Source organism: Augochlora pura, chromosome 7 (genome assembly GCF_028453695.1).
Source record: "Augochlora pura isolate Apur16 chromosome 7, APUR_v2.2.1, whole genome shotgun sequence".
In the NCBI taxonomy this organism is placed as follows: domain Eukaryota; kingdom Metazoa; phylum Arthropoda; class Insecta; order Hymenoptera; family Halictidae; genus Augochlora; species Augochlora pura.
This window is the reverse complement of record NC_135778.1, coordinates 33,356,650-33,428,738: the sequence shown is the minus strand read 5'-3', so window position 1 is coordinate 33,428,738 and position 72,089 is coordinate 33,356,650. Positions and strand designations below refer to the sequence as shown.

At 44.1% G+C, this 72,089-nt stretch overlaps 3 protein-coding genes across 3 annotated transcripts in view; all 3 read left to right on the top strand.

Moving 5' to 3' along the window:
* The window catches only part of Ache-2 (acetylcholinesterase 2), a 171,891-nt gene extending 164,736 nt beyond the window's left edge, over positions 1-7,155 (top strand). Inside the window, exon 6 of the mRNA XM_078187922.1 lies at positions 6,144-7,155. Within this exon, the coding sequence (XP_078044048.1) occupies positions 6,144-6,262 (119 nt within the window). The 3' untranslated portion in view covers positions 6,263-7,155. The remainder of the gene's footprint in view (positions 1-6,143) is intronic.
* A 21,945-nt stretch (positions 7,156-29,100) lies between these two features.
* On the top strand, positions 29,101-37,704 carry LOC144472410 (venom allergen 5.02-like). The gene is made up of 7 exons (XM_078185466.1): positions 29,101-29,366; positions 33,590-33,711; positions 33,999-34,080; positions 35,014-35,174; positions 35,256-35,356; positions 36,731-36,825; positions 36,954-37,704. The coding sequence occupies exons 1-7, from the start codon at positions 29,261-29,263 to the stop codon at positions 36,998-37,000; spliced, it is 714 nt and encodes a 237-aa protein (XP_078041592.1). The 5' UTR covers positions 29,101-29,260; the 3' UTR covers positions 37,001-37,704.
* Positions 37,705-39,367: 1,663 nt separating this feature from the next.
* Positions 39,368-58,666, top strand: LOC144471994 (uncharacterized). The gene is made up of 28 exons (XM_078184623.1): positions 39,368-40,635; positions 41,884-42,023; positions 42,078-42,241; positions 42,676-42,749; positions 42,899-43,008; positions 43,634-43,848; positions 43,955-44,063; positions 44,163-44,257; positions 44,335-44,398; positions 44,486-44,549; positions 44,684-44,911; positions 45,307-45,412; positions 45,480-45,717; positions 45,946-46,077; positions 48,272-48,312; positions 48,535-48,753; positions 48,939-49,286; positions 49,412-49,607; positions 52,562-52,772; positions 55,001-55,206; positions 55,302-55,418; positions 55,571-55,842; positions 56,414-56,528; positions 56,588-56,658; positions 56,753-56,878; positions 57,246-57,575; positions 57,636-58,014; positions 58,079-58,666. The coding sequence occupies exons 3-28, from the start codon at positions 42,096-42,098 to the stop codon at positions 58,328-58,330; spliced, it is 4,464 nt and encodes a 1,487-aa protein (XP_078040749.1). The 5' UTR covers positions 39,368-40,635; positions 41,884-42,023; positions 42,078-42,095; the 3' UTR covers positions 58,331-58,666.
* Positions 58,667-72,089: the final 13,423 nt, after the last annotated feature.

Sequence of the window (72,089 nt, the reverse complement as noted above, 5' to 3'; positions counted from 1 at the left end):
CCAAACAGCGGTAGCAATCGTCTTAAATGAATGCTTATACTGCCGTACAAAATTACACATTTAGACACTCGCCCATTGTGATAGAAATACGAATTATATTATCGCTACAACCTTCTCTTACCCGATTGACTTAAAACAATACTTACAAACGCCAAAGGATATTCAACACGTACGTGTACAGTAAAAATTCTTATTAACCACAAGAACAGACAAATCATTTATTCCTGAACCATTGACCCTTTGCACTCGATTGGTGACTCTGAGGCACCACTAAAATTATTCCGTCACCTTCTAAAATAATGTTTATAGTAACAAAGTTTAATTTTAGAAAAATTGTTAAACATAAAACTGTTACTATGAATCACAAGAGTTAATTTGGTATATATAATATAATATACACTTGGTCGCTTAAAATGGAAATACTGTACAGCAGAAAAATTATTTCAGATTTTCAATTAAAATCGCCTCGAGTGCAAAGGGTTAACATCAAAATGCATAATAATTTAAAAAAAAACGATCACTCCATAATATTAAATTCATAACAATGTGCCTCGTAAATTTGGACTTCGCAGCATTCGAGCCATTTTACATATAAATGAATGCTACAACATTCACATTCAGGAACATATTAGCACGCGTGCCTTTGTTAAAACCGATGATAGCTAAAATAACATCAGTACAGAGCGTCCTTGCGCTATGTCATCCTGAAGAGAACGGATACAGAGACAGGTCACCGAAGTCTCGGTCCCGGTCCCGGTCGGTCTAATAACGCTGACCACTGTCCCCATAAATGTTCGGGACACCCGTTACGTTCGCGGGTAGCTCCAGATTTCAGTTCCAGGCTCGGTCTCTCGAATCTCAGTGTCCCGATCGCAACCGTGACGGACCGTCGATAAATAATTCAAGTCCCAGCGATCGATATCGACCAGATTGGCCGTGTACCCCCGGCGAGGTTTCCGTGTTTCATTATCCTCGGCGGTCGCGTGACGGGTGAACCCCTTTCGCCGCCCCCGGGCCGGTCCTGTAATTCCACGGTTCTGTTTATTCGAGATCCGTCGCGGATTAAACCTATTGTTCGGTCGGATCGAGACGCGTGGGCGGACCGTTGCGACCGCGTTCCATGGAAAAATGATTTCCGATCCCTGTCCCAGCCTCCGGGACGGTCTCCAGCGCCGGGCTGCCAAGCGGAATTCGGGTCAGGGTTAGAGAGGATCGATCGGAATCGGAGGGCCGAGGGGAGCCTTGAAATGAAATTTTTAGGAAGAACGCGGTCGATCCTCGCTCCATGGGAAGTGGCCTAACCCGTTCCTAGGCCAGACCGCAGGAGACCACCCTGACCACCCTCCCGGGCCACCGTGACCCGCATGCTTCGCGACTCGCGATGCCCCCGGAGCCCGTGGATAGTCGCCGTTTTTCGGAATCTCCTTGCGGCTTGAGACCGGCTCTCGCGATTCGCCGGGATACACCGGCTCCGAGCGATTACGGTCGCGAGCGATCGGGGTTCGCACAACTCAGGGGCGGTTTAATATACGGTTGAACGTTCCGGCAGAACGGGCCCGGTCATTAGAATGCTCGCTGGTTCCCAGCCCCGCTTTTAATTAACGGGACACTTAATTCACCTTTTAATCGGATCGTAACTGCCTGCTACCGGTTCCCTGTAATAACTACCCCCCACGTGATTCAGCATATACTTCACTGACGAGCCGGGAAAATTTTTATTACCATTACTGCCACGAACGTTTCCTGAAGTTTTCTTTCATCGTCCTCCGTTCCTCGTTGCACTCCGCATGGGGGAAGCGATACCGCGCGATAAAAGAATTATCACGGTGTTCCTTGGACGGCGATGAATATCTCTGCGGAATAGAGCGTTTCTTCGCCGCTCTGCTTTTATGAGAAAAATTATTGAGCAGCGGTGATGAAGCTTCGTTGTGAATTTGAGAATTTGACGGAAATGGTCATTAGTACATTTTTGCCTAGTAAGGAAATAAAATTCTTTTCAAGGAATCCAATAGGTTGTGTTAAAGTGCGCGCTTTGCTATTTAAAATGCGGTAATATGGATCGTCATGTGATCTTTTTTTACGTAGTTATAGTACTTTGAAGATGGGGGTTTTTGACTAAAATAATTTGTTGGTTATTGTCAGATTATGGAAGAGCTTGTGTTAGACTGCTGATTTAAAGTACCATAGAAACGTACAAAGAAATCGTAAGACAATCGTTTTTAGCTCATTGTAAAGAGGAAGCTTCGCTGTTTAAAACAATGTAAGTCTTGTTAGCCAAAAGAATTCCACGAGTTCTCCACCCGTCTCCGACTTTGAAAAGTGTTAGAAAATGCAAATTGTCCCGTCACAATAAATTGTTCGCTAAAATTGCATTCATTAACAAATCGGAAATAGTATCAGAAAAAAATCTTAGCTAGTTGAAAAGCGCTTTTCTCGCACTTTAATTTGATTTCAGACCCAATCTTCCAACATTTATATTTACGAAGTTACAGACCTAGAATAATGACAATATTTTCGAAAACTGGACGTCCATTCTTCTGGATAAAAAATTTCACGTTGTTCCATAGATATCGTTGAACGCGTGCGTGAAACTTAGCATTCTCCCTCCGCTTGATTTTCACGGTAAAGATTGCGAAGCAGCCGCTGGAAGGTTTTATAGAATCGCGGTAAATCGGGATCGCGTGATTCGGCTATCACCGTCCGCCCTTGCTTAATTGCTTCTCCGGGCCCGACGGATTGTCGCAATTTTACACGAGATCGCCTGTAATGGCCGCCAACCTGTTAATCACCCGGGAAGTGATCAACGACGATATTAATAAGGCTGAGAGGGGAGATTCGTTTTTTTTCGCGCTCACAACCGGCGACGCACGTGAGCAAATTACGCTGTTCAAAAATATGATAGCGGCGGAAGAGATTGGATAAAAATTGACCAACTTCGACTGACTATAACTCCTTGAAACAGCATCGTAGAAGGACGACTATATCCTCAAATTAAAGCATGAGATCTCTACTTTAAAAATCTATCTCTCGATTTTAAATTGAAGTCACCATAATCACTGTAACCCTTTAAAACCATGAGCATATATTCTTACTATATGACTAACATATACGGTAACAATGTACGGGTCACTTTGAAGTGCTTTAACATTGTAAAAAAAATCGCAGCTATGATTTTTTTCCTGTGAAATTAAAGGGGCAGGATCAAATTTTATTTTACTATAAACGGTATCGCAGGAAAGAATATTACAAAGTCCACGAATTTCGTCGAACTTGGCACTTTTTAACGTACAATAACATACATGGCTCCATATTTATGGTTACTGTGGGAAAGATATATCATCAATTTTAAAATTGGGAAACAGTGTGCTATAGTCGAGGTTGTTAATCCTAGTTGTTAACAGTCGAGATTTCAAGCTTTAATTTAAACAAAGACTCGTTATCCTGGAATCATTTTTCGCGGAGTTATCGTCAGTTAAAATTGGACATTTTCCGCCGCAAATTGTTCCATGCTATTTGCCCAGCCGGTTCGAAACACGGCTCTGAAATCGCGTGATTAGGCAACGGGGCGGCTCGTTATCCTTCGGGCTATTTTTTCCCCTCGTTCTTCGGATTCCTTCGAATTCCTCCCGCGTCCTTTGGTCACAAAGGCGTGCCCTGCTCCTTATTCTTGGCTGTTTTCGGGGGTTCATCAACCGTCAAAGGGAATGCGAAATCAGGCGGCGGTGGATCCGAGACGTTCCAGCGTCTCGGTTAGACGAATCCAGTCGTGGCAGTTAATTAATCCTCTACACTGAGATTTAATTGGTGTACCTTCAGACTCGGGAATTAGGTAATCGCGGAAAAACCAACCCCTGGGACCGGAAGGTTAAATCAGTTCTGAAGTCTAATCAGTTAAGGAGCTCTAGGATTGTTTAATTCTTCAACAGAAACCAATGATTCTCAGTCAGTGCTATTTTAACTCGAAATACGAAATAGTTTTTCTGAACTAAATTTTTTATTTCTATTTTACGTAAGTAATATGATTTCATTTAATATATTTGTGTTAAATAATGTTTTATATAGCTATGTAATTTTATATTTTCAATTAATTATTTATTCTACACGCTCAATATACAATATTCTTTATTTTTAACCTTAGGGTCGTCACTCGACTGCAAAGGGTTAATTCTGTAGCTAGAGGGTTAAATGACAACAATTAAAACATTGCTTTCATGTCGCAAGTGCGATAGGTATCTTGGAACATGTTGAGTAATGCAAGTACGGGCTGTGTCAGCGACAATTGCGTTGACAACAGTGCGATCAAGCAAGTATAGCGTGCTTGATTTTAGAACGCGACGTTGACCATTCAGCTGCTATGGGTTCTTCGATAATACTGAACCTTTGTCAGGGTGATTAAGTAATTCAAAATTGTAAATAAATGGTCTAGAGTTTATTAGAGTTCAAAATACTGCAAAAGAGTGGTTCCAAGATCTCAGAATAATCAATTCTGAAGTATAAACATGGATGAAAAGTAGTCTAGCCCTTGCACAGGTAATTAATTTACAATCCTGTACACATAATTAACTTACAGCCCTGTACAGACAATTAATTCACAAGCCTGCACAGACTACCAATCAGTCTCGAGGTAAAATAAACTGCTGTCTGATGATATTCAACAATCTTGAAAAAATAGAATCAATCTTGAAACTCCTTACGGAATACATAAATAAAATCGTGAAAGAAATTTCCTGAATTCTATAATATCAAAATTAAAATAGATAAATAAATAGATAGATTTTTAATCTTCTTAAGATCAGAATTGTCTTAGAAGTCTGTGAATCATGTAACCATTCAGAAACAAAATAGTCTGATGAATAGTTGAAGTTTGAAATCTTTGAGAACCAAAATAATTCGAAAAGTAGTCGAACCCTGAAACTTTTCCGAATTAAAATAGTTCGACAAGTTATTGAATTCTGAAACTTCTCTGGATCAGAATAGTTGAGAATAGTTGGTCAAGTAGACAAGTAATTAAATCATGAAGCTTTTCAGAATAATTTCAGAAAAACTTATCAGAATAATTCGAAAAATTAACAAATCCTGAAACTATTTGGAAATAGATTAATTCGAAAATTATTAGGATGGTGCATATGAAATGTCGAATGTTTAAGTAAATATATAAAACCGTATATCTTTTTCCAAAAGCTGTTGATTTAATCAAAATATGCCCGGTTTGCTTTACCACACCATTTCCAATGAGATTTCAATACGGAAATGCCTGTCTTAAACAAATTCTGATCTTTCGAATTAATAAACTCTGATATGGAATATTTCAGACTGTCTTCATTTATATACTGTTTAACCCGTAAAAACTGTCCTAAATGTTTATAATAGTGAAATTCGGTGTTGGCGAAAGATCTATATTTTGTAAAATTTTATATTTCACTTCATTTGATTTCGCTTTACTTCATTTGATTCGAAAGATTCCATAATATAGTTTATTGATCCGAAAAATCAGAATTTCTTGAAGGCAAACATCTATGAATTAAACTCGCGTTGGAAAAAGTGTATTGAAACAAATTGGGTACATTTTGATTAAATCAATGGCTTTTGAAGAAGGATATGCAGTTCTATGTACTCACTTAAAAATCCGATATTTCATATGCACCAACCTAATAGTTAAATTCTGGAACTTTTTAGAATCAGGATAGTTTTACAAGTTGTTGAATCCTGAAGCTATTTGAAATCAGAATGATTCAAGAAATAGTCGATTTGTAAAACTTCTGAAGAACAGAATAGTTCGAAAATTAGTTGAATCCTGAAGCTATTTAAAATCAGAATAGATCGGAAGGTAGTTGAATCCTGAAGCCATTCACAATCAGAATAATTCAAGAACTAATTGAATCCTGCAACTATTCACAGTCAGAACAATTCGAAAGACAATTAAATCCTGAAACTATTTAATATCAGAACAATTCGAAAATTACTTGAACTTTGAAACCTTTCGTGACTAGAATAGCCTGAAAAATAATACAATCCTGAAACATATCCTAATGAAACTACCCCAAACAATAACCAGAACCCAGAGGCCTCGAGTAACAAGACCTGCTCGAAAACTAGCGATCGAAGTCGTACGGAAATTGAACAAGCGAAACACTGTGTTGCAGACCCAGCCCCGGAGGCGTGCAACAGCGCGGTGGCGATAGTATCTGCCTCGAGGGAGCTGCGGAACTCCCTGGTGATCACGGCCCTGTCGTCGATCCTGGTTCTCTCCAGAGTGATCTAAGCCATCGGAGGGAGACCGGCCCGTATCGATCAACCCTTTCTGACAGCCGACAATCCGTTCGTTCGAACAGCCGCGCACGGGAATCAGGGGTTCGTTGACGGTCCGAGGTCTGGAGAAGCGGTCGCCAGCCGTTCAATTATTGCCGAACACCGTCGGAGTGCTTTCGGAGGAGGACACCCTACGTCGGGGCTCGTCACCGGCTCTTTCCACACCCAGTCCTCTCACACCCTCGCCCCCCCCTGTATCGACGCAGCCCCGCGGACACGCCATCAGCCGAGAGAGCCCCAATCGACCCTGCCGCAGCTGCACAGGGAAACCGGAAGAAGAGTCGCCGCGCGACGAACGAGAGCGTCGCCGTTCTCGAGTCGAGCGGCCGTCGCGTCGACCGGTTGAAAAATTGTCGGCGTTTCGGTGCCGAGCACGGAGCCAATTAAATTCTCCTGTGTCTCGGAAGACGTGAACCGTCTCTCTCCTCTGTCCCGCGGGATTTCCATTTCCGGTCCGTGGCGCGATCGACACGGGGCACAGCGGGACAGGTTAACGAGTTCCTCGAAGAAGTGACACCTCGATTCCGGGGCTACATCGATTCGACGAGACGGCCGCGAGGCCTCGATACTCTCCCTTGTTTACGAGCAAACACGCCGCTGACTCGAAGTAGATCGATCCCGGCGATCGCAGGAGGGAAACCGGCGCGACGCGACCAGCCTCGTCAGGGGTTAGGCGAAGACGATCGATGCTCGACGATAGGAAAAAGCGGGCCTAAACGGACGTCCGTCCTCGCGCAAACAACTCGGCTCTCCTAACCACCTGTTCGCGGAATCGATGGCTCGCGACAGAAGATTCATTAGCGGAACGCAACAAGTGCGCCGTTCTACATAAGACCCGGAGGGGGGGGGGGGGGGGGTGGGGCCGGCGACGGGGGATCCAGGATCGCTTGGATCGCGTCCAGGAACACCGGCGCCTGATTTTTCAGCCGTGGTTGCCAAGCAACTCGGCCTCGAGGTCCGTGGAAACGCGCGGACGAGCCGGGGTAGGGACGGGACAGCTGGCTGGGGGAGGCCCCCAAGGACCCTGGGAGATCATCTTCCGCGCTACCGGCAGCTACGGGCGGCACGGCTCTATTGAAAATTGAAGACGGCAGCCGGGGGAGTCCTCTGTTTGATCACGCTGCCGGGAAAATGGGTCGAGGAAGCGGCGCGCCGGGGAACAGCCCCCGTCCGGCCGATTTCCAAGCCGACCAAGAGGATCTTGCGAGTGTTTGATCGCCGGACAAAGTATTATCGGCCGCCAGTTCCCGGGAAAGATCAACTCGGGAAACGGTGGGAGGAAACCGGTAAAACGATTCGGGGACTCGAAAATTCAACGGGTTAAGTGCAGACCGGTGTCCCGATGCGTCTCGAGCACATCTACGGGCCGGGTACAGCGCCAGTCGCTCGCCCGGAAAGGAAAGGCCGTGGGAGGAGGCGTCGCGCACTGGCGCCGTTCCGACAAATACCGGTAAAAAGCGTCGACCGAACTGTTCGAACAAATTCTTGCTGCCTTAGATTCGGGGTTACAAGCGGCACGAATCGGTCGTAACGATTGGCGAATTTCGGGCGAATTAACCGCTTGGTGTACCATTTTCTGCGTTGTTGCAATGATATAGTATGATATAATACGATATAATATTGTTTAATATTGTAGAATATGATACTATATAATATTTTATAATATAATATAATTCTGTATAGCATTGCATAACATAACATCATACGATACAATAATAATACTGTACAGTATTGTGTAATATAGCAGAGTATATTATAATATCACACTATGTAATATTATATAATACAATATAGTATTATATAATACAATACTTTTTCCATTAGAATAATTTCATAGAAAATGAAGAAAATTTATATTTATTCTGTTTGCCAACACTTACTTAAATTCTTGAATACTGGTGACAAAATGATATTTATTGCGACTCGTCGAAGTACATCAAATGGTTAAGGATTGTTTTACAACTGTTCAACTTCGAACGATGACACAGAGTTTAAACGATTTATTTAGTGGTTTACTTTGAAATGGATCTGTAGAGAAAGCTTGACTCAATTTATTAAATTAAAGAAATTTTGAAATACTAATTTCATATAATAATTGTAACATTAACGTTATGCTATCGGAGGTGACCTGTCGTTACACGATACAATTGAGCCTCTTGGCAAGTGGTATTCAGTTTCTTAGCATCTCGAAAATCGAATTAAAATCTAATAAATAATATTTCACGAGAAATTTCGGAACAGACTGTAGCTTTATTCTAGAAAATCAAGCGAAGTTGTAGTAATTATGACAACGTTGCTTACAACGTCGAATATCTCGTAAAATGAATGTATTTAATCAAATTGAAATTGAAATATTAGGTTGTAAACGTTAACATAAAATATTACCATAAATATATGTATACATACAAATTTGAAATACTAACTAGAACCAGTAGACCTAACAACTATTCCTACAATTTTTCATACGATTCTCGACTTGTCAACTACGACTCTCAAGTTCCATTTACCTATCAGCAAATTCTTAACTATAAATTACGAACTGTCAAAGATAATAAAATAACGTATCAATCACGAAGCAATTTTTTATTTATACAAGCATACAAGAAATCGTTTAAATCTGTTAAATCGGATTCGAAGTTGCGGCACAGAGTTAAATAAATTTTACTGCGTGCCCCGCTGTCGAGGCAAGAGGAGAGAAGTAAATCGTAAAACTCGCAGAATTCGGGAACCGGGTTTTGCTACGTGTCGGCGCCGCTGTGCGACAGGAGGCGACTGGATCGTGTCAGTTTCCCAAGGAATTCACGGTCCGCTTGTTTCTCGCGCCCTCCCCAGCCAGCGAATAAATAGACTGCGGATCTTTGTGCGCCCGGGCCGGGAGGAGGCTCCCAAAAACGTCGCAGTCTCGAGGTCCCGATCGAATTTAATACGGTCGCGTAATCTTTCTTGAAAACCATCGCCCCCTCCCGGCCGGATCCACCCCCCCCCCCCCCACTGTTCCGCTTTCGCGGGGAGAACTGCAGGGAAATAGGACGCCTCACAAACATCCGCAGCCCGGAAGCAGATTTCTCGGCTCGGTTCACCGGAAACGGGTCCATTTTGCCGCGCCGAGAGCCTCGGATCGCTGCGGTTTCCTCGGCTCCCACTGTTCCGCGTCCGATCTCCATCGAAAGATATTGTTCCTCGTGGAGATCTCTCGCTGATCAACGTTCGGAGCCGCGGACGCGACGACGCACAGTGTAACGATCATCGGTCGACAAAAATCGAGAGATCGCAGCTCGATTTTTAGCGGATTCATTTGATTATGTAGAGGGTCGTGGTTACTAACCGATTAGTTTAGTTAATTTCGTAGGAGTATTTATTGGAATATTTATTTTTAGGATATTATGGTACGTGAGTGTTCTGTTGTTTAATTATTGTATTATTTAGGTACGTTATTGTTTGGAACTTGTATGCAACTTTTACGTAATAATTAAGTTTTCGGTGGAGGGAGACGATAAAGATGAATTTCAAGTGAGGGAGGCTTTGTTATTGTATATTTTTCTTTTCGTTTCCGTTTTAATATTTTGTTAACGTCGCGTCGTCTGCTTTGGTTTTTATTATGTTAGAGAATTTAGGTTAAAACGAAGCGATGCTTGATTATGGTCTATAATGAACATTAAATGTATCGGGCAATGAAATTGGCTGTGTATATTGCTTTATAATACTGACAAGATTCAGTTTATTGGGATCATACTGACGAGATTCAATTTATTGGGATAATACTGACAAGATTCAATTTATTGGCATAATACTGTGACAAGATTCAATTCATTTAGATCTGTATGGTTTTTATTATAGCATTTCAGTTTCTAATTTTCTTATAAAGTAATGCAATTATTTTTCAAAATTCTTCGCTTGTCATATTATTTTTCATTTTTTACAAAAATCCATGGACTGCAAAAGAAATTAATAAAAATTACCACTAAGTCGACTTTAACGAATTCGTAAAATGTCAGTTACTAGTTTTACAATAAAATAATCCAATTCTTGTTAAAAGTACTTCAATTAACATGGATAGGATCCATCAATTTCAAAAAAAGATCCATTTTCAAAGAAAATCAATAAAAACCGCCCTAAAAACGAAGGCAGCGTCTTCAACAGATTAATAAAATCTCAATTACTAATTTTTCAATAAAATAGTCCTATTTTCATTCAAAATTCTTAAATTTACATAATATTTGCTATTTCTTACGTAGATCCATGAATTTCCAAAAAGATTCAATCTCAAAACAAATCAATCAAACCCACCTCAAAATCAAAGAAAGCGACATTAACAAATTAATAAAATCTCAATTGGCAATGTTCCAATAAAATACTTCTCTTTTCGACCGACATACTTCAATTCGCACTGTGCGTCGTCTCGGAGCTCGATAAATGAACAAATCAGCGACCACTGTATGCGAAAAATCGATGCGCAAAGATCCGCAGTTCGCGACAACGCGATCACTTGGCGATTGTCATACGTTCTTCGACGGAGACCTAACCGGTGATGAGCACCCTAGAGCGAAGTTTTCTCGGTGGGCGCAAGGTGAACCGGGTCAGCAAAGACGAGGTGGAATGACGGGAGGCACTCAGGGGGTGAATCGACGTCGATCAATCATATTCTTTTTTTTTTCTTCTTCTCAAACGGACCAGGAACGGGCATGACGGCGGGGGCGCACTTTTGATCTGGACTTGGACGATGATGGGCACAGATACCATGACAATACCGTCGGTAAAGTATAGTTATACTTGTCTACTGTCGTGTCGTTCGCTTCTGAAGCGGATCAATTAAATTACTAGGAAAATCACTTAAAAGGGACAAAAAAAACAGAAAAAACTATCGGGGGGGGGGGGGGGGGGGGGGAGGTGGCGTGAACGTTACCACGTGGACGAGAACGTCCATGTTTTCATGGTGGATGAGAGTTCGTTGACGGAGTGAGAGAGAAAGAGAGTGAAAGAGAGTGAAAGAGAGCGAGTCCAGGTCAAATTCGATCGGTGCAATCTTTCATTCCTCGGATTTCTGTTCGTCTTCTCGCTTTCGTTCGGCAACGAGAAAACAAAAGCCGACAACATTCTCTGCGAAATAAAAAAAAAGAAGAGAGAGGAGAGTGACGAGCATTGGACCACGAGAGGGCGGGATGAAATAATTTTGTCGCTCGGCTGCGGTGTTGTTTTTTTTTTTTCTGCTGCCGCTTCTTTTTTCTTTCTATTTTCGTTTTGACCATTCGCTTCTTTCTCGCTCCCCGGGTATCCGGGGCGGAAAACTTGATGCACCGGGTGAAACGGAGCGAAAGTGGGGTCCAGTGTGGCGGAGGGAGAAGGAGGAGGAGGGGGAGGGTTTTTTTCGGTTCGGTCGCGCCGCTGCCAGAGATATCGCGGGACGACGCGAGGAAAAAGGACAGGGAAAAAAGGTACACGGCACCTCGTGAATTAATCGTGAACACGTTACAAAGAGGACAACAACAAGCAAAAAAAAAAATGGAAAAACAAAATAGACACTTAAGGGATGATACCGTTAAGCGCTGTAAATATATACGTATACGTACTCGCACGTGTGTATGTATGTATACATACGAGAATACGCGGCGCCGTTGCGCGCGAGGCCGCCGGGAGATAGTCGCGGTCTCTGTTTCTGCGTTCGCGTTTTGCATTAACCAACCGCGCTGGAGACGCGTCGACGTCGCCGCAACGGCTTGCTCACGTCGGAAGAAGAACGCGGAGAGGCGAGACGGAAACGATCCGAAGCTATTTCGAAATATTTTTGCCAAATGGAGAGACGGCGGAGACGAAAGAAAAATTGTGACGACAGAGATGGAAACGAAAAACTCGGAGAAACGTAATTTCCTTCCTTTCATCGCCGATCACAGAACACGCGAAATGTTATGAAAAAATATCTTTTCACAGAAAGAATATTCTTCTTTCAATTCTTCCCTTGGAAAGCACCATTTTATTTAGCGGATCCAGCATTTCTTAATTATCATGTTTCATTCCGCGAGAAAGCAGGTACGGCAAAACAGCAAAGCATATTCTTTCCACAATTCTTTACGTAAAAATCTCTTTGTATTTAGTGGATCTTGCTGTTCTTAATTATCATGCTTCATTCCGCGAGAAAGTAGATACGGCAGAAAACGAGCAATATCCTTTTTATATAATTTTTTTATGTAAAAGTAAAAATATCGTTTTATTTAACGGATGTTGCGGTTTTTAACTGTCGTGTTTCATTCTGCGTGAAAACGGGTATGATGATAATCGAGTATTTATCCTTTAATTTTCTTGGCACCATGCAGAGGTTAACGACAGTTACAAGCGGCGGAGATCGATAACAATTGAACCGGAATCGACCTTTTAATCTTCGACTCGGTGATCTTTCGAACCGTTGATAATTTAACAGCGACACCGGGAAGTTTTTCTATTTTTTTTCAGTAGTATAAATCAACGATAATGCAGCCGCGGCTCCGAATGAATAATAGACCGGCGGTGAGTCTAAATTAAACGCGGCAGAATCTCCTTACCGAAATAGCACGCCGACACATCCGACTCGTCTTGAAGTTTGAGAACGATTTAAAAAAAGGCTTAAAATCGACTGGGCAGTATTGTGAGACGACGTTGCCTGAACGGGGACACGAAAATCCATTTAAACGGAAGCTAAATGCGTCTTGGACCTTTCAGGAATTTAATTTCGTGGCGGCAGAATTATTACTGGTCGAATTCTAATATTAGTCCCCGGTGGTACAGATCAACGAGCTATAATTCAGTCTGGTCTGTTATCTCAATATTAGACACGGTGACACTTTAAATTAACGCTAATGAAATTGAATCAGTGCTTCGTACTAAATATCATTGCAATTTTCAGCCACTTCATCCGTAAAAAGGATTTCTGTCGTTACATGTCATAAACCGTCTTGAAATATGCTGCACAACTTTATTAACCCCTTGCACTATAACAACGAGTCAGACTTGCGTTAATTTTTCGTGCAAGATCTCCTAAATATGAATATTATTCGTTTCTTTTAAATCGAAGTAAAATTAAATTCTTCTTTTATCAGAGTCTAGAAACGGATGTAAATAAAAATAATAGAAGGAACACAATTATCTGGTCTTATTAAAGAATATATTAAGGACAAATAATTACTAATCAACGCAGCGTGAAAAGAGTCGTAGTGAAAGGGGTTAACCAATCGACTGTCACAGAAACATCCACAAAAATCACAAGAAATCAGAACGAATTGTTTTATACTGCAACAATAAAAACGATGAGAATCATCGTAGAAATTACATCCGACACTCTTGAATTTCCTAGACGCAAAACAATTTTATAATTTATTCATATATTATAATATATATTTCAATAAACGATTTCTCCTTTACTGAAAAGTTCTCATTTTAGTCAAGGTAATTATACATTAAATAAAAATACATCTAACGCACAAAGTTAATTAAAATCCATAAAATAATTATTGAAATGTGCTAAAACACTATAATAAACAATAGACTATAGCTGAATAGAATACACCAAAAACTGAGCACGGAAGTTTGCCAAACAAATTTCGTCGCCCACCGACGTGACAGTCGAAAAGTTGATAAACAAAACGTTCGAGATCATTCTGTTCAGACAGAATCGGTATAGAGTTTCGGCAGGTTTGCGGATCCTTTTCCAGCGCAGTTGGTTAATACCCCGCAACGAATCGCGCGGGGCGGTCGGCTATTCAACGGGTTCTCGCGAGCCGTTTCTCTATTGTTTAAATAAGGCATTATCGGAGCGCGGCAGAACGCGGCGGGATTTTCCGTTTCGACGGTTTATTCTTTTGCCGGGGAAACGGGGGAGAGGATTAAAATGGGTGGGTAGGGGGCTGGATTACGCTAAGCGAAAGAATCCGGGGTTCTCGCGCGCAACAGCCTGACAAGTACACCAGCTGTATATCTAATTACGTGTGCCGTCAGGTGACGTAGAACGTAAGACAATTAAGGCACCCGTGTAATTTTCTTCCGTGAACTTAGGTTCACAGACACACAGACACAGCGACGTTTTAGAGTGCGAGACAGAGAGTACCAATTAAGATAGATTTACCGTACTAAGGGCAGCACGGCGATCGAAAGATCGCCGCCGCGAACAAGTGATCCGTGATCGCTCCCCGCGGGACAGCGGCCTCCACTATTCCGCTCGAAAGGAAACCATCGAATTTCCTGGATCGACCGCAGTATCGGCGAGCCGAAAAAAAGAGACTACGACGCGGCTGCGGAAAATTTTCCGCGGCGCCGAAATGCCCGACTCTGCCCTGGAAAGCCGTTTATCGCGTCCCAAATTGTCGCCGCGTTGGCGCAAGATTTTTGGCATTGTAACGTCGTCGATGGGGGGAGGGTTGCAGTGTGCGTTTACCTTTGAAAAATCGACATCGCCGGATTCCTTTGTTTCTTAACACGTTTTGCACGCAGTGAAGTTCGCGGAAAAGTGAATCCCGAGCAACTTTTGTTCCCAACGATTCTTTGACGCGCGACTCTTCGCGGCTAAAAATACTTTTGCATCGACCTATTTTCAACGGACGTGCCGCTGCTTTGGCGTAAATAAAGGGTAAATTATTCGAGAAGCGACTCGGAGGTTTGGGGGTGTGATTGTTTCAAGGTTTGATCATACGTTGGTTAAATATGGAGAGTAAGCTACGGATTGAAATAAAGAAAATACAGAAAACGCAGAAGTATGAAGACTTTCGAAGAGTATGAAAATAATGTCGCGTTATTTTTGAGGGTCTTGTAGAAAATGGTGGTACTTAGGGAGATTTGCAAAATTCCATTTTCATAGAATTTGTTAAAATTGTTATACTCTTACAATTTGTTTTATAGAAACGCGTTTTTCACTTCTTGACGTACCATTTTCTTTACTGTGATTATAAATTTTTCAACTGCGATAATTCTTTAGAAGAAATAGCATATTTTTATTCCGTGCATTTTAATTGAATACTTAAATATTATTGGGAAGAATTCGAATTTTATTACAATTTAAAAAAATAGAATGACATTCATACTTAATAAGTTATTACCAGTAATTTTCATCACGAGTTTTACTCGTTGTTATTCCTGTAATATGGTAAATACGTTCCAGAAACTTATTAAAAGTAAACACTTGTTTTAATTCCATATAAGCAACTTATTCAGGAATTTTTATTAAAAATATAAATATACCTATAACACAAAACGAAAAAGGAAGATAAAGAATGTTATTTTCATTCAATGTAACCTCAATTTAATAAATTTCTTTTTTATCACTGCTCAGTACAATAAAACGAAAACGTTTTCTCGGTTGAACAATAGCACCATGACTTTGTTAATATTTTTAAACATTTAGATTTTTTGCTTTTTAAAACTCTGTAATTTTGGTTTGTCTGCTGGTTCCTACAAGATCATTATAGATTCCATGATAGAAAGATAGAGACAATCAAGCATCTTCCTTTTGAATTTTCATGTTCTTTCAACGGAAAAGAAGCCATTCTACCCGCCATTATTTTATAGTAATTTAATTTTGAAATATACTAAACAAAAATCATATTACCCAGTACAAATATAATATAATACAAAAGTTCGTGCAATTTTCTTATTGAACTTCAGCGAAACAGTGTTACGGACAGTGGTGTTGTAAAAGATTATACCCAAACACATATTCGTCCGCATGACGAAAATTCGGCATTTCGCAATCACCAATACCCAAATGACAAAAATTCATCATTTGTATATTACGGAAAACATTCGATTTTTATTCTTTCAATTCTAAATAAATGAAACTCTAGCTTTTACCAAGCAGAAACAATTTTATCCAAAGACAGTACAACTATAACCATCACTGAAAAATATACGATTTTAAACAAGTTACGTTATTTTTATATAGACCACATCATTTCTACAAACAGTAAAAAAAAAATGCCGGCATTTTCTGAACGGCGGTGCCAAGAATTACCTGACGAATATTTCAATATTTATAAATAATTTATTCCAACTTGTTACCTCCAACGACGACTGCTTAGCCCAATGAGTATCACTATGAACACTCCTTTCGCTTTGAACGCCATCGCGCGCTTAATTCCCCAAAGCGGCGAATACTTTGAACTCGGAACGGTCGAAGCGCGAACGCGTAAAAATGGCGACGATGGACGGGTCTCCGGCGAGCGGAGCCCGGCGGTAAAAACGCGGTTGAAAATCGAGCGGCAGCGTCGAGCTGTCAAAGGTGGAAAAGCTGTGTCCGGTTCCCTGCTCGCCGATCGACACGAGGCGGATCCCGACTGAGCAAGGGGGATTTGCTTGGCCTAACCGCGACCGACCTTGACCTGTCTCTGTGCCGGCCGAATTAATCGGACCTAAACCCGGTCGGAGTTCGCGCGGGAAGGGGCTCGAACACGTGCAACAAGTTCCGCAGCGAGCTCTGACCGGCTTCTGAAAGAAAGTTTGTCTCTGAAAGCCGCGTGGGAGTCGGGGACCCGCGATCCTCCGGCTTTCGAACAGCTGAGGACGCCGAAAAACAAACTGGAAAGTGCGGGAGAGAGAGAGAGAGAGAGAGAGAGGAGAGGCGCGCTTAACGAAGGGAACCGGGAAACGGCTTTGCTGTCTCGCGAGGAACGCCGCGGCGAAACATGAATCTTCCATTTCGTACATATCACCTATATAAATATATCATACAGCTGGAGAGCTCGAGTACTATACCGAGTGAATGCGTGAGCGACTGCTGAGTGTGAGAGTGTGACAGTGCGAGAGATAGAGAGAGAGAGAGAAAGAGAGAGAGGAGACGTGTTCTTTTCGCGAATGGACCGTGATCGAGTGTGACTAGTGCGTGCACACGAAAGCGAGAACAAAGCGCGGGAAAAGAGAATAAGGATTTGGTATTTTGATTAAAACGAGAGAGAGAGAGAGAGAGAGAGAGAGAGTGCGCAAGAGAGAGACAGAGCGCAAAAGAGGGAGAGAGTGAACATATTTTCTACGGGAGTGTGATAGCTGCGTTGGCTCTAGACTATCGTCCGTTGTCGCAGACTTCGCGATCCGCGCCACGAAATCGCTCCACTTTAGGTCCAATAGTAGTGCAGGTCAACCATGACCGAGCCTCAGCTTGGATTCGATGGTGATTGACATCTGAATTGTCTGCAAAGCAGGTTCGATTCGAAGACCCGACTGGAAAGTTGATTTTAAGAAGTGATTTCAAGTTGACAGTAGTATGAGTCAACCATTAGGTCCAATTAATTTTAGTAACGGCTACAGATGTCTCGAAGCTTGTAGAATTGTAATTTAAACGTGACGGAATTATCTCCGATTGAATTGCAATTTTATGCGGCATCTTACCGAGACCTATTATCGGCAGTAGTACAAGTCAACGATACCACAGCCGCGAAAGAAAAAAGTATTTTAAACAAAAGTAAAGATGTCTTGGACTGCGTGAAATTTTAATTTTGTGATGACAGAATGATTGCTGGTCGAAATGTAATTTTGAAAGCACCTCACGCAGGTCTAACGACAGTTACCAGTGATATAGGTCGACGATAATTGAACCAGAGATGGGATTTTAATTTCGGACTTGGTGTCATTTTAAATTGGTTGTATTAAAGCTGTACTTATGCTAACCTTTCAAGATTTATCGAAATAATTGTGATTCGGAAACGGTAGAATGGAAAGATAGAATTTGTCAGTAGTACGAATCAACAATTATTCAATCAGAACTGGAAATTTAATTCTAGACTTGCTGTAATCTTATATTAGCTATGTTAAAGCTGTATCTATGCTTCAGCTTCAAAATTCATCGAATTAACTGTGATTTCAGAACGACGGAGTGGATGATTTAAATTTTTGAGTAGTACGAGTCAACGGTAACTGAATCAAGAGTGTAATAACAATTATAGACTTTGAGGTATTTTAAATTGCATAGATTAAACCGTACCTATGCATCGGTTGCAATACTTATCGAAATAACTATGATTCGAGAACGACAGAGTGAAATGTTTTAATTTGTCAGGAGTACAAGTCGACGATAATTCTACCAGAGCCGAAATTTCAATTTTAGATTTCCGAGTACTTTAAAATGCTCATATTGGGCTACGTTTACGCTTCGGTTTAATAATTTATTGAAATAACTATGGCCGGAGAACGGTAGAGTGAAAAATTTAGATTTGTCAGTATTACGAGTCAACGATAATTAAATCAGTGCTAAGAATAAATTACAAACCATTCGACATTTGATTTAAACCTCGTACGAGCTAATTCTAGAAATAGCGCATCCAAGTCTTGGCTTGTATTCCGAGGACAATTTAACATGGCCTAAAATCGAATCGGCAGTAGCGTAGGTCGACGATATCGTACTCGAAACGGAAAACGAGGATGTATGGGTACGGAGAGCAGAGAAAAATATTAAACCGGCGCGGAGATAGTCGCCTGGAAGATACAGGGAAAAGGCTAGTTCCGCTTTACCAGTAGTTTGGGTCAATGATAATCGATTGCCAGGGCGAGACTTGACCCAGGGCGAGCGATTCGTGGCGTTTTCGCGACAGGAAATCGACGTGTACCTTCAGTAGAGTTTATTCAGGGCCGTATTGCGCTTCTCGGCGTGCAACGCACCCCTCTCATTAACGATTAAGCACATCCTCACATATCATTAGCTAATTACCCATGCGTCTTGTCGTGAAAACTTAATGTTAGGATTAGTGCCTCGACATCAAACACGACCGGCCCGTCTCCATCGGAATCCGAGCACAGGAATACGCGTTCTCTTCCGACGGAATAATTAAATCCGTGTCCGTCGTGATCCCCGAATATCCTATAATTATTAATCGCGCGTAATTATTAGTCAGACGAAGCGGATAGATTCGCGGCAAAATTCTTTGCGTTTCCGACATATCAGTAACCACGGCTTAACCATGGACTAATCCGATATCGAACCTAGCCTCGATTCTCGCCTAACTCGAGTAATAATTAGGACCTATGCTTGATTATTGTAATCCGAGGCTGATTAGAACCTGTGCTTGACAAGATAGAACACTACCTAATTCTTAGGACCTCCGAGCTTAACGCAAGCCTAATTCTAATTTAACCGTGTACTGGATCCGCTTGGGACCTAATTCTTAGGAGTAATTGGGGCCTGATTTATGGTTCCAGCGCGATTAAATTCTGCGTCGGGCCTATGTCAATTATACAATTGGATATTATTTAAAACCCATATCAAAGTGTAGTGGGGTCCGTGTCCTACTTAACTCGGCTCCAATTAGTATTTATTTGAACTCAGTTCTGATCGGAACGAGGTGTAAGTTAGATCTGATTAGAGCCAAGTTCAACAAGGTTCTAATTGTAAAGTGGGTTATTTTGGCTCTGATCAAGGTCTGTATTAACTGAGTTCTAAGTAGAGCCTGGTTTAAATTAGACACAATTAGAATGAAGTGCGACGAAGTTCTAATTGGATCGCAGTGTAACTTAGACCTAATTAAGGCCCAGTTCAATGAGGTTCTAATTGAAACATAGTCCAACTTACATCTGATTAGGACCTAGTCCAACGAAGTTCTAATTGGGACATGGTTCAACTTAGACCTGGTTAGGGGCTGCCTTAAAACTGTATTATAACAAGAACTTGATGCAAGTTAGACTTAATTAGGAGCAAGTCTAACATAGTTATAACTGGACCGGGGAGCAACTTAGAGACGATTAAAGCCCAGTTCAACAAATCTCTTATTGCAACATGGTTTAACTTAGACCTCATTGGGGCCATCACTTCTAAGAAGAACCTGGTCTAAGTAACACTAAATTAGGTCCCAGTTTAATGGAGTTCTAATCGGAACGTGGAATAACTGAGACCTGATTAGAGCCCAGTCCAGCAAAGTTGCAATTGTAACCCGGTTTAACTTAGACCTAATTAGGGCCCAGTCCAACGAAGTTCTAATTGTAACCCGGTTCAACTTAGATCTAATTAGGGCCCAGTCCAACGAAGTTCTAATTAGAACATAGTTCAACTTAGATCTGATTAAGACCTGTATTAACACTGAATTCGATAAAAAAAAAACCGGTGTAAGTTAGACCCAATTAGGACCCAGTCCAACGAAGTTCTGATTGGATCGCGGCACAACTTAAACCTGATTAAGGCCTATTCTGACTCAATTGTAATTGTGGCCTGAATTAGGAGCTCGCCTAAAATTGACTCGCCGATTCTCGGGCCAGCCCGAGGCTAATTTCGGTGGCGTTTCATCGGAGATTATCATATTGCACGATTTCAAACGAGAGAGAAAGAGAGAGTGAGAGAGAGAGAGAGGAAGAGAGGCGACAGGGGAGCGAGCCAGTTTTTGACCGGCCACAGGAGAACGCGTCGGATTAATGGAAGCCTGGGTGCCGGTGACGGGTCAATATTTGTCTTTAACTAGTTTGTTCCTTCGTGTGCAATTTGTAGCGTGTAATTCGTCGCGGTCGGCGCGCGGCCGACGGGAGGAGAGGGGAAGGAGAGGGGAGAAGCGTAGCCGGATCGTTTGATTTTCGCGCGGGAAAGCGGACCCGTCGACGACTGCTGTTTAATTCGTCCTTTTCCCGCCTCCGTTCGGTCGGAGCCGACTCGCTCGGGGCGAGCCACGCTCCGTCGCGCTTCTATCGCACGCCTCGGCCCTCTCGTTTATTCTTTCGTTTCCGGACGAGCCGCGACCTCCACATAGCAGACTAACTAAACAAAGAAAAACTATATTGAATATAAATAGGTATATTTTTCGCTATACACGGTGCCCGAGGCCGGACCCCGTGTCCGCGTCCCCAGGACGCGACTCGCGGCGTCCACCGTCTCGGCGACACCCTGTACAATCGCTTGAGAACTTCGACAGGCCTAAATGAAAAATCGACTTTCGACGGAAACGAGTACGCTTACGCATCGTCGCGATTCCGGGGGTAGTGGGGACCGTCGCGTGGGCGGAGTCTCGCGTCCCGCGTTGGCTCACGTGACCGGCGCGCGATCGAGGCGACGCCCACCGGCCGGCACAGCTGAACTAGAACGAACAATCTGTTGAGCGGCGGGAATTAAGTTTTAATAACGAAACCAACGAGCTTAAAAACGAGATCTTGCGGTCGGGAATTAATCGGGCGCGATTAATCGACGACGCCGGACGAAGAAATCGATTGAAAGTAACTGGAATAGAGAACGTGATTGGGAGGACGGGGTAGGGGTGGGGGAGGGGGGGGGGGGGTTTAGACGGATAAACCGAGAGAGAAAAACGGAAAACGGCGAAAAGAAAAAAAGCAACAAAAGTCTATCGAACAACGCGGTCATTTCGCTAATTAAATAACTCGATCGCGCGTGAACGTGTCTCGTTCCGTTTCGTTTCGTTTCGTTCGGCGAGCGCGGCGGCGGCCACTCGCGGTTATTCCCCGGCGCGATGTATCGATATATCGCGGGTTGGCGCGCTCGCGCGAAAACCAATCCCGTGGAATTTATTCCGTGGCCGGCCAATTAAGAATTCACCAATTTCCGGTCGAATAATTGGCTTGCTTTTTTTTTTTTGTTATCCGTCGGCCGCGTGCCCGGCCAACCAAGGCGCAACAGAGAGAAAAATTCGTCGAATTGTTTTCGCCGCGCATCCATTTTCCCGATTTCTCCTCTGGTTTCGACGTTCGTTCCGAATTCTGTTTGGCGGGGGCCGTCGCCGCGGGGGGGGGGGGGCAGGACGGGCACGCGGAAGACGGTGCGACGCCTGTGCGCGCCGGGCGCACGCAAACCGCGCTGCACACTCGACGAGCGTGCTTCACAGCCAGACCTTTGATCACTCCCGCGGGGGAGAACTCGGCCTAAGTGGGCCGGCACACTCGGATCCGACCGCGGCAAACACGCGGCCGCCGCTTTATTTTCCGCGAACAATCACGCCGCGCGACTACCGCCGGCTCCTCGAGTTTTCTAATTGCGAAGTGACCACCTCCGATCGCAGGGACGGGCGGGACTAACCCGTCAGGCGAACTCCGCTTCAGCTCTACCATCATTTCTTACGTCAAAGAGTCAGAGCAAACTTGAATCGCTCTCAGTGGCTCCAATGAGCGCGCTATAATCGATATTCTGACTTTAGAACAGATCCCCAGCTTCAGTCACACCATGATCTTATCACCAGGATTTCAGATTCCTTTGCAATGTTTAAACATTTTTTTTCTGGATCGGAAACATGTAATAGCTAAATACAGAGTTTCCTCTTTCGAAAGAGTCTAAAAAACCCGAACCACGATTTTTTCTCGTTCGTTTGCAGCACTTTGAATGGAAAGTATGTCATCGGCGTTGGAACACCTCAATGATCACCAACTCTCGAGAAATTTTCAATATTTGAAACATTGTTACCACGTGTAAAAAAATCGGAGCAGAGTCTACTTTGGCGCATTATAAAGGGTGAAATCTCAGCTTTTAGTGTACGTAGTGTATTCTGCTATAGAAAACTTGTACTCTAAGCTACGAGTGAAGAATTAAATATTGTTATCTTGTGGAAAATTTTCTAATTTGAATGTACAGAACGAGACAAAGAAATTTTTGTTCGTTACCAACGCTTCATCAGTTTCAAGAATCGAGTCTTCTCTTTGCAACGAATCGAAAAAAAAAGTGAAGCTGCGATTTTTTCTCGCCGATTTGTCGTGCTTTGAATGAAACGTGTGCAGACCACGTTAAACTAATGGCCGATACTTCATGCATACGAAAATGTCAATATTTGAGGTGCTGTAACTTGACGAACGAAAATCGTAGGGAATTCTACCTACACTCGTTTTAAAGGTAAAAACCTGCTCTTTCAACGCCGTTAACTCATTCATCTCATAAAAAATATTTGCTGCAAAATATGCAACGAAACAGAACGAATCGCTCAATTATATGTTCTCCAAATACAAACATTTGCGAGAAGTTTAAACAATTTTGTTGACCATTGAATCAACGTGGTTACCAAGAATGGAGTCACTGCTTTCCAAACGTGCCCCCAAAATATCGATTCCCGATTTTTCCTGACCGATCTGTCGCGCTTCGATCGAGCTAGCGCGCCGCCATCTAGGAGCCACTGTTCAGCGCCATGTTTTTTTCCAAAACTCTTCGCCCCGCCCGCCTCTGCTGGAGCACACGATCGCATATTTTTCCAGTAGCTCGCATCGAACAATTCTCGGCGCTATCCTTGTACATTATCCTCGCAACCTTCTCGCAGCTTTCGCGTGGCCAAGACTCAGCCCCGAAACGAAGAAACGAAAGGAAGTGCTCAATTAAATCGTTCGTCTTCTCGAGAATTAAGGTAAAACAGAAAGAAAGAAAGAGAGAGAGAGAGAGCACGCGAGAGAGAGAGAATGATGCTCCGGTGCTTTCTACGAGTTGCTCGCTCTCTGTAGAGCGGCGCGTCCGCTCGACAGCGGACTGAGTTTTATTTTTTCGGGGGCCGGAAGTGCGACGCCGCTGGGCAGCATCTGACACAGAAGAAGCGTCGAGCGGACGCGCGGCAATCTGGGGCGGCGACGTCTGTTTCATTTTTCTTCGACGAGACTCGGCTCGTTAATCGAGAAACGCTGACAGTGCATGTATGTATATATTATACCGGGTATCCACGTTCGATGGTCCCCGGCCCGCGGAGGCCGTATCGAACGAGGCACCCTGTGTAACGATGCAACGCGTGTCACGCGGACATACTATACATATATATACACACACATTGAATTTTATATATTATATATGTATGTATGTATGTATATATATATGCGCGCGTGTGTGTATGTGGGTGGGTGAGTGAGTGTGTGTGTCTGCATGCATGTATGTATGTATGTATGTATATGTGCGAGCGTGCGTGCGTGCGCGCGTGTGTGTGTATGTGTAACACAGTCGCACGCGGAAGTCGCGCTTTCGCTTCAAGGAGAAGCAGAGAGATATGAGTGAAAGAGAGTGGCGAAAAGAGAGATACATTAATTAACAAAGAAAAAAGAGAAAAATATATATATATATTATATTATAAAGGTAAATCGAGAAAATGCATGTGTGTGTGTGTGTGTGTACGAGTGCCTACATATGTGTGTGAGAGAGAGAGAGAGAGAGACGTGTGAAGAATATTCTGTGAACACTGTGTGTCTCGCGTTAAACGTTGTTAGATTATACATAAAAAATATTATAAATGTTACACCGTTGTACGTAATGATTACCGGAAATGGAGAGCAGAAGAGGTCGGAGAGAAAAAGAGAGAGCGAGAGAGAGAGAGAGAGAGAAAGAGAGCAAGGAGAAAAATAAATGAAGCTATGTATAAGAGAAAATTAATTAATGTAGTTAACGATGAAAATAAACGATACGACGATTACTACGTGCTCGTTTACATCCTTGGTGTCCCCTGCTTTCAGAGAACTGATGGCGGAACGGTAATTAAGGTTAGGTCACGTCGGACAGTTACTATATGTCTACCTTACGTCGGTTAGATACTGCAGAAAAAATTGGGAAAGTTGCGGAGAATATTAATAGCAGCCGTTAGTCCGGGAAACGAATTCACCCGGTACGTGACGTCACGGTGATATACCTTACGACCAGTAATTTCTGATGTGCCTATGCGAGACAAAATTTTGGAAAATTAGGGTCATCGAGGGATGGACAAAATGGCAGCTTTGAGGAGTTGAATAAAAGGACGCTAGTGGAGGCAAACGACTACTCTCTTTCAATTCTAATAATAATTACTAATTGATAACTTATAGTGTTTAAGACTTCTACTCCCTCTAAATAAATTTGTTACCCACAATAATAAAACTTGAGAACTGCATAAATCAATTAGAAACGTTTGAGCTCAGATATTCCAATGTGGTTGTCACCCATGGCCTGAAATATTAATTCCAACAATTATCAAACGACATCAATGTAAACTTGACATTGTCGACACCAGAACGTTTGTTCAATTTTGCTTCATCGCTCGAGTGCAAACTCCGGAACTAAAACGTCGACCGAGCGATTTCTCAGCCTCAAGAAATCTCGAAGTGCGTGACTTTCCGCAAGCCATTCCGAAACGTTAATGGCGTCGGTTACGTCAGCGTCGAGACAAAGAACACGAGTCATCGATGATTCCGAGTCCCTCGGACAATCCAGAAAAAAAAACACGTTCGATATAAACGAGAGGGAAAAAAGAGAACGAAAATAATGAAACCGTAAATGTCAGAAATTGGATTCGAGCGGAACGGCGCGGCGCGGCGGGAAATTCGAATTGAATGTCGGCGAAAGTTCCGGGGGAGGCGGTGCCGAAATGGCGGGAGCGAAGAATAATTCGAAAGGGAAACGCCGGGCACGTTCTCACGTCGAAAACTTCCTCGGCAGCCGCGGGAAGCGTAAATTTGCATTTCAAAGTGGCACACGCGCGCCCAGCGCAACGTGTGCATCCGCGAGCAAGCTTCTCCAAGCGAAACGATAAATGCTTGGAACGAGATAAATCATTCGGCCCGTCGGCTTAACAAAGCCTCCGCTGCCGGACTTTTAACCGTGGAATTTATATTTTTACAAAACTTCGACGATCCCTTCGCTTTAAGCCGCATCCGCACTCGTCGATCCTCTTTACGTTAGAAAGATCCCCGCGACAACAATTGAGAGAATAAAAACCGTACGGCTCTCTTTAATCTTGCAACGGTGGATAGACGGTTTAAGAGCTCCGCGAAAAAGCCGTAAAACTAGCCAGTCGAAAATCCTCTCGAACTGTAAAAAGTTCCTTGGTACCGCAGCGTCTCCGGCTGATAATTAATTCGTGGGTTCGACAAAAACAAGTCGCCGGCACGGACGGAGCCTGGCTGTCTGCCGGATTAAATCGCGGCGGTCCCTCGATCGGAACCGGTCGATATCGGTCGACCGTTTTAGTAAAAGCCGGATGCATAATCAACGACACGCAGGTGTCCGACGTTTACTTTCTATCCGAACTTGAAATGCAGATTCGACATTCAAGTTTCCTTGTTCGGACCGTAAACAGTGTTATGCTTACCAAACTGTCGATTGTAGCTCGCCGATAATTTGCCGATCAACGAGACTTTTAGACCAGCGTACCTAATCCTCGATAAACAGTATTTGGTTCACCTAAAAATTAATATTAACGAGGTCATCGATGATACGTATCTTTTAATCGGCCTCACTGTTTTTTAATCCATGACAGTATTTCAAGTCGGTGTTAAATGTTTTTTTAATCGATGTCACTTTTTCAACGTCAAAATCTTTTGATCAGCATTATAATTTTTCGGTCGGTGCGATAACCGTTTTAATTAATTTCACAATTTTTAGACCGACGTTATATGGTTTTCAATTAATGTTAAGATCTTCAAATCATTGTATCAATCTTTTAATTCGAAACGCAATTCTTTAATTCACAACAAGAAGTTACAACTTGTTAATCGGTGTTTGAAATCTTTTAACCAAAGTCAAAGTTATAATCAACGTCGCAATCTTTCAATGTATGTAAGAACCGATTAATTGACGCAACGATTTTTAAAGCGACACGACAATTTTTAAACGAGCTTAACAATTTTGTTTAATCAATGTTACAATTTACCAGCGTCATCCTGAGGACCGAAGAGACTCGGACGCTTAGACGACCGGGCGTCTTTCACAGCGTCGCGTATAAATTAACGACGATGATTTCGAGATGATCTTGAGGCGCGGCGTCCTCGTGTAACCGTCTCCTCTCAGCGATTACTCCAGCCAGACTAATTAATATTCGCTCATTAGGGGCCAGAAGCTCGAAAAGTTCGGCCCGGCCGACTACCGAATTTATATTCCAGCCCGGGTAGCCGGGAACGCTCGTTAATCTCGCTACGGGCCGCATTAATTATCAAAACACGCCTCTGCCGCGAGTGTCTCGGCCTTGAACTTCGCGAAAAGTGGTCACTCCAGCTGAAAGACGCCCGTGACTCAACGGCGGGCATCGTTCAAAAGCCGGGGAGCATACGGTCGATTATCGAAACGCACCTGCTGCCTGCACGCTGCACAGGAAAATCCACCTGACCCTGAATACGGCGTTCACCTCTGACGCTCCGTGAGTCATCCCGTAAGACTTTGGGTCTCCATCTTGAACGACGAAGCGACAAAATGGACCGTGAGCCAAACTCATTGGAACCTAGACTCTCTACAGTCTGAACAATTTAAAGAAGAGACTTTTTAATGCTTCGTTTGACCTTCGTCTGAACTTCGAAGAAATAGCAAAATTCTAAGGTTAGAAAGAGGTCTTGATCTAGGTTGAGTTTAAGGTTACTCGAATCTTCTAAAACTTTAATCCTTTCGGCATGAGCGCGGATATATTTGGTACCCGTGTTACGGTCGGTATAGTTAATAGATATTTACATAAATATCTTTTAATATCAAGGTTGCAGACAACGCTTTTGGAAGAAAAACATTGTTTTGTTAAGCACAGTTTTTATTTAACGCTTAGGAATATCTTCACACAAAAGAGGGCTAACAGCTATGTGCTAAGAGCTATAATAAGTATGCGAATAGCCATAATAAAGGATTAATAGCCGTGTGCTAACGGCAAACAATACGTTCATACCGAAAGGGTTAAAGAGATTTCAGAATTGAGGACTGGAGATCTTGAACTATCAACTTTAACTGTGTCAAAGGTTGCAAGAGTCTTCTAGGTCTGAGAGTATTTTCAATTTTAATCTGTGAACTATGTAGTCCAATTGTGTCAAAATGACTGGCTTGTAACAATCGGCTCTTCTAGATCTAGGAGAATTGATAAAGATTAGACATAATCTTGAATCTATATCGTTCTTGGTCCAGATGAAGCCCAAAGTAGCTAGAGTCACCTAGGTCTGAAATATATTCAATCCTCGTGACTGGAATCCTTAAACTATGTAGTCCAACTGTGACATAGGATTGGCTTATTATGATTCCCTATATCGTTCTTGGTCCAGATGAAGTCCAAGGTTGCTATGATCATCTAGGTCTAGGAATATTCCAAATTTTAAACCTTGAATTATTTAGTCCAACTGTGTCAAAAGACGGGCTTATTAAAATAGACTCTTCTAGATCTAGGAGAGTCTTCAGTCATGATTATCAAGAGCATTGTACTATGTAGTCCAACTATGTCAAAGGACTGGCTTATGACGATGTACTGTATCGTTCATGGTTCAAATGGAATCTAAGATTGGTAAAGTCTTCTAGGTCTAGGAATATTCCCAATTTTAATCCATGAACTACGTAGTCCAACTAGGTCAGAAGACTGGGTTATAACAACAGGTTCCTCTAGTTCTAAGAAAATGTCCAATCTTGACGATCAAGAACCTCAGACTATATAATCCAACTATGTAAAAGGACTGGCTTAGTACAATGTCCCATACCATTCATAGCCCACATGGAGTCCAAGGCTGCCAGGCTGTTCTAGGTCCAGGAATGTTCTTAATCCTGATGATAGTGGACCTTGAACTGTACCAACTAGTTCCAACTACATCGAAGACCCATCTGGTGCCAGCATCCGGCGTAATCCTCATTCCAGTCCAAGTTCAAGATTACCGTCTCCATATCTCACCTAAACCCGTAAAGACCAGCAGAACGTAAGTGGATATCCAAGATACACGCGCGTCTATCGAAGAATCCTCTATCGAATCTCGGTATAAATATCTCCATTAAGTGTCGTCTCCTCGAGGAGCTAATTGCTCGGCTAATTGGCCGGGCGAGATTAGCAACCCGTCCTTTGACCTTGGGCCCCCGCGACAGTCACCCTGACCCATGTTAAGCGGTCCCCACCATGTCGACACGGACAATTACACATGGTCAGGTGAGTATAAAGCGACGATGTGCGAGCCCGGGCAGCTGTTTAGTGGGACCGGTTCTCTCGCTCGGTTCATTTCCGAGAGTTGCTCGTGGACCCGACACTTTTATCGGTCGATCTCTCGATCTCTCCGCGCGGATCTATCGCAGTCGGTGTCCAAGATCCGAAGGGCCGGCTGCTGTCTACATCAAGGGCGACGGAGTCCGCGAAATCGACCCGACGTCGGCAAAATGGCGTCCAGAGGGTACGCGATCCCGGTTACGGTGACGTTAATGATGGTCTACACTGGCCTGGCAGATAACACCTGGCCATCCTGCGTCGGCAAGACCATTCTCAGTGAGTATTTTACGGTTCTTGACCTGGAAGCCGTATCCCGCCCTTCGCGGCCATGCCTCGGGCCTAGGGACGAAGTTAGTGTGCCTGGGAATATTTAGGGTACTCAAAATGCCCGTGATAGAGTGTTAATTAATTCGACGGGGTCTTCATAAAAATACAGCATATTTTCTGAAATTTTTTAAACTTCTTAAAAAAAATAAAGAAACGGGGAAAACAGATTTTTGGAATAATAAATAGACTATAAATATTTTTATCTTCTCATGTAATAGAATAATAATAGTATCTAAATACATATAAAAAGCTGTTCCAATATATAATTATTATTCAAACAAGAGTTTATTTTGCCAGATTCTGTATTATCTGAGATGTAAATATGTTTTTCCAGCTCTTCAAAAGTGAACAATTTGTAAAATATAATTAAAATATAAATAACTATAGGAACGATAAAAATCGTATCTTTTCCTCCTTTTTTGTTCACAAACTGAGGGACCATTTGAGAGACTTTGCCGCATTCTCGTATCACATTTCTCGGCGTTTAAATTTCGCGCGCGGAGATTCGCGCCGGAAACTGCAGCCCGGCGGCCATGTTGTCCTCGAGCGTGGGTGATTCACCTGTCTGCTGGACGATTTGAATAATCGCCGCAGATAAGAACGTGCCTGGACATAAGCACGTGTTTAACGAGCCTCTCGACACGATCGACGTTCGCCCGTGCATTACCAGGTCCACTCGACAGCCATTGTTATAACCTTCGCAGAATCGTCTCCGATTCTTCCCATTATCGCCACGCAGTTGCTTCATTCTTATACGTCCTTGTTGAATTTCAATGTCAGCTGCCAAGAAAAATGCTGATCCTGCTATCGTTTCGTTTCCTAAAAGTCTCCAGGTTAATTTCAACTTCGACTCCCCGAAAAATTTATTTATTACCACCACGGAAGACAATTGAATTTTCTCCGACCTTCGATTCTAAATGCTTGCTGGTTGCAAAATTACGCTTACTTCGAGTTCCAGCGAAATTTACTCGATTCTCGCCAGTGGAAGTAACGCAATTTTCCCCGCGGTGCATAAACCGGGCCGAATAATTTTATTGGATGCCGGGTAAGCAATGAACAATTTATCGGCGGTCGATTGTTTATTGCGCCGAGACAAAGCGGCCTTTGGAATTGAAGGGCAGCGGCGTCGGGAAAAAAAGACAGTACAGGCGTTTGCCCGAACTAATCAATTCGGCGAATTTATCGAGCGACGCCAGCTTCCGGTCGCCATTGTCACGGACCCCGGCGGCCGGAGATAGACAATGAGAAATCGACGGAGCGCACCTTTCTTCAATTCGCCTCGGCGCGCGATCGAAAACCGACGAAGAAGCCAGTCGTCGTATCCGAATAGAGAAATCGCGCCGCCGAAAATACATCGCTGGACCGGTTCGCAAACCGATTTCTAATTTATTTTCGACCGCGGCTTCCACGGTCCGTGCAAACGGACGATCGGAATCGGTTACGGTGCATCAGACCAGCAGCAATGGAAATTGGCCGGGAAAGTTTGTACGCGGCACCACCGCCGACCACTATTTATTTAACAAGCAGCGTTCCCACGAAATCCATTTAATCGCTGCCCACCAGACAGAATGGAGTTAGCAGGTGTCGGCCCGAATCGTTACGTCGCCGGCCAAGCCCTGCTCATTTCCGGTGCAAAAAGTAGCCGCCTATACTCTCCCCCTCCCCCGCCCCTACCCTCCCCGCGCACCCGCCGTTTCAGTCCCTTCTCGTTCATTTAACTCGCCCGAGGCCGAGGCCTATTCACCTATCGTGCCTATTTGTCCCGAAATTACCGATTTCCCATAATTAACATTTTATTAAACGGCGATCGGCTTCGCGACAATAATCGCATTTCACGCTGGAAATGTTACTTCTCCGATCGACATTGCCGTTGGTTAATGAAATTAATTAAACTGTCAACGGAATTGCAGAAGTCTCGGAGAGCAATTTTGAAACTTCCGCGCGCGGGAAATTTGAATCGGAGCACGGTGGTAGTGGTGATACAATAATAATATTATAATTACTAATATTGCTTCTATTATTACAATAATAGTATAACAATATGATATATAGTTTAATATAATAGAATAGTATAATAATAATTTAGTATTATAATTATTATTGTTATTACAAGTTTATTTACCCTCTGCGAGGTGATCGTCAACCAAACGGTTTAAAGAATTGATAGAAATACCGCGATTGTTTCCAAGGAATTGTGACACAATGGCAGACAGGTTTAAAAATCCTCGAGCGCGGGAAGAAGTCCGATCGCGGAAAAATTCGAATCGGTGAACGGTAATAAACGATTCCACGGCGTCTTATCCGGCGCACGGATATCCCGTGATTGAGCCAACCGGCTGGTTTTAATTCGCTGATCTAATCGAGCCTGGTGGCCGCGCATCCAGCCTGCCCAGGCTATTTTTAGAGTCGAATCGATCCTCCCCGTCGTCCTATCGAAATGTAATAGATTCCAATTTTCTCCCCGTAAATAATGTACGAGCTGAATTATTCATGAACCTGGTCCGGGGAAGTAGTTGAACGAAAACCGGAGCAATAAACCTGTCCCACCGTTTCGACTATCTTTTTCCTCACTCTTTTTTTCTCACTCTTTCTCTCTCTCTCTCTCTCTCTCTCTCTCGCGCGCGCGCGCGTTATTTCTCTCTCCGCCGTCGCTACCTGTTTTTCGGCTGTTAATCGCGCGATGTTTTCGCGGAGCGTATCAATCAGTCGCCCATCTTGTAAACTGCCTCTCGCACTTAAATCGCGCGAGGAGGCTCTTTCTTCGTCCGATAAAAATAATATCTTCGAAAGTTGGGAACCGGTCCGTCCCCACGTGTCCCGTGTTTTTACAGTTACCGCGCTATTTTTAATTGCCGGTTGCATAATTAACTTCAAATTTAGCCAGACGCGCGCGGCACGTCGTCGCCGAGCTCCCGTTCACACGATTTCACCGGTTCGTTTCGTATTCAAACGATCCCCGCCGAACGTGTTCAGCGTTTCCTTTTTATTTTTACCATCTCCGCACGGCCCGCGACGACATCGAGCATCTCCGGCCGTTAAAAATTTGACGGCCGGCCGACTATTTTTAATCGGCGGCTAATCGGCCTTCTTCGTCGTGATCGGAGTCGCGTCAAAATTGACCCCGGCGACAAAATGTTAATCGGCGGGAACAAAGGCGGTAAAATAGAGCCGGTCGGCGCGCGGGGAAACTCGATTGCCGATCCGGTCTCCGGCAGGCTGGAAATTTGCATAAGATTGTTCGGGCAGGGCGGGGGAGAGGCTTGTAGAGGCGAGCAGCCGGAACCTCGTTTTCGTCGAAGGGACTAAAAGTTATTAAGGGGAAAGAATACGGTGGAACGAAAGTTTCCCCTCCGCCCGTACCGCGAAGACAGTGGGAACGTCGTTAGAGCAGATTCCGTGGAAAAGTTTTCCGGCGAGTTGGGCAATCTAGCGGCTCGAGAAAACGGATGAAAGACTGACGAAGAGCAACCCGGCCGGCGCGGCGGGACGAGCCGCGAGGGGCGACGGGAAAGCGGGGAGGGCCGGAGGATAGACTCTCCGGCGACGAGCAACGATGGACATTCGATTTTACCCTCCGCCACGAATTATCCGACTATCCGGCTGCATAATAAAGCAACTCCTCGCGCGGCTCGTGTTTTCTTTGTAAATCGCCGGGAGTGGGGTGGGCGTTTCTATAATCCTAGCCCACCCCCCCACGGACTTTGGCTTTGCGAATCTTTTCGTTGAAATATGCAGAACCGGTTCTCTGTAAGTCCTCATCTTTCTTACAAGTTATATAAAGGAACATTATGCTGGTCGGTGTACCGTAACACGGTTTAAATGAAAATAAGGGGCGAAGGGGGTGAAAAAATCTTCCTCGGTCAAGAATAAAATGGCTGTCACAGCTGGAGAAAGATCTTCTCGATCGCGACGAATTTTCAGAACGTTTCTATCCACAGCTACCGAACGAGATCGTCGTTTTAATAAAAACAGGTTCGGCGAGGGGTGGTAGAAACTCGAGGAGAGGCTGGCAACTCGTCATCGTCGATGGAAAATTACCCTCGCCGTCGGGGAAATACTTTCTTCGTCGCGATTGAATTATCGGGACGCTTCAAGACCCCCGCAACCCTCTGACAAATGTAGAAGTTCCGGTGAAATATCCGGCGGAATTTTTCATAGCGAACCGTTTCCAGGATCCGGCGGCTTATCTTGCGAGGAGAAGCAGGCCATTCTGGACGAGCATAACCGGCTGAGACAGCTGGTGGCTCTGGGACAGATCCACGGCCAGCCGGGGGCTGCGAACATGAGAGAAATGGTGAGCAACCCCACGCCTAATCATCCCACGCTGAATTTTGAGGCCCGTTTTAAATCGACCGCGAAAATTCCCGCCGCAATTCGGCTCCGAAATTTGATTCCTGAGATTGCTGCCCCCTCTGGAACAACGACCATAAGCGACTGGATGGGGTAGTTTTCGTCGAACAAAAATTCGGAGCAAAACGATTGGAAATACAGTATTCACATGGATTCCGTTGTTTGGTGGAATTAGAATTGTTAAGGGAGCAGAGATTTTCGGCAGTTTTAAATACAGGGTGTTGTTTTCAGGTGTGGGACGACGAATTAGCAGCCGTCGCTCAGAGATGGGCGGATCGATGCGCGGAAATGCACGACAATTTACGAAACGTTCGTAAGTAACATTTCCATCCCCTCCCCAGTATTATTCGATGCGTATTGTTCTGTAAAAGAGGAAGCCGAGTAAATAATAATAGAATAACGATTATAGAAGAATGAAGACTGTACTTTATAGTGCAGAGTTTTTCCAAGTATGAATGGCAGAATGTTTGAGAGTACAAATCGTAAAACACAGAATGAATGAGACAGATGTTGACAGAATGTTTGGCCAGCGTCGAGTAGCCTGAGATCATTGCCCAGGCTCCTCGAAGTCCTGTGTGGTCGAAAGATAGAGCATGAGCGAGTGAGACGGAGATAAGGAAATAAGAAGAGCGAATGATTAACAATGAGGCACAGTATGAAAGATTGCAAGAGAGAAAGAGAGAGAGAGCATGGTAGGATAATGAGAGAAAAGATGATAAAAGCGGAAGGGCTGCCGAAAAAATCGAGATATTAGTAAGAGAACCGTTGCTTTGTAAAGTCGTGCATTGTCATAGTTATTGTAGGTATAGTTGTTGAGTCGTTGTTATTAAGAAAAGTTGCCGTTGTCTAGAGTATTGTCGGTGTTGCTGTGATCCTAGGTTGTTTAACCCTTTGCACGCGAGTGACGCCTCTGAAGCGCCAATGAAAATTGTAATATAATTAACAAAATAATGTTCACTTTATTAAAAACCCTTCTGTTAAAAGCGTAACAGTTTTACGAGTCACAGAACTCAATTTCACATGCATAAGTTATACTATGTACTCTATACTGCAGCTGATCAAAATAGCAATTTTGGACCTAAGCTTAAAATCGTTCCGAGTGCAAAGAGTTAAATACTATAAGTTATCGTTAACCGACGTCAGTTGTTGTCCCAATTCTTCATATTGCCATGGGATTTCCTAAGAATAGTCCCTACGATAGTAAACTATTTTTTAATAAAGTATTTTTATTATTGCCCAACGACAGAAAGATTCGCGGTGGGCCAAAACATAGCCAGAACATGGACGACAAGGTCCCCAGGGCCGTACGACGACCAGCCAAACTGGCGGCAGCGGATCTACGACTGGTTCAAAGAGGTGCAACACTATCGCGCTGGTTATAGCGACGCGACCGGCCACTATACCCAGGTGAACGGCGACTAGATTGTTGAAAAAAATGCTTCCTTCGCCGGAGAATCAAGTTTGAAATCGAGTTTGGACTGGTTTCAGCTTGTCTGGGGCGACACGTTCCTCCTGGGCTGCGGGTACTCGTTCTACTACGATCCTGCGCGCGGCTATACGAAGAATTATGTTTGCAACTACGGTCCCAGGTGAGCATCCCGCTTGTTCTTCATTTTTCAAGCGCCGCGCAAGTTGAACAAACTTTTGCAAATGTTTCCCAGCTCGCCCCCTCCTCCGCGAAGTCGATTCTAATTTTCCACCGATAATTAAGGGGTGGCTTTTGGAACTCGTCCGTCGATGGGTTATTTTTCGAAAAATTTCTCACCGCTGCCCCGTTTATTCTACGGAATGAGAATCATTCTTGAACGTGTTTTCCGCCGGCCGGAAGTTGGATAATATTTTTCCGAAAATTAAGCGGTATTTCCCGGGAGAATTTAATAACGCGCGCGGTAAAAGGGTTTGCATTTAAATAACGCGGGATTTTTCTAAAATCGCGAGAAATACTCGACAATGTGGTACCGCGAGGAGGTCGACGGCACGGCTCGCAAAAGAGGGGAAAATGAGGGAAATCTGCGGCGCGATATTTCAACTTTTCGACGTGTTCCCAGCAGCCGTGGAAAAAGAAAACGGAATGCAACGTGTATTGAATCCGGCCGGAGCTTCCATAAATTTTCCACGCTCCTCGAGTATTTCCTGTCAATCGGTAGCTTATTACTGTCGACAAATTGAACGTGTCGTCGTCGTCGTCGTCGTCGTCGTCGTCGTCGTCGTCGTCGTCGTCGTCTGCAGCCTGCCACAATTTCCCCCTCCCCCACAGAAGCGAAAAAAGTCTCGACCTGCCACCAGGAATATTTATTCCCAATTTCATCGAACCTGACAAAAACGAGATCCAAATACCGACCAAGAATATCGCACCATCCCTAAAACATTGCTTAAAAATTGCCTACTAAATAACAACTGCACCATATCACCGATAGATGATTTTCCGATCGGAAATAAAATCACTGTGCCCCGCAAAGGTCCGTAAGATTGATAAAAATATTTACCGACACTCGTTACCTCGTTCAAAGTATCATGCACAACGATATTTATCGATCCTTTAGCATGCATCGTGCAGAGATACAAATATTTAACGACCCCTATGCAATTTTTGTACACTGATCAATAATATTTACCAACCCCTAGCTGAGAGTCGCGGATTTTTTCGAGCACAGTACTCGCGCAGAATAATTTGGCAAGGGCAATGGATTCCGCATGATAATTACGAGGGGGGAGGGTAGGGGGAACAACGGCGCGGGAAAAATCTCGGGTGTGGAAAGTTGGCTAACAAAAATGGAACAGCCTTCGTAAGAAGGCCGAGAACCGGAAGTAAGAGCAGGAAGTTAACCGGCGGAGCGCAGGGGTTTCCCGGAGATTTACGGGTATTTTCCCCGACGAGAAGTTCTAACGCGCCGCGACGTTTTCGATTCGACATAAATCATCTCACGGCACGGCTTACGGGTTATGTTTTCATTGTTGTGCAGTGGCAACGTGCTCGGCTTTCAACCGTACCAATCGGGACAGCCGGCTTGCGGCACCTACGGGATGTCTTATTCGAATCGATACGCAGGACTGTGCGGTGAGTATCGACACATCGTTGTCATCCGCTTTTTTTGACAACATTCCTCTTTCCCTCGCTGAATTATTTGCAAAATTATTGCACTCGAATTTCGTAAATACTTAAATATATTTAAATATTTTTTTCAGCTCGTGGCAGCTACTACCACCTGGGCGCCTACTGTGCTTATGGTTAACGCCCAACATCCCCTCCGAAATCATGAGAGTTCAAGAAAAAGCGTAATTTCCCTGTCGAAGTACCTCGTCGAAGAAACAGAGCGGAAAGGCTGGCAGGGTTGCCATTTTCTGTGTCATGATACAGTGTTTCTGAAACTGGATTTTCCCAAGAACAATTACTGCGACCGCGAGCATAGCAAAATATTTCGTTCGAGTGAAACGGTTGCGGTTGTTCCGGTAACGGGGCCGCAGTTTGAGAGACACTGGTGTCTAGTTAACCTTTTCTAGTCTGCGAAAGATAGTCTGTGTATCGTAGTGTATAGTTAACAAACGAAAGTTAAGAAAGCCGCGTGAATAAGTTAAGGGGTCAGCGGTGGGAAAAATAAAGCGTTGAAAAGACCGTAATCTGGCACTGGGGGATGAACCGGGGTGGTGTGCAACATGCTGGTAGGCTGTTGCACTCCCTGCACCATGCATTTCTCATCGAGTCCCTTACGTGACCCTGCCACGTATAAATATTTAAAAGCTACAAAGATACGGTGCACGCTTTTTTTCCAACCCTCTGCAACCCCTCTGCACGTTGATTATACTTGGCGCGAGCTGTTTCGATTAATTTCAGCCGTGCCAGGAACTTACCAGCATTGAATTGTCATTAAGAACGATGACTGTACGTGCGCCGACCGCTCCAGTTAATAATCTAAAGTATTTATTGACGAAGTATTGTAAATACGTAGTTGTTACTTTCGAAATATTTTTTAATAAATGCGTGCAATAAGAACTGGCTGATGTTTTTCATTTTCTAGAATATTGTTGTTATTATTTACAAATAGCAATTACACTATCTTAAAAAGCATTATTTAAGCTTCAATTTAAGTACTCGAACGTTAAACCATTTTTATGGGAAAGTGTAGAAAAGAATTTTTGAAAACGTATCGATTTTAAGTTTTTGCTTTTTGGAGCAACCATTTTGTAGTTTCAATTTTCAGTCGTGTAAGGACAATTATTTTCCTTCAAAAATATACTCGTTGCAAAATGTACGTTTCAAGGTTCATTTTACGATAATTACATTTTTAATTGGAACTCTTAATCGTTTGAAAATTATTGCAATATTAAATGCAATCAAAGTTAGATTAAATCACAGTTAAAATGAAATATAACGTATAATCAATTCGACTACTAATCAAAGGTGTCAGTGCTGCCATCCGTGGAAGAATCGCCAAGCTTGTCGCCGAATTAGTTCCAATGTTATTACACTCAACATTTACACACAACCCTTGTAATTTAATTAAACTTTTTATATGAATTCATCAAACTAATAAATAAATTATAATAGTTTGTTAAACACGCGTTCTCTTTAACAAGATCTATTACAAATTAAATAATTCATTCGTATGAAAACAGTATCAATTGAATAAAATTAAATTAAATTGAAATTAAATTAATCGACATTTAACAAATGTTGATAAAACAAAAACCGAATTATTTACATCCGCGATATCAATAACATCTTTGCACTGTCTAGCGGTGAATATTAGAACTAATTCGACGACAAACTTGACGATTCTTCCACAGATGGCAGCACGAACACCATTGATTCTTAGTCGACTCGAGTATACCATATACTTCGTTTCATCTATGAACGAACATCGTCCGATTCCATTTAATTTCATAATCATTTTTGAACGATTACGGTCAACAATCGAAGATGTAATTAGCTTAAAATGAGCCGGAGAAAGTATACTTTACGATAAGTAAACTCCTATCCAAAACTAATTATCCTAAGATACTACAAAATTAAAACTACAAAATGGTCACAGCTGGAATTAAACTATCAAATCGACTAATCATATAAAATGTTTTTCCACCTTTTTTCATAGCAATTTCCCGACATTCGAGTACTCAAATTCAAGCTGAAAGAATGCAGTTCGCGATCGGTGCATAACGAAATGAAAATAATTCCGATAACATACTGAATACCTAAAGATAGCGAGCGATTGCCCAAGGACCAAGGTCGCGACGACTCTGCAATGCAAATTCGATTCCGCCGATAGACCGATATCCACATAAATCATAGAAAACGTCCAGAAAAACGATCGCCGATCCTCGCGAAAATTTTCGCATCGTTTCATCCACCCTTGGAACCAGCCGACCGAACCATAAATTCGTTCGGATGACAATCGATTGCGAGCAACAGATAAAAAAAAAAAAACTCGGCGTGACCACGGAACACGGAACGGTATAAATTACTCGCTAATCGGTACGTCACTTTTACTTCGCGGTGTTGCGCCATCGTTATCTGCGCGAATTAACGCGGAAAATGGGAATCGCGCGTGTTCTCCCGGCCGTCGCGTCGCAGCGCGGCGCGGCGCGGCCTCCTCCGTGGCGGAATAAAAGAATCTTTGGAAATGACGCACTTTATCGTCCGTTCTTTTTCTCATCGGTTCCCGATTGGATGCTGATACATGGTCTACGATATACGACGGGATGACGACGTCGGCGTGTGCCGCGGCTCCGATGGCGAGAGCGTGTGAGGAAACCTCTCGGCGAACTTCACCGTCGCGCGTGTGACATCACGCTTCATTGTTGGAGGTTTACGTCATTCTCGGGTCTGGTCTCGAGTCGGTGCGCGCGGTCTAAAGTAGTAGCCTTTAGACGCGTGCGGATCGGTGGCGGGAAGTGATAGACAGAGAGTGTGGCCGCGAGAGAAACGGAGACAGAGATATCCAAGCAGAGAGAACAAGAGTGAGAGAGGGAGAGAGACAGAGCGAACGAGATAGAGGGGGGGAGGAAGAAAGAAAGAAAGAGAGAGAGAGAGAGAGAACCGTGTGTGGCGAACAAACAGAGGCGAATATCACGGTGTGCCGCGGCTGCGCGAGAAACACAAGTCGGGCATGTCGTTTCTCCTCGAGACCGTTCGGTGTTGTCGCGGAAACGGCCAGGCTTGCTCGTGCCATGAGATCCGTCGAGGATCGACCCGCCGCTGCGAGGGATCAATAAAAAATTAGCGTTTCGACAAACCGAAGAGGAGAAACGGCCAGGCCGTCCAGGCAGCGTCGAGGAGAGTGGTGGTGGTGGTGGCCAACAACGCTGCTGTTAAGGAGAGGAGAGGAGAAGAGGCGTGAAGAGAGAAAGAGAGAGGAGAGTAGCCGGAGAGTGAGTGAACAAGAGAAGAGACGAAGAGAGAGAGAGAGAGAGAACAAACGAGAGCGAGAAAGAGAAACGGACACGAAGCGCGACGTTCAACGGTGGCGGAGCGCTGATTTGTGATTTCGTCGACGGTTACCGATATTTTCGAAGGAACCAGACGACCCGCCGTCGGGTACGGGACCCGTCCACACGCTGCCCAAACCGGAGGGTACGTTACGCGCCGTCGGGACGCGCGCCCTGTCACTGTTCCTAGCATGTAACGACAACGGCCCCTTCGACGACGCGCTCTTACATTTTAAATATAACGGTGTGTATAAATAAGTATGAGCAATAGCGGGAGTGCACCGACGGAGTACTCGACGCACATTTTTCCAAAGAGTCCGCGCCGCCTCTGATACACCCGTTCCGTGACGGCGCGTCAAATGCAGCCGGATTCCACGGTCTCCGCCGAGCAGTTCACCACATATGTTCTTGATGCGTGGGCACGCAGCACCGAACTATCGTCAAGGTTAGTGTGTCTGACAGACATACCCGTTCCTACGGCTCGCACCGACGCACTCTGCCGTTTCGCTCTCTCACGAAAAATCCGCGGACTTTCTTGTCCGGGGGGCCACCGGACAAGAAAGAGGCCCTCTCTTCGGTTCTATCTACTTCGGCGGGATCCCGTTTGGGGACTTCGGGTGCGCTGGAAAGGAACGTTTGGGACGCGCGTCCACCGAGTGTATGCTTATTTATGATCGCGCTGAGATCACGTTGCTTCTAGCATAATAGAAAGGTTAGCTCGGTGTCGATTTCCAAGTTATCCCGTCGGCCGGGCGATTCTAATTCCTGTTTTCGATGGAGCTGGCCGTGGGAAGTACGTGGTCTTCGGTTTTGGTCGCAGCCACTTTCGAGCCTTTAAGTTCCCCAAGGTTGCGGCTAGTCGGTTCGTGCGCGGTCGACGAGAAACACTGTGATTTATCCTACACGTTACCCTCGTTCGTAACTGTATGCCTGTGCGATCAAGGGAAAATTGTTAGTTAGGGACCTGGGTCCGTTTCACTTATGGCAGTACGAAGCGACGGCCCGGTGACCAACGGAGGATCGGTACGTCATTCGAGGAAGTATTCGAATACCGGAGATTTCGCTGTTTCGGAATGTAAACGATCGTACCGACGGTTTATTAAAAATTTCTTTCTCGACCCTGAATACCCCACGCGGTGTTCTGTTTTGTTTCTTTTCTTTTTTTTCTTTTTGACACTTTCCATACTGGTCCGCAATGTTTACAAATATTTCAGGAAACGTAAACAGACTTTCAAGCATTGCGAAACCTCGGTCGGTCGCGTTTTTTGCGAGTGCATCCTTCCGTTTAGTTCTATGTAATTGCGTGTTTTAGTTAAAATTGTACACAAGTCTGATTATATTTACATAACTACGTCGGGCAATTTAACACCGAATCGTTTACGTTTGTAGTGATGTTTGGTCGACGAGTTTCCACTTTGATCTATGTCGCTTTTCACTGGCAACGTTTCCCGTCTTCGGTGACAGTTCTCACCCCAACCAGACGATTTATGAACCGTGATTCAGTTGTCCCTAAATTAAAATCCAGTTTACATTGCAACCCTGATTCTTTTTGTACAACACGCGAAACTCGCGAAATAATTTCCATTCCTGACGACTTATAGATGATAAACGAACAGTATAAATATCTAATAAAATAATGCAATCTACAAAATATTCCAGATTTAAACTAACACTAATTCTGTACTTTTCGCAGAAGAATTAAGGGTTGTCCTTCGCTGGACAATTAAGGATAGGCGAATTGGATGAGAAGAAATTCACTCTATGCTCTCTGAACAATGAAGCTTCGTTGCATGCACATGGAACTTTGCATCAACCAGTGTCAACAAATTCTATGTAAGTATCAGATGGGCCTGTGCGCAAGCCAGTCTTATAGCAGGCATGTTCCAGGGGTAAAAGGTGCACGTAATGCTGTTGCTTGTTCTACACTGGATGCGAAGCCACAAAGAGTGCCCAGCAGCTCTAGATCGTATCCAAGTTGGTTTTGATCTTTATATGATGCACCAAGAATTTTACATGTTCATCATTGTACTGGCACGCTTGTGCAAGGAAGGGTAAGCGAACAGTCCGTGCACTATGCAAATGCTGCACTGCTATTCCGATCACCCTGCATCGCATGTGACCAAACAAGGTGAAACTGTGTTGTAGGTTCGAAGCAACAAATGCCTGGTTATAATTAGTTGCAGCTGTGGAAAACACTCTGCCGACGATGCAGCGTAGCGTGCTTTTCCTTGTTGCAAAAGGATTTGATATTTGGAAGTATGTCTGGCGATTTGCAACCGGTTTACGTTTATCTCAAATCGATTTTGTTACCACACTCCAACAAAATTATATCAGGCTAATGACCGACTTCAATGTGAAACTGTGTATCGAATCCTCTTGCAATCCGTCACAAACGATTGACACGTGGTTCGAGTGTGATAATAGATACGTTTTAGAACGTTCACTGAGAAACACTTGGTATTCGCTCAACGCTTTCTATTTTCAGAACAACCGTTCCTATGAGCGCCTCTCGTCAGTTAAACTGTGATGGGAAAGATAATAACAGGACAAACGGTTCCAGTAAGTTTCAATTTCATTTTTCCCGCGCTTTCCGGCTCTTGCTGCGATAGACGCTAGCATCTAATAGAATCTAGTCCAAGCAGTAAGAGTCTTGACCACGGTTTCATTACACACTGATTTAATGATTAATTTTCTTGTATATCTTGCAGAGAGAATGGCATATGAGGTATTTCTGGGTGGATCTTGTAATCCAACTACATGGAGATCAGAAATAGCGATACCGACTCTGCAGAGCCTCGGCATAACTTACTACAATCCCGTACGTGTTTCCTTCAGCCTCACAGGGTAGCCCAGTTTTAGCTAGAGAGCTATTCTTTATAAGTATAGTAATATTCTTTATATATGTTGGGTCTACTGGAAAATTCTATCCGTTCTGAAAAAGAAAGAAAACAATAAATTTTGTATGCACCTAATATTTATTGTATTATTATAATTATTTAATATAATCGTAACTTGTGCCATGTTGCCACCGTGATGAGGATTTATTTTAAATGAAATGAAATTTGCGGACAGAACTTTCCGGTAGATCTAATATATATTGTATAAACTAAGTTTTCTATTGGAGAATACGAAGCAGAAATCGTGTTGCAAGAATTACAAGCTTACAAGACCAAGACCTAAAGTCCAAGACAAATATTTATATATCTCCACTTCTGTCTTGTATTTTGCAACAAGAAAATTAACAGGAACCCTTGGAATATTAAGAAAAGTATCCTGAAACTTTCAGTAAAAATTGCTTCATGGTTCCTCAGGAGAAAAATTCTCGAATATCACCTTAATTTTATCGTCCTAAACTGGGCTGCCTTCTTGCAACAAATTGTTCAACTCACCATCACCTCTTTCTCGTTCAGTCAGTGGCTGACGGTTGGCATTATGGGTTTCAGCAAGTGTCGCAATGGGGGCCAGAACTGATAGCTCAAGAGTACGAGGCGAAGCAGACGGCGAAAGTATTACTGTTCGTTATAGATAATCAGACGCGTAACAGCGCTGGCATCATCGAAGCAGCGCAATTGGCAGCTACGCGTCGCGAGTCCTTGATCTTGGTGATCTACCCGTATCGGCAGGATCAAACGATCCTCGGCGAGCCGGTGTCGATACAGTAAGTAAACGTAGATAGCCTGTCGCCCGACGAGATTGATTGTCGGCTGATGCATGCCTGTGGGAAAATAAAAACAACAGCAATAAACAGCACATGCCTTGTTTAGGGAATATTACGACTTGATGAACGGTCTGTTGGTACTGCAATACCTTATGGAGAGACAGAGGATACCGATATTCGAGAGCGTGTCGGTTGCCCTAAATTGTACGTCTAAGGTAATCTGAAACGACCGGGGACACTCAAGTAAAACGTATTTGTCATCCACCTTTCGAGCAACTGGCTGCTGACTCATATATATGTGATATGTTCTGTAGGTCCTGCGCGAGGAGATTAAAGTACAAGATCTGCATTCCGAGGATGGCGTTAGACCGGTCAAAATTTCGCTCAGTCAAAATGGAATGGACTCCGTGTAAGGATATTTTCTGTTGCTAGCCTTGTACTCGTAACATTCCTCGCTACTCATTCTCCAAATTTTCTCAATCGCAGTACGCTCAGAGACATATTCAAGTCCATGGACATAAACGACACCGGTAGCGTTAATTTAGCTGAAGTGAGTCTCCGATTACGAATTATTTGAAGAAAAAACAAAGAAAAATAATCCAACTTGTTGTCGTTAATGGTCTCGTTTGGTTCGCAGGCTTGGCTGGCGCTACAGTCGAACGTGTCGGTTTCGGATCTGCTGAATGTGGTAAATAAGTCGGGTAATAGATTCTTACTTGATTTTTTTAAACAAAAAGCAAAAAAAAAGCAAGAATGGCGTAGGGTCGTCGCGTGGCAACTATTCCGCCGGTTCTTCTCTTGTCCAGCATTCTCTGAGCTCACCTGTATGTTCTAGAAACGTACAGGCGGTTGATAGACGACGGATTTCCGGTGAAGAAAGATCCGACAAAATTACGGATCAATTTCGAACAGTTCAGCGCCCTAGCCAGGGAATCGGCGTGGCGGACGAAGATCAACGGCGTCTCTTGTGAAAGTGAGATATCTTCAGTTTGGAGTATAATATGTAGGAAGGCCTCGAAATTTCTTCGCAGAGCTATCGTGCAACCTTTTAGCCGCTTCCTAGGTATTTTCTATTCTCAAACGTTTCCAGTGCTCGGTAGAGAACGCGCGTGTACGTGGAAGCGAGCGAACGGCACCGGTCGCAGAAACGATTGAACTATTGTTCGGAAGAAGTGCTCGCGTTACGATCCACGAGGCTTACAGGAATGGACCAGTTGCTCGCTGTCGCGATTCACAAAGCAACTAGCGCAACCCTTCTTTTATTTAAAAAAAAATAAGACAAGTAAACTGGACGACGAACATTGTGCCAGGTGCTTCTTGAATGGCTGCTGTAAGCTTCGCGATACGTAACGCGCTTTTTCTAGACATTCGTTCAATTAGCGTTACTCGAAAAGTCGTGACGGAACGTTGCCCTTGACTCGCAGGAACGGATACGATTTTACCGGTGACACTGTTTAGATTGGACCAACTCGATCGTTCTGGAAACGGAAAAGAGGGACCTGTACGTCGGCGTGATCGGCGAGGATCAGTTCTGGCTGGAAACCGCCGCGAAACCCTCCATCGAGTGAGCATTCTAGCTACAAAAGCCGTCGACGGCGTCGTCGAGTCTACGTGGAGGTTTGTTCTTCCAGGTCCAGGGGACTGACCTTGAACCGGCCGTGCCTGAACGAATACAACGAGTACAACGTGAAGGTGTTGCCGCAGGAATTGCAAAAGATGAAGAACTCCCGGGTAATGTTACTGGTCGTGCCGCAACACTCGCGCGGCATCACTATAATGGCACTGGCAGCCCACCTAATCGGACTGCGTGCTAAACTGGTTTTATGCGTTCAGACGCTTCCCGAGGGTTGTGTAGTTTCCGGTGAAAAGGTGAGAATTTTAACGGCTTATCTTTCCTCTACGGCTCGCGCAGTTTTCTTCCGTAACGTCGCGCCTCCGTTGTCACGTCGCGCCACCTGGCCTGTCGCCGGCCAATCAGAGTGTAGATAATATAGTTCCCGCTGTTCTGGAACGTCTCGATGTACGGTCTCGGCTTACGGAGGATGTACTGCAACATTTCGTTTTTACTTTGATTAATTGATGATTCTTGTTGTTCAGCTAACCGAACAAGCCACAAAAGACTACAACCGGGGAAGAATGTACCTGTCGGACTACGCGACGCGCGAAGGTGTACCTGTCTTTCAGAATATCGCAGAAGCTCTGCAACACGCGATACAGCTAGTTCAAACCGTTCGTTGACTTTCTTCTATTCCCTCTACTCTTTGCCCCTCTCACCGCCCTACCGCCCTTCCGCCACCGTTCTCCTCCTCGATGCCCCTTCTCTTTTTCTAATACTTCTTTTTTTTTTTCATCTTCGACCCTTTTTCTATTTCTTTGTCGTACGTGTAAGCTTTGCGATTCATCGATTAATTTATTTTTACACTTAGTAACGTTCAACTACCGATCGAGATCCGGATTACAGAATATGGAAAGCGTGTCGGATTTTGTTACTCAGTCGTTGCTGTGACGATACAGGGGTTTGTTTCGATATATACTCAGCACACGCGCGCGCACGTACAGCGCCGACCAAAAGTTCCCGGCGTACCGCCTCCGGATCTAAAGTAAATCGGGAGTCGGTTTTTCAAAGGAGCTCGATTGCTCCGCGGGAATGCAATTTCGTAGCTTTTACAGGACGGTCCGTGATGATCTTTTGGTCGACGGTGTACAGAAAACTAGCGTTTACTTACTCGTTCCACGATCATGTCCACGATCGTTCGTTAAACGTCACGCGTTCGATGGTTATCGAGGGCTTAGTGAAACGTCTCGCGGTAATTGAACACATTTTTTTATAGCGATTGAACTTGGTAATTTTGTAACCTTTTTGGTAACTACTACTGGTTGAGGATTGATACACATGTATTGTACATAGATTACTAGTTGTTTTTAACGATCTAATGATAAAGTAATTTGAAAATTTTTTGGTAAAACAAACTGTACGTAACTGTGGGTATGCGTGCTATAAGACACTATTTGAATGACAGCGTGCGACTGTTTCCCGTGTGTATATGTAATATGCGTGCGTGCGTTGAGCGAATGAATACATGTTGCTGACTGCTTGCTCGCGTGTGTGTGTACAGTGAGACGAGACATACGTGTACCTGTACGAACAAACATCTTATTCAGCGCTAACTGAAGGTGTTGTACACCGTGACGCGTAACGCAAGAGAATATTGTGTACGTATTATCCGTGCACAAGAATTAATAACGAGAGAAAAGTTGGGATTCCGGGCACGTGCGTGTGCGTTGTCGATGTACAGTCGAGGGGAAAAAGTCATGTCAACAACGCTCGACGAGATGGAATACCGACTGGCTCAATATATTTTTTTTCTTTTCTCTAGTTCCTTCCTTTTTTTCTTGCGAAGATTTTATTGCTGCCACTTTAAAAATATTTAATACAATGCTTCGGTCGAACGTTACGCCCTTGCTTTCCCAGTAACGTAGTACCTGTGTATTTTCTTCAAAGAAAGCAGCACCGGTACCATGGCCGGCAGAAACAGAGGAATGTACACGGCGTACCTGCAACAATTTCACCGATAAGACATTAATCGATCGTCTTAGTTGATCTAGAATTTAAGCTGACTTAGAATCTAAGTTGATCTAGAATTTAAGCTGATTTAGAATCTAAGTTGGCCTAGGACCAATTTTTTGACGACCTACTTCTGATCATCTGGAAAGTACAGTAGGGCTAGAAGCGTAGGATCGGAGAATGCAGCTTCGGCAGCAACGAACGCGTCTTCACTGGCCAGGAAGCCTGCGATGAGATCGCCTTCGGCCAACCGTTGAGAAGAGAACTCCACCAAACGCAAGGCCGTTTTTATTCTGTCCCCAACTACATCGGTGATCACAATGTTCCCAATCTCCTTCAGGAGTTGGGCTAACGACTGCAGGGTCAGCTTAGCCGAAGTCAGCTGCTCTATTGTGCGTACCCGCATCAGCGCGTCGATTTCCCAATCGGACAGCTTCAGTCCTACCGAAGAAGTGCTGGTCACGCCTGGGATGAATCTCTGTAAATAGGAATTCGGGGTTACGAACGATGAATCTAGGTTATCCTGCGCGAATGGCAACCCGGTGTACAGTTCTGCACATTGAGAAATCGGCGGTAAAAGTAGTGACAACCCTGTATACATGATTGTACAACGGGAAATCAAACATCGGGCGCGAAGAGGTACCGGCAACGTTGGGAGACGATTAAAGAGATGAAACGGGCGTGATGTAATAAATATAAGTGCAGAGAAAGGTATCTAATTAAAGGTGAAGGAATCGTTGCTTGATTACCGGCTCCGGGATACCTAGAAGAAGCTTCAGTTGGGCGAGGAAGGTGCCGACGACCGTGGCCTCGGCGGGAACTATGGTGACCGGCTGGTTTGTTTTGTTGCCTGTGCAGGACTCCATAGGAGGATTGACTAGCACTACGCCACCCCATCTGTGATTAAAATAGCCTAAGTAACTAACCAAAGGAGACAGCAATAGTCGACCACTATTACCTCGGGGAAAGGAACGCTTCCACGTTGGTGTTGATCTTCGACCGGTGGCCCGACCGAGTGTAGATGTGCAACGGAGCACTATCGCAGGGGACAGCATAGATGACAAAGTTGATCGTCGGATGCAGGCTTACCTGGGAAGCTAAGACAACAATTCTACCCTCAGACTTCGCGACGCTTTCAAGGACAACTCAACAAACCTACCCAATTTCTTCTCCAACGGTGTAATCAGTTGCGGCAGCACATCCTCTGGCAATGCGAAATGCCTGCCCAAGGGGCTGCTATCTGGGACTCTTTTCGGACTTACTTCCAGGGGCAAGAAGTACAGCCATTGCGACTTCACGGAGAAGCTGGAGATCGGTATCTCCCGGAGAAAGGGCTCGACGTATTCTAAAATAGAAACGAGATCGTACAGAGCTCGACGAACATCTCTGAGACGTTCTACGTACCCTCGGACATCTTGCGGAGGTCCCAATTGACCTTGAGTTTATCTGGATCAGGGTTGACGAGAGTGACGAGTACATCGTAGGAGGGACTGGCGGGAAATCTTCTCCTGTTCTCTTCGTCCAGACTGTACCTTGTCGGCTGGGTGAGCGCGTCCTTCGTCAAGGTCAGCGACTTCTCCCGCAACATCCACTCGGACAGCACCTTGACCAACGTCGAGCCCTCTGTAATCAGAACGACTGTGGCATCGCCGTTGAACGAAGAGAAAACGGAAACGAAAATACCGACTGGTCTTCGTGGGGAAGAACAGGGTCCTTTTGGACCCCACCAGAACCGTTTCGTTCGGCGTCCTGGCCTCGAGGAGCAGCACCTGGCCGACGTCCATGTCGAAGCTTGTGGCAGCCACTTTCTCCAGATTGTGCTGAGTGAAGGCGGTGGCCACCAAACCGGGCGATATCAACCGCTGCTCAACCTGCACATCGTAGATGTCTGAAAAGAAGACACTGGCCTTGATTAAGGGTCAGGTGGAAGGTCGTCTTTAGTAACACGCCGAGTAACGCACCCGCTGATCCAAACGCCTGCATGATCTCGTGACTCAGAGCTTCCCCTCGGTCCTTGGACGTGGTCGCCAGCACGATCTTGGTTCCAATGATGACCTTGAGGTCGGAGAGTCGCTCGATGCCGGCGTATGGCAGCGAGACCCTGGGAACAGCAGTGGTGTGCCACCATAGCGGGACTCCGATGGCCAATAGAAGCACGACGAACGATATGCTCGCGTACACTCTGTACCTTTCTGTAATTTCAGACGATTCTTAAGGTCAGTCGTATGTTATTCACCCTAAAATGACCCCGTCGAGTCGCCGACGACCCCGCAACATTTTTAATAACAATTCGCAAACGTGCTAATAAATACTAAAACACTGAAGTTTCTCTTATCGTTCTAATTGATACTTTTCATTTTATACTTAGAAAATTACGAGTAATATTTTAGTTATTAATGTTTTATTTTGAGTCGCACGCCATCCCGTGATGTTACGAAAACTGGAAAGGGGTCGTTCTAGGGTTAATTATAGACGGCGTTATTCGAGGATGCTTATAGCAAGTAGGACGATGGGAGAAAGACAAATAGATATGGCGTTTCGAAGGTGCGTCGTCGTGCGGTCGACCCTGGGAATAATCGGACCACGGTCTCCGTTAAACGGCACAGCCAATTCAGCTTCCGTATGGGACACACTTTTTCTCGTTATCTTCGATTGGAAGATGAACTGTGCCGCCTGCGTAGTGACCGCCGACTTATCGCGAGCATTATAGCAATAGGTACAGCGTCGGGGATCGCTGTTATCTTTCTCGTATGTCTCGGGACACGTGCCGGGCTTAGATTAGACTTCGTACCCCTTCGAATTCGAATGGCCGTTTCCCGCCGAAAACCGAGCACGCGGCCGCCGTCGCGCCCATTTTGGTAGCGTATTCAGGCCTTATCATGGTCGGTAATAAAACGAGCCAGAGAGAAAGATCGGTCGCGTAACGGACGGAATACAAACAAGAGGAGAGAAAAGTTGGCCAAGTTCGGCCGGCGACCGTGCACGGAGAACGCCTCGCGATCGTGTTTACGTCCTCCTCGAATAATCGTGACGCGTTACGCAACAAGAACGAGGACGAGTTGCTACCGTGAGCGGGTTTAATTACCCGATTAGATTGATTTGAATGCTCAGTCGACTTTGTTTCCCTCCCCAGTGGGTCCGCTCCGCCGAGCCACGAGACGTAAAACGATCGCTTTAAGTGATCCGATCTCGAGAACTCCGACGCAGGTTCAAACGATTTCGACCATTAGTAATTCCCCAATTGCTCGACTCGGGTCTCGCGACCCCTCTCGCTCCCCGTCGGCTAGCCGTCCCCGAAGGGCTCTCGTTCGCAACCCCCTCATCGCCTCCTTATCTTATCGAACTCGTAACTTTGTAAAATAACACCCTGGACCGGCATCCTAACCCCGATAACAACCCCGGAAATTGGACCAACTGCGTCCAATTTCCAACACTTTCGAACTCTTCTCGAAAGCTTACAAGGAGATATTTCGAATAAAGTTTGTTGATGCTATGAATCGTACCTGGAATGATTCTGCAGACTCTCCTGAGTACAATGGTATATATTTTTACAATGCTATAGATATTTTAGCACGTTCGGAAAGTTGAGGGAAGTGGAATTTTGTTAGCTGTTTAGATGTTTCTGGGGTTCTATGTCTTCCAATTCGGAAATTCTTTAAAAATATTTATGCAAGTATAAAGCAATTAAAAAGAGTACCATTCCATTCGGGAGAGTCTATGGGATTTTTCTGTGCAAGACTAATTACCATAACTATGATAGCTGCGGCAGGGAAAGTTGCAGAAGTGGTTTATTCGTTAGACAGTCTTTTCTCATTGAAGTCGTGAATTATCGAGAGACTCTTCTTCTTTGAAAATTTTTAGAAAGTATTTAACTATACACCATTTGATAACAAAATAAATTGCTACATTCTAGAGATTCTACAGAATTATTCTGTGCAAGACAGATTCCCATAACTGGGATAATTGCTGCAGGAAAAATTGCAAGAAGTAGACAATTTACTAGGCAGTGATCCTTCACCAAAGTCACGAATTACTGACTGTCTTTTTCTCCTTGAAAATTTTTAAAAAATGTTCAACCATACACAGTTTGATAAAAATAAACCATTGCATTCGGAAGAGTCTACGAAATTGCTTTACGATAGAACGATTCTGATATCTGCGATGATTGCGACAAGAAAAATTCCACAAGTTGACAATTCATTGGACAGTTATTCTCGAACGAACGATTGTCACTTCCTCTTTGAAGAATCATCGGAAGTGTTTAAACGTCTAAAATATATATAACAAATATACCACTGTATTCGCGATTGTCTACAGAATCGTTCTACGCAGCAGTTATTTCCCCATCAATGATGTTCGCTACAGGAAACATTCCAGAAGCTAACAATTTATTGGACAGTTATTTTCGCAGAAGCGGTTGCCACTTCCTCTCTAAAAAAAATCTTTGAAAATGCTTAAACGCCAAGAATGTACATCAAAAATATACCAAATGTATTCAACACAATCGTTTACAATCGGTTTAGTAAAAGTCTACACAATCGTCCTACGCAATCCTAGATTCCATACCCACGACGGTTAACTCAGTAAAGGTCGCGCAACTCACGACAAATCGTGCGCCCGTAAATACCTTGTAGGACGCGGGGCGAGACACACCGTTGACTGACAAGCAATCAACACCTGCTAGGTCCGCGATGGGCCACCCGGCACGATTCGGCGGTCATCGAGAAACAGGTGGTCCAGAAGCGTCGTTTTTTCGACGGGGCCACCGCGGAAGCGGTGCGTTCCTCTCGTATCAAGGTCAAGCGTGCCCGTCGGCCAGCGACTTTTGCAACGATAGTTTATCGAGTTCACGTAGCAGTCGTTGAAGAGTGCCGCGAGCGAGCGGAGGACTCTCCTCTCCCTCCCGGTTGGAAAAAACGCCGCACGGAGGAGAGAACACGAAGAGAACGCGACGGTGGACAAGAAGAGGAGCAAGAGGAGGAGGAGGAGGCACACGAACACGAGCACGCCGTGGAGAAGAAGAAAACGAACCGGCGCTGAATCGAGTGAGTGACACCCGGGGGAGAGAAAGAGCGAGGCTCCGGGAGAGGGAGTGAGAGAAAGGGCGAGATCTCTCGTTAGAGGAGAGGGGTGATAGCTTAATCAAAGCCGAGGCCCGCGCGGCCCGAGCTCTGCAACCGTTCGAGTAGATCGACGGCCAGTGGTGCAGCGGCGTGCGTGCAGCCGTCGAAACCGGAGCCGCCGCTTTTCAAAAGCCGTGTGTGTCGCAAGTCGCCGGCCACGCGAATCGATCTTCTTGCTTTTGTTCGACCGGGAAAACAACCGGGATTTATATATCGATCGACGCATACACCGGATGGTACGGAATTCATTCTTTTCATCGCCGGCTCATGTCGCGTACGTGCCCGTCGCCGCGCCGCGTCGCGCCACGCCGAGTCGCACGGCGGCCGCTCACTTTGATCGGGTCGAAAGAAATCTCGTTGTGCCTCGAACGATTACAATTCGCGGAACGTGCCCGCAGGGTGGACGCAGTGATCGACTTCGAAGTCGCTCCCGGTTCAAAAGACGACTTACTCGGCCAGATTCGCCGTGCCGCTCGGCGCGGCTCTTCGGGGTTGTGACTTGGTATTGTGTGATCGTGGAGAAAAATTGATTTATCGACGATTTTCGCGGTCGCAAGGAATGCTCGATTTTATCGCGATGATAATGCGCGTACCTTTAACGCAGCTTCGGCGAAGTCGCGCCGATAAATTAGAATCGGCGTTCCGCGTGATTTCCGCAGAATCGTCGATATTCCAGATCGCGCTGTTCCGTTGTAAAAAATCGTACGACAGTGACCATTGGCTCGTTTCAAGGCTCAAAACCTATACTTTTGCATACCGTTACTCGTTGTTTGTAAAAAAATTTCTACACGGTGTAGCAAAAAGAAGACGGAAGTCGCTATTTCTACAAACGTGCCGCAATTTCGAACGTCTGCGAGATGGTTGAACAATTTTTCTCGAAATCAAGACTAACGTTGGTTCCAAGATCGAAGCTTTCCCTTTACAATGAGCTATCAAAACTTGATGCACGATTTTTCCGAGCCGTTTTATCAAACGGAAACGGAGCCCGTGTTCGATCCTCTGGATCCCTTAAATTACCGCAAAGTTTACGCGTACACCTTTCCTTTGGGGATCGATAAAATGATAGAGATAGAGAAAATCGTGGATCAAATTTTAAGACTTCGTTGTAATGACGAAGCTTCGTTCTTCAAATCTACGATGATATTAATCTACGGTAGTATACGGTGGTGGGCAAAATTTGTCGACGATCTTGAAGATGTAAAAAGTTGCGGTACACGTTTCGTAAAATACACGTTCGGTTGTTCGCTTACAGTATCGCTATGAAAAAATTAACGATGCTTTGTGAAAGTCGAGGTTCCGATCTTTAAAATGACCGTGCGTTTATTCTCGTGCGATTTTTTTTTTAGAAACCGTAACGGTCTAAATATCGATAGGAAACGAGTCGATCGGGACGGCCGTCCCAATAATTTTCATTAGCCTCTCAAACCTTTGTGGTTAACGCGCAATTGAACCTCCGCAAGTAGACTTTTAGGACATTACGGTTCGCGCAGCGTTGCCCTTTCGCGGCTAGAATTATCCGGGACGGAAAACGTGGCAAACCAGTCCGGGGAAATTGATGTCCTTATCAGTTTTTCCTAGTACAATCGCGAGGAAAAACAATTTTTTAAAGACGCGTCCGTCCCAGCTAGTTAAGCAATTGACGACGTCACGTTTTCTCGTGCAACGTAATCGCTCTGCATTTCACGTAGCACCGATCGCTATGGGCCGGCTCGATGTTGCGACACGGCCGATTGAAAACGTTTTCGGCAACGGAAAGAGAAACCGGAACGTGCCGTGAATGTCAGCGCGGAAACACCCGGCGAGCAGCTTTCGAAATTCCCGCGCCACGAAATTCGTTCGTCGTTTTCCTCGTTTTTCCGCGGTTCACGGCCGGGTTAAACGGTGGATTAGGGAGGTCAATTTCGCGCGGTGACACTCGGCAAAATTGTTTAACCGGTAATCCACGCCGGGTTACGCAACGCGGCGTCGAATTCGACCGAGGAACGATGCGCACTTGTGCCGCGCCGTCGCTCGAATACCTGCCCGCCGATTCGCAGGGCGCCCGCCCCTCTCGAGTCCCTGGATCACTCCCACGGCCCTCCCACCGCCGAATTTTCATTTGCACGAGCCGAAATTATAGCGCGAAAAATTAAAATACAATAACGGCTGCCGCGTAATTACACCGCGCAGAAAATTCGAATTAATTTCCAACGCGCTCCATCGTTTCTTAAAAATTAATTTCGCCGCCCATGTCGCAAGTTTAACATTCTTTTCCGGCACAACCGCGCGAGCTACTTGGACGTTTCTTGCGCACTACGAACCCGCGGACTTCCCTAAACACGGCAGCGTATTTGTTTACAATGCCACGCGTCTAAACAATTTTCGAAGAGGGGGAGACCTTCTCCGATGTTTTCCCTGTACGCGTTCGACACGGAGAATTTTCCGCGTATTAAGATGCTTAAGGAATTATATGGTTTGGCAACAGTTTCGCGTGATCGATCCGGACGATTAGAGCATTTTGCAACGAAGATCCCGATAACGGGAAGAGCGGCTATCTTTCCTCCCGGTGGCGGGCAACGTAAACAAATAGAACCGCGCGGATCACGGGAGCGTTTTTCTGGCTGTGCAGGGAGCAATGGCCACGCAGCCCGGCGGTCCCCACCCGGAAATGAACAATTCCGTGGACACGAGGTACGTGGATGCATTGTGCTCGAAAATCCGGCCGCCTGAAAGCCGGTCACTGTCTCCGTTATCTCTGTTATCCAATCGTCAGCTGTTTCAGGAAGACAGTGAACTACGGGGCTCTGCTTCTCCGATTTCTCTCGATCTACTGGAAATCGTTCGTGATCGTGCTATGGCCACTGATTCTGCTGCCGGTCGTCCTCGCCGTCGATACCAAAGAGGTATAACGAACATAATTCATATTTGTACCCGCCGATCCTGCTACCTTAAAGTACCGCTGCATTTCCTGCACGGTTATGTCGCCGTCTTCCTTTCTACCTCGACCTCCATCGTGAATCAAATGTCGTTCTTGATCGCTCGATTCTTGGCTCAGGTGACGGCGATGCGGTGTCTCTTCGTCGTCGGGCTGATGGCCATGTTCTGGATGACCGAGGTGCTCCCCTTGCCGATCACGGGTCTGACCCCTGTGGTCCTTTATCCGCTGATGGGCATTATGAGCACCGCGGAGACTTGCGCCTGCTACATGAACGACACGACCATGATGCTAATCGGCAGCATGGTGATAGCGATAGTCATCGAGAACTCCGGCCTTCACATGCGGGTGGCGTTGCTGATCATCAAAACGATTGGATGCAGCCATCGCAGGTGAGCTTCCTCTCCTGACAACGACCTCCGATCGATCGAGATCGTTTGTACAGGTTGACGTAAAAATGGTGGTCCGTATTGCTCTGTGGTAAATCCTCCGAAATTCTTCCTCCGTTTAGAAACGAAAATGGGCAGCTTGGAAACAAAAGTGGATAACTTTTATAATTATATAACTATTAGGTTGAGTTACGAATAACTTTCAAAGCAACCGAATATGATCTATTGTTCTTATTTAGCCACTACGAATCACCGGACAAAAGAGGCTTTGTTTTCGCGAAATAGATAATGGTTCGTAATAAAACAAATAAATAAAAAATAAATAGAAAGAACAAAATAAATATCTAATGAAAGAACGGAAATTATTTATGACTCGATCTAATATAAAAAAGGTGCCACAAGGCTCGAATGTCTCCTCTTCCCTAGTCGTCCCTTTCTGTTTCCAAGCTGAGGAACAATTTCTGAGAATTTCCCGCAGTCCCTGCAGCAGGGAATCCATCTGACAAGACTGTAGGACCATGGCACAGTAGGAGACTCTTAAAACATTCATCAAGTGCACGTGTTCATTTTCCAGACTAACCCTAGGCCTGTTCTTCGTCACAATGTTCCTGTCCATGTGGATCTCCAACACCGCAGCAACAGCGATGATGCTGCCGATCATAGAGACGGTGCTCCTTGAGATTGAAGCGGTAAGTGGGTCACCTGTTTTACAGGGGATAGCTCTACGTCGAGTTTCTCCTGTTTTCAGCAAGGTCTGGGTAGCATGTTCGTCTCGGATGAAGAAGAATGCGGAGGGGAGAACGGGCCAGGCGAAGAGTCGTACGTAGCTGTAGATCAAGTACTTGTGCAGCTTGTTTCAAACAAAGAGCTCTGCCGCCTTGTCCTCAAGGCTCTCATGGTGTTCCTGTTGCAGGCAGAAGAAGCCTACGCGCACCACCATGGTTTACTATCTCGTGGCTGCGTACGCCTCCAGCCTTGGCGGGGTCGGCACCCTGGTCGGCACTGGGACCAATCTGACGTTGAAAGGATTCTTTGAGAAGTAAGCGTTCGTTCCTTTCATCGACGTTCAGTAATAGTGGGAAATGTTTTATCGACTGCTGGAAACGTCACTTGATATAGATGGCGTTATGGTACGATACCGAAAGCATTCTTTTTTTGCTGATAAGCTAAATTTGGCCTGATGCTTTATATTTACTAAAAAAAGAAAAGATATCTTTAAACCCGATCATGAACGCAAAAGGTCACCCATTGGAATCCTTAATCTTCACTTACATTTACCAGTCAACCCCACACAATGCAAAACTAAAACCTGGCAAGATCTATCTCCTTGTCACCACAATGCCACCATAGTTCTCAAAGTCCCACTACTTAGGGAAAGATGTTCCTATTATGGTACTTTGTTCCAGGCGTTTCCCGAATAGTCCAGGCATCAGCCTGGCCTCGTGGATGCTTTACTCGGTGCCTCCCATGCTGCTAATGGGGTTCCTGACATGGCTCTGGCTGCAGGTGATGTACATGGGGATGTTCCGGCCGGAGAGCAAGGACGCCAATGCTATCGACATAGGCTCCCATGGAGAGAAGGTCGCGGCGTCCGTAATTCAGACTAAGTACAAGGAACTGGGACCAATCACGTGGCACGAGTCGGTGGTGGGGCTGTTGTTCATGTTGGTGGTGATGCTCTGGTTCTTCAGGAGTCCTGGATTCGCCAGCGGTTGGCCCACCTACATCACGCACTTGTGGGTATCCGGAAAACCGGACTCCCCGTGAAAATTATAACGAATTGTCTCTGATTGCAGACATGTTAAAGATTCGACGGCGGCTGCTTTTGTGATCATTCTATTCTTCGTGCTACCGTCGAAGCTCGACTTCCTACGGTCCTTCGACGCAGACCCGGCCAAGAGACCCAGCAAACCGTCCGCTGGCATGATCACGTGGAAAATGATCCATCAGAAGATGCATTGGAGTCTGATTTTCATTTTAGGAGGCGGGTTTGCCATCTCGGCTGGCAGCACCAGCTCTAATCTGTCCTCCATCCTAGGACATGCCCTCATTGCTCTGCAGTCCATTGACCCTATGGCTATACTGTTCATTGTCTGCCTGTTTGCAGAAACTGTAACTGAACTAACTTCCAACGTTGCTGTTGCCAATATCATTCTACCGGTCCTGGCAGAAATGGTGCGTTAGTTTATTTGATTTTGCAGACGTAGTATCGATTCTACATCAAGGATTTTGGTTTTAGTGCATTGCCATGAGGTTACACCCTCTTTACTTGATGCTGCCGGCCACTTTGTGCTGTTCCTTCTCCTTCCACCTACCGGTAGGCACACCTCCGAATGCCATAGCCACTGCCGCAGCTCACATAAAGACTAGAGACTTCGCTATAGCTGGAATAGGGCCCAGTGTCATCACTCTCCTGATCACAACGATCGCGTTTTCCACTTGGGGCACTTATGTGTTCAATTTATCGGAATTCCCTGACTGGGCTACTTAAATGTTCCATCGACTGTTCTAGAAGAGTTTCCATTGCCTTGTCACTGAAGGTGTCTGTTCGACACTTGCAGTCGGTGATAGTTGCATCCCTAATCTTTGTACAGTATAGAAATCGCATAGTATAATGTATCGTTTCGAATAATATTAGTGTCAGAGAGTCCGCTGTGTGCCTTAATAAAAGATAGAGAGAGGGAGAACGAAGGAAGAAGCAATAAAATAGCTTACCATCGACGGACGTGTCGTATTCTATAGTAGTTTTCTCCTCTTTCCCCATGGTTCGACTTCCGGTGCTCCAAATTCAGTTCAATTAACGTTAAAGTATTCCTTTTATCATCACTTCGCCAATATATTTATTTATCCGTCAGAGAACATAACCTGTAAGAAGCAAATCGGAGCTGAATTAGTTTGCAGCGAAATACGAATAATGATTATTTAAAATCGATCTGCACAGGTGGTTGGCGATTAATTTGTGACGATTGAAGGATACTTACATGCTTATTATCTTGTAAACATTAAGTGCTTGGCGAATTCTTAGATTAGTTTTCACAATACCGAATACAATTCATTTAAATTCACTTCTGCTAACGACAAGTACCGACTACGAAGCGTTGAGATTTTCGCGAGAATCACGAGAGGGCGTACGAGTGACGTACCTGTACACATCATTTAAAATATACAGTAATGGGTTCTACTCCTGCACGCTTTTTGTACTCTCTAAGCTGACTCGCACATGCTCATAATTTTATTGCATATCCATCTTCGTGTAAGTACTTTAAAAAGATAACAAGATACGATAGAGGGAAACAAAATGATATCCATCAGATTCTGTGCGGTGTGCACATGGATAGGAAACCTAGCTTACCTTACTTTAACGTCTTGCGCCCTCACTCTTCCCGCGCATTCGTTCGGTTGGCGCGCCATCTGAGGCGCGTCGTAAAAATTTATTTTTAAAGGAGCTTCAACGTTAAAATAAACTAAATATGTTGCGTCCAGTGTATTCACAAAAGCTATTCTATGTTTATTTATGCTCTCGTAGAAATTTTTAGACATTTTAGGATTCAAATGATAGCTAGAAAAGTGGACATTGCGTCGCGATTATTTTCGTTTAATGAAAAATCCAGGACCACGATATAAAATTAATAAATCCTGCGAGGTATCGTTAAATTGATATTGTGACGCCATCTAACTACAATTGCCTGAAACTGTTGAAGATAATCGTTTATCAGTCTTGCGTAGATGGTGCCACATGTACCATTTCGTGTATCTAAATTTGCGAGAAGTTTGAGCATTTTTAAGTCAGATCGCACTACCGTGTCAATTTCATTTTATAAAGTAGATCAATTAATTAATATATCAATTTTCCATTCAATTTCCATCATTTAATAGAATAGAATATCGCTGTCGACATTTTGCACTGTTTAAAATTAAATGTTAATATGAGGCCACTTCGATACTGTTCAACTACAGATGACGCCAGCAGTATTGCAAAGTAGCTTCTTCGGAACTTAATTAAAAATTAATCGTTATTAATTATTCCCCTCTGTACTCGCTTCTATTAACATAATAACGGATATTCCCTACGTCAGTTTGTCCAACGGTAATTTATTTAGTCTAATAAACACAGAAGCAACGACTACAGTCACTGTACCACAAAATAATTCATTAAATTTGCAACGCAGTTGCATTCCTGGATGCAGGGGCAGTTGTTGATTGCAGCAGGGCGCATTCTGCAGCAAATGCAATAATTATTTCAGCTCGATAAGGATGCTCTTGCACCACAAAATTGATGATGCACTGTGTCCTAGTGATACAAGCGCCAAATTAATTATAGAAATTATAAACCAAGTTGCTATTTTATTTTTCTGTCACCAAATCAAAAGCGACAGAATATTTTTCTAATGTACTACCATTTCTGTGTCACTATTCCTCTTTGAAAATTGAAAGAAAATATTTAACTATGTAGGATTTGATAACAAAATGCGTCATTGCATTTGGGAGAGTTTATAGAATTGTTCTGTACAATACTGATTCCCATAACTGCCATAGTTGCAATAGGAAAAATTCCAGAAGTAGACAATTCATTAGACACTGTTCTTTTATTGAAGTCATGAATTACCGTTTGTCCCAACCTTTTTGAAAATTTTTGAAACATGTTCAGCTATACACCATTTCATAAAAAAAGTATATCATGGCATTTGAAAGATTTTGCAGAACTTTTCTACGCAAGAGAGATCCCCTTATCCGCGACGATTGCGCTAGGAAAAATCCCAGAATTTGACAAAACTCATTGGATAGCTATCTTCGTACCTTTGATCGTTACTTCCCGTTTGAAAAATTTTCCTAAATGCTTAAACATCAAACCCGTGTATAAAACATGGACCAGCGCATTCGGGAGAGTCCATAGAATCATTCTACATAAGAGCGACTTCTCTAGCTACGATGGGATTCGCAAGAAACGGTAACGATCCGTCAAGGGTCTGGCGAAATTTTCCGATTGGAAACGGCGTTACGAACCCGCGGGTCGATCGATCCCATCAACGGCAACGATCCGCGAGCGCGGCTCCGCCGTAGGCGCAAGAAATGGTTTGCCGAGAAAAGGGTAGGTAGCATAATTGGTCGGGAGGGGTCTGTTGGCGCGGGCGCCTCGTAATTCATTTAGACGGTGGCTCGTCGGGACGGGCTCAATTACATCGGTCGCAAAAAAGCCCCGGGGGCAGCTTCCTCGTACGACGTGCGTGGTCCGTGCGCGGTGTCGCCCCGGAACACGCGTCGCGTACTTTTCTTTCAAAGGGCCCCGAAGAAACCGCCGCCTCGCGGCTCGTGTCCTGCGTCACTCAACCGAGCGCCGACTCTTTAAAGACTCTTAAAGACTCTTTGTCGTCCGCGAGACCGAGCCTCGCCTGCCATTAAGACGAGCCTCCTGTACGTGCAGAACGCGAGGAATCCGCGCCAAGGATCGCCTACTAGGAGGTCCGCGCATTCTGCTCCAGCTTCATCCAAACCCCAACCCTCTAATAACTCTCTCCAACCTTGAAACCCTCGCTCTCCGAACTTGCTGCTTTCAGAACGATTCGCGCTTATTTGGACAGTCGCCGTAACTTCTGGACGATATTCCGGCCCCGAGATTTCTGCCGACGCTCCGTGACTCTATATTTAACAAATTTGAACTATTTTGAGTTAAGAAATTTCTCCAAATCCGACATTTTGCGGTAAATTCAACAAGTTAGACATAGATCTTAAATGCCTTTTTAGGGGTAACATACATTTATCAGGAGACCTTTATTTTGATCTTGAATAACTGGACGGAAAAAAATCGCAGCGTAATCGAACAACACTAGTGTTCAACTAGAAAGTAGCCTCTTTCGACTGGCATAAGTCTCGTTTGTGTAAAAAATTCTTTTCGTTCCGTGTGGTTTTATTAAGTTCGTCGAAATTTTGACAGAATTTCAATTTTCCACATTTTACGTGAAAATCGACCTTGCTTCGAACTGCAATCATTCGTATGAAAAAAAATCGCATGATTACAAGTCTATGCTTATTTTATTAGGAAAAGTAGCCACTATTGAACTGCACAAGCGTCGTTTGTGGAAAAAATGTTGTTCATCCCAGACAACGTTTCGAAGTTGATCAGAATTTGGATGAATTGTCAATCCCTCATTTTTCGTAAAAGTTTACCTTCTTTAATAGCTCGAATAACCCTGGCAAAAAAAATCAAATGATCAGGAGTTTATACTCATTTTATTCAGAAAAGTACCTGCTGTAGACCTGTATAAGCGTTCAAGGTTATGTTAAAATTATAATAAATCCGCTGTCAAGCGACGTAAGAAATATCGAAATACCACGTTTAAAAGAGCAGATCCTGCCCTTTCGAATGCCTGTTCAACCATTCGCATTAATTGCAACGACCTGAAACGAAATAAACACTCGCCTCCATTTCCAACTGGCGCAATACATTGGAAATAATGTAAAAGCATCCTTAAAGTCATTTAATCTACTAATCGCTTCCTGTTTCACTCGCCGAAATTCGTTATAATCGCGCGAAACTCGTGGCCAATACCGATTAAACTCGCGAAGCGCAGTTAAACCGTTCGAAAACTCCGACGATGACCCAGGTAGCCATCAAAGGACCCCCTCACGTTTTCGATCGTGTATCAAACGACTGCTCGGAGCAATGTATCTGGCCATTCCCCGGCAAAGTATCGCAAAAAGCGGCGCGATGGAAGGGGAGGCAAAGAAGCCGTACAGATAAAGGCAGCTTTGTAGAACGGTATCGGTAAGTGGAAATCAGTGGTTGGGTGGCGCCTCCGTCCTCCGCCCTTAAGGGATTCTCTCGTTCGCGCTCCTGGAATCGCGTCTCCGTCGCCGGGCTGGCAGCCGGTACCGGGAACTTGCTAACTTCATTAAAATATTGCCATCAACACCGGGACCCATTGTCTCGGTGGCGGATGCTCGCGCTTCAACCGGCCGATTAAAAGCCTGCTCCTCGCCCTCCCCTCGGCCCATCCGTCCCCCTCGGGAACAGTAGCTACAGTATTTCTTTGTGCGTAGTTTCTCGCCGCGAGGAATCCTTCTCCCGTCATGCACTGTCGCCCGCCACCAACAAATCATTGTTTTACACTTTCGTGGCCGGCGAACGTTTCCGTATCACGAGCTCGGGTCGCGATCCAGGTGGTTGCGGGGACTCTGAAGAAAAAGATATGGTGTCAGTAGAGTAGAACAGACATTTTTGAATCTAATGCGTTTATTTAGGGAATAGTAATCGAGGTTCGATGATCTGATTATGTTGAAGAAGGGTAGAGGTGGAATTCTTGTCGAAATGGTTTTCCAAGATTTCGGTCGACTTTGCGTCGCGGTCTAAAGCGATGGAAATTTTGTCGGAAGTGAGATTTGTGCTGGTCGATAGAGAATAGTTTTCTGAGTAAAATGAGTATAGATTTGTGATCATATCATTTTTTTCAGCAGAGTTATTCAAATTCTAAACACGATCATTTATTACGATATATGATTGGAGATTTACGATTAATCAAATTTTCGGTAAACTTTGCAACGGTATCAGCGACGAACAAAACTTTTCCTGCAAACGTCACTTTGCAGTTCAATAGTGGCTACTTTCCCGCACAAAATGAGAATAGAGTCGCAATCATTCAATGTTTCCCAACCAAGTTATTCAAATTCAAAGCAGGACCGCTTTCCACGTGAAATGAAAAAGAAAATGAACAACTTATCCAAATTTCGTACGACTTTGCAACGGTATCAGTAACGAACAGAATTTTCCCGGGAAATGGCAGTTAGGCCAGTCGACAGCGGCTACTTTTCCGAGTAAAACGAGTATCAGTTGACTGCGTCGCGTTGTTTTTCCCCGGCGAGCAGCCAAAGTTCAATGCACAAGTCCTTGACGATACGCAAAGCGAGGGAAGAAAGTTTCGGACGAAGCTGGTGTTTTTAAGACGATGTTCTTCCCGTTTGGTGGACGGCGGCGCGGGGCTGGGGAGGGTAGAGAGGTCAGAGGGTGATTTAGTAAGATGAAAAGCGAGCAGGAGGGTCGCTGGTCGACTGTCGGCGTTATCTAACGCAGACAGAGATTGCCTGCTCCTTAGAAAACTCCACCGGAGGGCAGCGACGCAACCCGGATATCTTTCGCCGGGTCTCATGGCGTGGAAAAGCGAATCTGCTCGCGCAAAGGCCCCGGGAAAATCGATGCTTCTTGTCCTGCGAGTAGTCTCCCTGCAAATTAGAGCAGAACGCCCGACGGTATTTTCATTGCGCAAATCGGAAATACATGTATGCATCGCATTTACAAAATTTTCTCTGTTGTCTAGTAATACAGATTTAATAACAGTAATTATTAATTCCATTGAGTTAACTCCACCGAGTTCATTATTATTAACAGTATTCTACCGTGGCAACCTTTCTGTTTCTCTACTCGATTAGGATTGTTAAATATTAAATTAAATATTATAGTTCAATAGACAGACGTTTTCGTTTCTGTGTTACTTCAATTTATTACCAATTTATTTAAGGATGGGCTACATTCAAACAATAATGAAGTCACAGCTGTTAACAGCTAATTATATATTATTTTATATTATCTTTTTATTATTACATATTGCATGTGTAGATTTTTAAATGGCGACGAAATGTAAGAATTAACAAGGTCTAATTTTGATCATATTTTTACAAGTGATGTTCGAATCAACGGAGAGACTTTCTCTTTGACTTTGCTCGATATAAAAATACATGTAAAAATGAGGAATTGTTTGTAGCTGATTTTTTGGTACGGATAACAAAGGTACCATTTTGGTGGGCAAGGAGAGGCCTACGATTCCCGTGGCTCTGAACGGTAGAATTCATTTTCGGCGTAATCATCTCGGAACGAGAGCAGCCCCGGAAAGTTCGGCTATCGTTCAAGCTCTCAGCGAGAGATATAAAAATTTAATTGATCGCGAGGAATGACGTGCCAGAGCCCCGCGGGCCGTCCTCCCTTTTTCTCTGGCAGGCCCTTTTCCGCGATCCTTTCGGCCCCGGCTCCCCCTGGAAAAGTCGCGGCCCGAGGCGACTCGAGTAATCGTTTCAATAAAAACTTCTCCACGAGCGACGTTCCTCTGAACGCGATAAATCATTTTCCACCGGAGGATTTCCCAGTGACCGTCTCCACCGCGTTCTTCTCCACCCGGGGAAAGTTTCGCCATCGTCGGGGTCGTTAGCGGAATCGTTTTCAGCCGAATTCATCCTTTCGATTGAAAATCACTGTCCGGCGAACTTCGCGAATTTTTCCTGACGAAACCGCGATAGCCGTGAGGACGATTCTTGCGTAGAACGATTTCTTTCCCTCTCCCGAACATTGTGGATTTTTTCTTTTTGAGATTGCGAGCTTTTCAGTGTGATTAAATAATTTTCAAAATAGGAAGGAATTGTTAATTCGCGGCTTAGATTCAAATTTGATTCAAACTAGATGTCGACTTTGCGAATTTTTTCTAATCCAATCGTGTAAGTTATGAGAATGAAACTTAAGTAGGATAATTCTATAGACGTTTGCAAATACCATCATATATTTTTTTGTTAAGATTATAACTCTTTATGTATATCTAACTGATTCCCAAAACTAGAGAGACAATTGCAAATCCGTACTTTAGATTCAAAATCACTATCTAACAAACTCCGGACTTTGCGAATTTCTCCTGCCACAATCACGCGAGCTATACCAATAAACCTAACATAGAATAATTCTACACACTCTGCCGAATATTACGATACATTTTTTACTGACATTATCAAGCCCCAAATATATTTAAACACTTTTCAAAGCGAAGAAGACAAAAATTAAGACTCACAAATTCAGGCACTGCTCAAACACGCTCAAACCTCTATAACCCCATTAAAAAACACACCATTGCATTCAAAAAACTTTACGTAATCATTCAACGTATCAATCATAATCGCACTTGTCACAATTCGTTCAGGAAAAATTCCACAACAACAGCTTAGAAATGTGTTCATTGAATCCGCCGCAAGCAATATTCTCCGAAGCGAATTTAGTTATATAGCTTAACGGAGAGGCGGAGGCTGGTTTATGGAACTAGGATTCCGTCGATTAACGTTAATAATCGCGGCGCACGAAGGCCAGATAATTTCGGGACAGCGCTGACACTAGCAGATTAAATTGCGCGGAAGAAACGAACTCGATAGCCAGAATGAATTGGGAAGGCTGTCGAACCAATGTTCAGATAGCTTTTCCGCCACCATTCTACAGTTCTATTCCTCCCCGCGCAACCATATACAACCACTTCGAGCCCTTTCCTTCGTTAAACAAACGATCCTTAACCCTAACCCCCCGAAAACCGGCGCACGCGTCGGAATTCGCGCGAAGATGTTCGCGAATCGAGCGCGCAGATTTCTGACTTCGAAGTGGTTTCAGAGCACGCCGGACGAATATCGAGCGAGTTGACGCCGAACGCGAGCAGAATGGAGCCTGGGGCAGGGGGAAGAGGAAGCGGAGGAGCGACTCGTAAAGACCCGAGGAAGAATGGAGTCGTAAGAACACAGCGGCGAACGATGGAAATTCGGGCGGACGTGGCGGTGAAAACGCTGGAAGAAGTCATAAACCGCGTAATCCCTCGTAAAATTTCCCTTATCCGCGGCCCTTCCAGGGACAGCTTCCTCCGCGGGAGACCTTCCCGAAGACGCTCCGTGATTCTGCGAAAATCCCAGCTCCAGCAATCCGCGCGAAAGTCACGCGGAACGCGTCGAAACGAACCTTTCCGACTTCGAACGCGAGTCATCGTGCGCGATTCTGTATGGCGAACATTGTGACACACGGGGAAGGTGTTACCTGGGGATACCTGTTGGGCGACGATGCGATCGTGAAGTCGGAATCGCTTGTTTAGAGCGTGGATACATTGTAGATACAGTGGGCACACGATTTTCGCGCACAATTGGTTCTTGGTAGTGTGTATAGATGTTGAATGTCGAAAGTAGAGGGATGTAAAAACATATGCACCGAAAACGGTGTTTTAAAGTATTTATTTATTTATTTAGCATACGGGTGTTTTCTTTATTTTGTTAAGAGTTGGTTGGAATACCTCCTTTTTTGTTTTTTTTTTTTACGATAGAGATTTTTATAACACGCAGTGTCGTTTGCTGTTGTTCTATGTATTTGTTGTTCTTCCGCAAAAGTTAACAATTTTTCTAGATGCTGGAGGTTTTCAATTCATATTTTTCATTGTCAAAGTCTTGATTCCTTGATTTTTGCAAGATTGTTACACTGTTAACCAGGTTATTGCATTATTAACAAAATTGTCATACTGTTAGCCAGTTTATTATATTATTAGTAAAATTCTTGTACTATTAGCTAGATTATTTGATCTATTTTAATACTCTGTTTTAAAGCTACTTTTTTTCTGAATTTTGCTATCACTTGGAATGACAAAGGCACATAAAGAAACTCGTTTTATAACATTTATATCTGAACATGGAAAGAAAGTTTAAAAATAGGATCTATAAATTCAACAAAAATAGCGAAATTAATTTTAAAGGTAATACTTGTTGCTATGGGTAGTAGAAGTAAAAAGGAATATAAGCAAAAATTACTGAGGTCAATGTTAGTAGAAGCAAAGAGATATTCAAATAAAAATTCGTAAAGCGAAGACGATATTACAGTCAAATTATTAACGTACAAATTTACAATTTATTAAGAATAGTTTGTTAAAGCAAAAATTAGTAGAAATAGAAAAATTGTTGCAGCAAAAACTAGTAAAAGTAGAAAAATTGTTAAAATAAAAATGGATAGACGCAAAATAGTTATTGCAATAAAAAATTATCGAACCAACAATTAATCGAAGTAAAAATGAATACATGCAAAAACGGCTGAAGTAATTTCTAGTATAATCAAAAATTACTAAAGGCGAAACAGTTATTGCAATAGAGTATTATCGAATTTATTAATGAAACTAAAATTAGACGAATAAAACTAAAATTACATTAATAAAATTAAAATTGAATGAATAAAACTAAAATTAAATTAACAAAACTAACAAAATTGTAAAATCAGAAATGAGTAGAAATAGAAGTTATTAGGCGAAAGAATAATTGAATCAAACTTCAGCAGAATCCAAACTCTATATTACGAAACCCTGGAACGATTTTATGGTTGTCCACGGAAGATAAGGTCGATGATGAGGTTGTCACGACCTCGGGGACACGTTTCGGAATATCGAGAACGTTTTGCGGAGTGGCCGAGACACGATCGGAATCAGATCCGCACCGAATACGTTGTAATTTTCCACTTTCTCTTCGATCTGAGCTAATTAATTTGCTTCCAATTAATTACCGACAATTGCTCTCGCTCTAATTACGCGCGGTCGATTAGAATCTACGAAAGTTTACGGGCGAACGGGGCGATCGGAACGTCTTGGGTTTTGCATGTGATTTCTCCCTAATGATACCGGCTTCCTTGCCTATTCCGTGTACCCGGACTCGAACCGCGACCATAGCCGGCCGTGGCCACTTAGTATCGCGATCGCTCAATCGGATCCGAGCCGATCGACCACGAGCCTTGCCGTTTACCACTGCGTTCCAACGGGGCGGCGATTATGCCGCATACGGGTAACGCAGATGCGAAAATTCAATGTAAAAATGTCAAAAGCTCGAACCGAGTCGAGTTACATACATTTATAGCAAAACTCACCTCTTAATACTTCACCGACCGGTTACAAACAATTTTTCTATTTTCATAACATTAGCATTAAACAGTATTTATTTTATTCGCCGCGAAACATTTCTAATATTTAAAAAATTATATAATAATACTTCGATAATAAATAGCAGATTATCGGTAAAGAGTCGATTCATACGCTACCGGTCGAAGTAAAGTATTAATAACTACGAGGGAAATGATCGTATCGAATTTATTAAATAGGCGTTTTAAACTGCATACTTTGTTCTTTTAGACGATGGTTTTGAATTTTGATTATGTTGCTTGGTAGCGAAGTTGTGGTGTAAAGTATTTGAGATTGCAATTCTGTGATAATATCATTATGTGAAGAAGGTCAAATCTGGTCCTACTTCGAAATATTGCTTGAGACGGGTAAAATTGATTAAGTAAATGATACTTGTGTCAATCGAAAGCGGGCGCTTTGGCGAATAAAATGAGTATCGACTCGTAGTTAGGCAATTTTTTTAGCTCCAGTTATTCGTGTTCAAAAGCTATTTTTGCGCGAAATGAGGAAAAAGCGACAGTTCGTCGGAATCTCGTCCAAATTTGCAGCATTGTACAAAGTGAATGAAATGTTTTACGTAAACGACGCTTATGGCAGTCAGAAGAGACCACCTTTGCGAGTAAAATGAGTATCTGTTGAATGCGTTGTGATTTTTTTTCACCATGTTATTCAAATTCAAAGCAGAGGCTGTTTTTGCATAAAAATAGGGGACATTGACAGTTCAATGTTCAATGTTCGAAGTTTCGATTGAATTTGTAACGCTGCGTCGAACAAAAAATTTGTCAAAGTAAATCACAATTATGCTAATTGAAAAAAGCTACTTTCCCAAATAAAATAAGTATTAGTTCATCGCGCTACGATTTTTTCTTGTTTAGTAATTCATATCCAAACTAAAGGCTATTTCTATGCAAAAGGAGAGCAGAATAATTATGCACAAATATTTCGATAAAATTTGCAATGTTACCTGGAGCGAACCAAATTTTTAATGGAAACGACACTTACGTCAATCAAAAGCGACTATATTTCCGAGTAAAATGAGTACAGTCTCGTAGTCAGGAGACTTTTTCAGTCCGAGTTACTCATGTTCAAAGCGAGGGCTGTCCGAGACGACACTTACGCCAGTCGAAAGCGGTTACTTTCCGAGTAACAGCTTTATGAATCATGCGCGTTTCTCAATGCAACCTTGTGAATAAAGAAGCCGACTGAAACAATCAGAACCTTGTCATAGTTAAAACTACTCCATGAATTGTCATCGGAAGATTATTATTATTACAAACAGAGACGGGTTTTCATTTTCGTTGCCCTAGGCTAACATATTTTTACCAAATACATTAAAAATAAAAAATAACAGATAAGACAACTATAATTCCTTGTATCGGTTTCATTTGCTTTCATTTCTATATTTATCAAAATAATTAAATTTCATCTCGACTTAAAAAAAACAATTTAGTTGTTTTCGCATAAAATTTTAGTCACTAGTCTGACTCGTTATTATACTGCAAGGGATTAGCAATCTCCTTGAGTAGTGCGACATCTGCAAATTAATCGACGCGACCCCGAACGAAATGGATGAATACAATTAACTCGCGGTGTCGCTTCAAACACGCTGTTTTAAAAATTATCGACATCGCGAATATTTTCTGACCTAATTATTGTACAAGAGGTTAACAATCTCCGCGAGTAGTAGGACTCCTGTGATTAATTAACACGACCTCGAACAAAAAGGGATGAATTGTTAACCTTTTGCACTCTAGTGGTGACTCCAAGGCATCACTGAAAATTGTTCTATCATGTCTCAAGATTATTTGCAAATTATTATAGTTAGCAGTGCTTAAAAAACCTATTAAAAGTGAAACTGCTGTGCGAATCACGTGACTCAATTTCATATGTAGAAAATGCGATAAGTCATACAAAATGGAGATACCGTGGACCAGAGAAACTATGTTGGAATTCCAGGTAGAATGGCTTCGAGTGCAATGGGTTAATTTACAGTTTCGCATCAAACACGCTGTTTAAAAAATTATCGACTTCACGAATGTTTTCTGTCCCAATTATAGTATGAGAGGGTTTAATAATCTCCGCGCGTAGTCCGACTGATGGGGTTAATCGTCGCGTCGGTAAGGGATGAACGAACTCGCGCATCGTATATCGCGGCAAGCCGGATCGAAGATCGCGGCGAATTTGGAGGAGCGTTTACAGCTGTCTCGACAAGAGTAATCGGGATTTTTGATCGTGACTGTGCCGGCTGGTGGTAGCGCGTCAGAGGGATCCGCGTGTGGCCCACCGTTCAAGATGTCTTCGTCGCCGAGCGACGCGCTCCTGGGAGCCGCGGGGGTGTAGGAAGGCGGCCATAAATCGAAGGAGGACCGTAATGTACACCACTCCTAGAGCAGATAGTCTCGCGCTTGTGAACCATCGGCGCCGAAGTCATTTCCTAGAGCGGGGTAGCAAGTTGGTACAGCCGCAGCGAACATCGGCGAGTCCTCTCTCGGCGGAGGGTAATAAAGCCATCTTGCCAACGGAACGGGGTGGCTGTACCGTCTCCCTCGCACTCGTTGCCCGCCCCTCAGGAGGCGGCTGGATAGCGATCTATACTGCCTGGGCACCCCTCTCGTCGTTGCCTGGCAACCGTTAGCCCTCTCTCTCACCCTCTCGGCTTCTCTCTCTCTTCTCCACCCTCTCGGCTTCTCTCTTTCTCTCTCTCACACCCCCTCGCCTTCTATCTCTCTTTCTCACCCTCCCGGCTTCTTTATCTCTCTCTCTCTCTCTCTCTTTCTCACCCTCTCGCCGTTTCTATCTCTCTCCCACCCTCTCGCCTCGTCTATCCCTCTCTCTTACCCTCTCGCCTTGCCTCTCTCTCTCTCTCTCTCTCTTGCTTACCCTCTTGCCTTCTCTCCCTCTTTCTCTGTCTCTTTCTCTCTCCGTAACCAACCCCTTCTACGCAGAGGGTTCTTCCGACCTCTCTCTGCTCGAATACGGAGGACACGGGCTGGCTGAGGATCTTCGAGGCCCTCCACCAGTCCGGTCTCGGATTTTTACAACGAAAATTCCGACGCGAAATCAACCGGCAAATTTTACCTTTTTTCGAGCGCGCCGGAAGTTGCGCGCTAGTTTCCGGATTTTCTCGGCGCTCTTATTCACAGTCTTTAACCCCTCGCGGTCGTATCGAGCTTGTACGAAGGTGTCGCAATAGTCGGAATTCATTTTCAGTGTATCTAGTGTACAGGATTAAGTAGGAGAAACGTAATTTGTTGATTACTTTTTAGAGTTTTTAGATACGTGTAATATATGATGGTACGGTTTAATTTTATACAATGTAATTATTCGTAACGTAGAGCAATTTTAGGCGGTGGTTTAATTTTGTGAACATAATTTGCGGGATTAAGTAGAAGAAACGTAATTTGTTGATTATTTTTTAGAGTTTAGATATGTGTAATATGATGATATGGTTTAATTTCGTGCAACGTAATTTTACGTGACGTAGAGTAATTTTATCTAACGTAATGGTTTAATTACGTTAATTGTAATGTAATGTGAATGTAATTT

What these genes read in the sequence shown, in the direction of transcription:
- LOC144472410 (XM_078185466.1), top strand. Translation starts at nt 29,261, where the DNA reads ATGGCGTCCAGAGGGTACGCGATCCCGGTTACGGTGACGTTAATGATG. An exon ending in CGTCGGCAAGACCATTCTCA is followed by an intron (nt 29,367 to 33,589) that starts GTGAGTATTTTA and finishes AACCGTTTCCAG; the next exon opens with GATCCGGCGGCTTATCTTGC. An exon ending in GTTTGCAACTACGGTCCCAG is followed by an intron (nt 35,357 to 36,730) that starts GTGAGCATCCCG and finishes ATTGTTGTGCAG; the next exon opens with TGGCAACGTGCTCGGCTTTC.
- LOC144471994 (XM_078184623.1), top strand. Translation starts at nt 42,096, where the DNA reads ATGCTGTTGCTTGTTCTACACTGGATGCGAAGCCACAAAGAGTGCCCA. An exon ending in CGTACACTCTGTACCTTTCT is followed by an intron (nt 49,608 to 52,561) that starts GTAATTTCAGAC and finishes GCTTAATCAAAG; the next exon opens with CCGAGGCCCGCGCGGCCCGA. An exon ending in TCGCCGTCGATACCAAAGAG is followed by an intron (nt 55,419 to 55,570) that starts GTATAACGAACA and finishes TTCTTGGCTCAG; the next exon opens with GTGACGGCGATGCGGTGTCT.